Source organism: Macrotis lagotis, chromosome X (assembly GCF_037893015.1).
Source record: "Macrotis lagotis isolate mMagLag1 chromosome X, bilby.v1.9.chrom.fasta, whole genome shotgun sequence".
Lineage (NCBI taxonomy): Eukaryota > Metazoa > Chordata > Mammalia > Peramelemorphia > Peramelidae > Macrotis > Macrotis lagotis.
The window spans coordinates 136,187,352-136,259,440 of NC_133666.1; the positions used below are offsets into that span (position 1 = coordinate 136,187,352).

General features: G+C 37.6%; 1 protein-coding gene, 1 non-coding gene and 2 pseudogenes across 5 annotated transcripts; 2 read left to right on the plus strand and 2 right to left on the minus strand.

Annotated features, from left to right (window-relative positions):
- The first annotated feature begins 10,223 nt into the window (after nt 1-10,223).
- On the plus strand, nt 10,224-44,974 carry CHST12 (carbohydrate sulfotransferase 12). Of its 4 annotated transcripts, none has more exons than XM_074207704.1 (3): nt 10,229-10,325; nt 20,438-20,491; nt 33,686-44,974. In XM_074207704.1, the coding sequence occupies exon 3, from the start codon at nt 33,778-33,780 to the stop codon at nt 35,035-35,037; it is 1,260 nt and encodes a 419-aa protein (XP_074063805.1). In that variant the 5' UTR covers nt 10,229-10,325; nt 20,438-20,491; nt 33,686-33,777; the 3' UTR covers nt 35,038-44,974. The 4 variants fall into 4 exon arrangements, 3 of the variants coding, with proteins under 3 accessions (XP_074063804.1, XP_074063805.1, XP_074063806.1); XM_074207705.1 differs by lacking the exon at nt 10,229-10,325 and adding an exon at nt 10,598-10,680; XM_074207703.1 differs by lacking the exon at nt 20,438-20,491 and having other exon boundaries at nt 10,224-10,325.
- On the minus strand, nt 32,107-32,213 carry LOC141503628 (U6 spliceosomal RNA). Its single transcript, XR_012472973.1, has one exon. It is a non-coding gene; the product is annotated as a U6 spliceosomal RNA (small nuclear RNA).
- An 867-nt stretch (nt 44,975-45,841) lies between the features above and the next one.
- LOC141502774 (phosphatidylethanolamine-binding protein 1 pseudogene) lies at nt 45,842-48,229 on the plus strand (annotated as a pseudogene).
- A 7,561-nt stretch (nt 48,230-55,790) lies between these two features.
- Nucleotides 55,791-58,479, minus strand: LOC141500782 (rab-3A-interacting protein-like; annotated as a pseudogene).
- Between the last annotated feature and the right edge of the window lie 13,610 nt (nt 58,480-72,089).

The window sequence follows — 72,089 nt, forward strand, 5'->3', positions numbered from 1 at the left end:
AAAATGACATAATGTTTGAGATAATTTACAGTGTGTGAGACAAATTAGTGTATCTGACTGTGGCTGATCAGATCAATATGAACTCAGAATGCTCTACACAGTCCATACCGAATACTTAGGGCTGCTTACTCTAAACATACTTATGTCTTGTTTCCTTTGAGGAATTCAATTCTGTCTTACTCATAGAGTGCAGCACTCTCACTGATGAGAACTGTAGAAATTACAGGGAGGATGATTTCAATTTAATATAAGGAAGATATTCCTAAAAACGAAAGATGTTAAACAGAGATTGAGTTCCTTGTAATATGAAGTGTTCAAGCAGAGGTTGATTGCTCACCTGGTAAGGGATGTTAAAAAATGTTTTGAACTAAGATCAAACTAGTTGACCTATAAGATCTCATCTAGTTAGGTGGGAGAGGTAGATTCTAGATAGACAATGAGAATCAGAGAATGTTCTATAAGCACCACAAATTGTGTTTTAAGGATACTAGTGTGACTAAAGAAGAGTTTATATAGGAAAGTAATAGGGGGTAATATATGTTGGACTCTTTATTTCAAAATTCTATACCTGCATTCTTCACTGGAATCAGTTATTTTTTCCTATGAATATATTTCTATTATCTAAGTCAGGACCTTTTAGCTTTGGCAATAGTATCAGATTATGTCCAACAACCCACAGTCTCACTGGTCCCTTGAAAACAAAAAAATATAAATTTATTAAAATATAGATTGATCATATTGGGGAAATTTTTCACTCAGAATCAAATTGGTAACTCTATTAACCAAAATGGGAATTAGATCAACTTTGAGGATCTTAGACTTAACAATATGTAAGAATAGTTATTGGAGTATATAAGAATAAAGAGAGCAAACTTCACCCTATCTCCTCTAGTCTTACTAAGTGAAGCTCCAGAAAAATTTGTATCATACTAGTGTTATTCAAGTGTCTGCAGGTCTTCTAGGTTTAAAAGAAACTTGGCTTAAGGGAATCTTGCTTTCCTGGCTTGGTATAGCTATGAGTTTGACTCACAAAAAAGCTAATGTTAGATTCACAAAAGGTCACATACTGCTGAGATTTGATCAACACCCAGTGGATGGCAGCATAATGAAAAAAAGAGGTCTAATAGATTATCTCAGAAGTCTCTAACTCAGTGGAGAAGACACCATGGCATATATCAGGAACTCTGCAGGGGTTGGGTGGGGGAAATGAGTAGCAGTTTTAAAGGCAGGTGGGATACAATCCTAGGAGCATCAGACATTGAGGCCATGAATGTTTCTTCTTTCACGGGTGAGGTAGAAATCTGTAGGAGAGCATGTGAGGGATTTTCTTAAACAATTCTGTTTAACTAAATGTCTTTGCTTTGAGTTAAGGTGATCTCTGTTTTAATTGGATAAGGGCTTGTTTGTAATTTTGAAGTAACATTGACCAAAATTATTCCATGATCTCTGACATATCTTTCAAGGCTCAGATTTGGCAATAATACTACTACGTTATATTATACACATGTAGTTAGGCAAAAAAAGACATACTTGAAAAGTACCAAAGTTCATGTGAAGATATATATATAAAATCATAAACAGACAGAAACTAGGGAGGCTGCAAAAGATTTTTTCATGGAGAGAGGGTGAGAGAGGACTAATATTTCTTCAAAGTAATCAGTCAATGCAAACATTCATTTGCCTGATTTATAGAAAATTAAAGCTTCAAAAATTTAAGTGATTTCACATAAGATTATATAACTCAAAAATTTTAAAGTTAGGACCTTTTGGAGACAAATAGTGTAAGTGATCCCCTTTGAATCCAAGAGTAAGTCTGCCTTCAGTGAAAGGGAGAAAGAATAATCACTCTCAGAGTCCTTCTTTTTTTTGTTTTTTTTAAATTTATTTATTCTCATTTTGTACAAATAATGTTTTTTATACATTAATAAAATATTCTTGTTTAAGAGTAAACAAAATAAACCCTCCCCTAAAAATATATAGATTCGCTTGAGTGATAAAGTAAAGGGGAGAGAAAAACATTAAAATAACAAAATAGTAATAATTGTAGGTATGGCCAGGGACAGAGCACCAGCCCGAGAGCCAGGAGCACCTGAGTCCATATCCAGCCCTGTACACCCAATAATCACCCATCTGTGTGACATGCAAGCCACCCCAGCCCCACTGCCCTGCAAAAACCAAAAAAAGAAAAAAAAAGACACAAAATAAAATAAAATAGTAATAATAGTATGGGTGGTGGACAGAGCATTGGCCCTTGAGCCAGGAGCACCCGGGTCCAAATCTGGCCTCAGACACCCAACAATCACCCTGCTATGTGGCCCCAGGCAGGCCACCCCCCCATAATAATAATAAAAAATGTGCTTCAGTCTTTGTTCCAACACCACCAACTCTGTTGTGGGTGGATCACATTCTTTATGATAAGTCCATGGCTAAAGTTACTTCCATATTTTTCCACTGTTGGCATTGCTGATCGCAACTCCCTCCTTTCATATTTCTCCACTACCATGTACTATATTTTTTCTCTCCTTTCACTCTGAATCTGCTGTAGGGTAGCTGAGTGGCACAGCAGACAGATCCCTGGCCCTGGGGCTAAGAGCCCCTGAGCCCCCATACCACCTCTTAGGCCCAGCATCCACCTGGTCCTATGGTCCCGGACAGGCCATCCAATCCCAGTCCCTTGCAAGAAGTAAAAAAGAATATGTGTTATATCTGACCACTCTCCCTCCATGGTCCATCCTCTCCTCCATCACTCACATTCCCCCCCTTCCCCTGTACCCCCCTCCTTCTTACTCCAGATGCCTATACCCCATTGAGTGTATATATATGCTGTTTCCTCTCCTAGCCACCTCTGATGAGAGTGAAGATTCCCTCATTCCCCCCTTCCCTTCCCCCTTCCATATCATTGCAATAGCTCATTGTAATAAAGAAAAATCTTATTATATGAAATATCTTGGCCTATTCCCCCTCTCCTTTTTCTTTCTCCCATTACATTTCCCTTTTTTCTATTGACTCCATTTTTACACCATATTTTATCTTCAAATTCAGCTTTCCCTGTGCTTCAACTATAAAAGCTCCTTCTACCTGCTCTATTAACTAAGAAGGTTCATATGAGTATTATCATTATCATTTTTCTATGCAGGAATGCATGCAGTTCATCATCATTAAGTCCCTCATATTTTCCCCTTCTCCTCCAATCTCTATGCTTCACCTGAGTCCTGTATGTGAAGATCAAACCTTCTGTTCAGTTCTGGCCATTCCAACAGGAACATTTGAAATTCCCCTTGTTCGTTGAAAGTCCATCTTTTTCTCTGGAAGAGGACATTCAGCTTTGTTGGGTAGTTGATATTTGGCTGCATTCTAAGCTCTTTTGCCTTCTGGTATATTGTATTCCAAACCCTATGAGCTTTTAACGTAGTTGCTGCTAAGTCCTGTGTGATCCTGACTGCAGCTCCACGGTATTTGAACTGTGTCCTTCTGGCTGCTTGTAATATTTTCTCTTTGACTTGGGAATTCTGGAACTTGGCTATAATATTCCTAGGGGTTGGTTTTTTGGGCTCTCTTTCTCGGGGGGATCTGTGGATTCTCTCCATTTCTATTTTGCTCTCTGCTTCTAGGATATCAGGGCAATTTTCCTGTAGTAATTCTTTGAAAATGATGTCAAGGCTCTTTTCCTGATCATGACTTTCAGGTATTCCAATAATTTTTAAATTATCTTTCCTAAGTTTGTTTTCCATATCAGTTGTTTTTTAAATGAGATGTTTCACATTTTCTTCTTTCTTTTGGTTTTGAAGTATTGAGTCCTGGTTTCTCTTAAGTTCATCAATCTCCCTGAGTTCTATTCTTTGTCTGAAGGATTTGTTCTCTTCAGAGATTTTTCTTATCTCTTTTTCCATCTGGCCAATTTTGCTTTTTAAAGCATTCTTCTCCTCAATAACTTTTTGAACTGTTTTATTCATTTGACCTAAGCTGGTTTTTAGCATGCTATTTTCTTCAACTTCCTTTTGGATTTCCTTGACTAAGCTGCTGACTTCATTTTTTCATGTTTTTCCTGCTTCTCTCTCATTTCTTTTTCCAGTTTTTCTTCTAACTCCCTCATTTGATTTTCAAAGTGTTTTTTGAGCTCTGTCACAGCCTAAGCCCAATTTCTGTTTTTCTCGGAGTCTTTAGATGCAGGAGCTTGTACCTCCTCATCTTCAGACTGAGTGTTTTGATTCTTCTTGGGCTCATATGCAAAATATTTCTCAATGGTGTTCCTCTTTTTTCTCTGCTTGCTCATTTTCCCAGCCTAAGCCTGTTTTTGGGGTGCTTCCTGAGCTTTTGGGACACTCCCACAAGGATCTCAGTGTGTGAAGCTCTGTCCTCCCTCCTGATCTGTGAATGACCAGCCCCCTCTGCCACAGGGCTGAGGTGGGGGGGCTGCTGTTCTATGGGGGGGCCTAGACTTCAATCAGGATCTGAATGTGGTCAGAGCTCCAGAGTCCTGTTCCAGGGACAGAGGACAGAGCTCTGCATTCTCTCTCTTCAATCCCCTCCCTAGGTTCAATGGGCTCATGCCCTGGGGGTTCCTGCTTACCTGCTCCACTGTTTCTTTTTCCTGCTTTCTGTGTGCCCTGTTGTTCCCCCAATTTGTGCCCAGTGCTCCCTGGGGCGAAGGTCAGGAAACTCCCCTGCTGCTGTGAGCCATGGCTCCCAGCACCCTGGGGCTGCCTCCGGGAAACTGAAGTTCTTTTGATCTGGTGGGCCACCCCTCTGGTGGCCCCCCCCACCTCCAACCCCGGGGAGCAGAGCCTTTCTGCTCTTTTCCAGGTTTCCTTGAGTAGGAGAACTGCCTCACTAGGTCCCCCTGTGGATTCTGTCTCTGGAAAATTTAGAGTCCTTAGTTTTGAAGATTTATGATAGAGCCCCCAAGACTTGATCCGCTCTTGTTGCCATCTTGGCTCCACCCCTCTCTGAGTCCTTCTTCAATTGAATCTGATATTTTATTACCTCAGTTTAGAATATTTTTCCTTTTAAAAATTATTTTATTACCCCAATTACATAGATAAGCAAATTTTGACTTTTTTTTATAATTTTGAGTTTCAAATTTTTTTCCTACCTTCCCTATCCTCCCTCATAATTGAGAAGGTAAGTAAAGGTTATATATGTGCAATCAGACAAATCATGTTTTCATAATGGTTGAGTTGTGAAAGAAAACAGAGAAAAGAAACCAAAGAAAAATTTCTAAAAAATTTTTTAAAAGTATGTTTTGATCTCAATTCAGATTCCATCATTTCCTTCTCTGGAAATGAAAAACATGTTTCATTGAAGGTTTTTCAGAATTATCTGGGATTTTTGTATTGCTGGGAATAACTAAGTCATTTATAGTTGGTCATTATGTAAGATTTCTGTTTCTGTGTACAATGTTCTTCTGGTTTTGCAACATCATTTTGCATCAATTTATCTTCTCAGGTTTTTTTTTAAAACTTAAAGATTTTATTTATTCTTGAGTTTTACAATTTTTTCTCTAATCTTACTTCCCCCCCCCCCCACAGAAGGCAATTTGCCAGTCTTTACATTGCTTCCAAGGTATACATTGATCTAAATTGAATGTGATGAGAGAGAAATCATATCCTTAAGGAAGAAACATAAAGTATAAGGTAGCAAGATCAGACAATAAGATAACAGTCTTTTTCTAAATTAAAGGTAATGGGGGCGACTAGGTGGCATAGTGGTTAAAGCACCGGCCTTGGAGTCAGGAGTACCTGGGTTCTCAGACACTTAATAATTACCTAGCTGTGTGGCCTTGGGCAAGCCACTTAACCCTATTTGCCTTGCAAAAACCTGAAAATAAATAAACAAATAAATAGTTCTTTCTCTGGATACAGATGGCATCCTCCATTGCAGAGAGCCCCAAATTGTCCCTGATTGTTGCACTGATGGAATGAGTGAGTCCATCAAGTTTGATCATAACCCTCGTGTTGCTGTTAGGGTGTATAGTGTGTTTCTGGTTCTGCTCATCTCACTCAGTATCAGTTCATGCAAATCCCTCCAGGCTTCCCTGAATTCCTATCCCTCCTGGTTTCTAATAGAACAATAGTGTTCCATGATATACATGTAACACAGTTTGCTAAGCCTTTCCCCAACTGAAGGACATTTAATTGATTTCTAACTCTTTGCCACCACAAACTGGGCTGCTATGAATATTTTTGTACAGGTGATGTTTTTACCCTTTTTTCATCATCTCTTCAGGGTATAGACCCAGTAGTGGTATTGCTGGATCAAAGGGTATGCACACTTTTGTTGCCCTTTGGGCATAGTTCCAAATTGCTCTCCAGAAAGGTTAGATGAGTTCACAACTCCACCAACAATGTCCCAGATTTCCCACAACCCTTCCAACAGTGATCATTATCCTTTCTGGTCATATTGGCCAGTCTGAGAGGTGTGAGTTGGTACCTCAGAGAAGCTTTAATTTTCATTTCTCTAATAAGTAATGATTTAGAGCAATTTTTCATATGACTGTGGATTGCTTTGATCTCCTCATCTGTAAATTGCCTTTGTATATCCTTTGACCATTTGTCAATTGTCTTCCCAGTTTCTTTGAAAGCTCATCATTTCTTATAGCACAATAAATGTTCCATCACAATTATATATTACAACTTGCTCAGCTATTTTCCACTTGATGGGCATCACCTCAATTTCCAATTCTTTGCCACCAGAAAAAGAGCTTTTATCAATATTCTTGTGTTGGGAGCCAGGGTCTCTAAGCTGTTTGACATAGTCGCGTCAAGAAGACTCAGGGCAGTCACACTGCCTGATGGAACAACATTTCCTTCTTCAATATATATATATATATATATAGGGATTCCATGTATACCCATATTTATAGGTCTATTATTGATTGCAAAACTTACTCATCCTAATAGTGGAATGACTATAAAGGAAGGATTTCAGAGAAATTCCTTGTATAAAACAGATTGTGAACTCTGTCCAAATTTAACAGGACTGCCTGTCCCTGAGACATACAAAAGGCTTCAGCATTATGAAATCTTTGGAAGACACAGCACTGGGACTTCCAGGAAGATGTCAGAATATATATAGGGAAACCAGATACAAGATGGGTCAGATAGAATTCCAGGGAAATTAACAGTTTTGCCCCCCTTACCATACACAGAAATATATGATAAAGATGGTGAGAGAATAGTTAATATAGGTAACCAATATGTAAACTCTAACAGCCTTAGTTTATTGGCAAAGAATAAAAAGTCATAGAAACTGTAGCGTCTACCAACAAGGGCTGAAAGGAAAATTAGTTATTGAAGGAGCCAACGGACAGGTGGACAAACATAGCTACCCTCACTATAGGTTGTCAAGGGAGCATATCGAAAACATTATATATGCAGTACAAAAACATAGAAGCATTCCATTAAACAAATTATATCAAAGATTATTCTAAGGAAAGTTCTGTTTAATCAATAATTTTACTATGCAGCAACAAACTAGGCAACAGGCAGGTTGAGGTCATTATGGTCTGAGCAGGGACAAGAAAATTAATTACATGATTGATAATCACACTTGTAACCACTACATGATCAAAGTTGTAACCATATGAACTATGTGATTAATGATGACAATTGTATACTTTTGTAACCAAGGAAATGATTTTAGTTTGCTTGTTTCATATGATTCTAAGACTATAAAAATAAATCTAAGCAGCTGACAGTCAACCTGCTCCTGCCTTTACCCACTTGTTGACTCAACTCATTTCTCCCACTCTATCCCTCCTGTCAAGTTCCAAGGACCCCGCGGAGGCAGGACCCCCACATTCTTGTACTTATAGATTTTTTTCCTTTGATCTTTCTTGGTACAGACCTGGTAGAGGTATTGCTGAGTCAAAGACTATGTACAGTTTTATAGTACTTTCAGCGAAGTTCCAAATTGCTCTTCTGAAGGATTAGATCAATTCACAAATCCCCCAACACTGCATGTCCCATTTTTCCTTTATAAAATATATTTTTTCAAACTGAATAGATGTCATTGAACATCAACAATCTATTTTCAGTCAAAAGATAGTTGAGATGTTTGTTCTTTATTTTATTAAATCTCTTTCTGCTCTTTTTGGGGCTTGATAACACTTTTTTCCTTCCTACAGAAATTTCTTTACAAAAGAGATGTTGGTAATCTTCAAGGAGCAGAGGAACTTTTTGAGGATAGGAAAGAAAGAAAACCTTTGGAAATATTGCAAGGCCTGTAGTTTTGCCAGATTCTGACCTGACCAAATTATGATATAGTCTTGCACAGTTTTTTTCTCCCTTGTAGAATCTTGTCCTCCAGTGATAAATTCAGCATATTTTCAGAGCCAACTCACCATACAGGGTAGAAGCAATGGAGCTTAGTACCTCTTTAATGAGAATTAATTAAAATAGGAAGCTACAAGGTATCAGGCTTTCCCTTTTCTATCAGCTACATTCCCCACTGAGCTCCTCCCAATCCAGTACCACTCACTCAGCTCTCCTCTTCTTCCTTCCCCTCTTTAGTGGAAATCTCCCTAGCTATGGCCTTGAGGTGTCCAAGTCTTCTTTCCCCTTTCCCCTACCTCCCAAGAGGTCTGGTGTACTAGAGCCTAAGTCTTTTTTTTGTTGTTGTTTTATTGCAAGGCAATGGGGTTAAGTGGCTTGCCCAAGGTCACACAGTTAGGTAATTATTTAGTGTCAGGGAACTCAGGTACCAGACTCCAGGGCCAGTGCTCTATCATTGTGCCACCTAGCTGCCCTAGAGCCTAACTCTTATCAGAGTATTCGGTTTCTTGCCTTGAATAGTGTGACCCTTGGAAAAGTAGATTGGATGGATGGGAGGGAAATAGAAGAGTCCTACAACTCTGAAGGAAATTAGACAATTCTCTAATTGCTAATTAATGATCTGCTGTGTCTTCATTCTAACCAGTCTATTGCATTTGTCTTCAGATATGTGCTTTTCAAGCAAGAAAAAATAATAGGGTCGTTAGAGAAACCCCGACAGACGGATAAGAGAACCAACCGAGAAATCACCTGAAGGAAGACGGATTGCTTGGGAATGACAAAGGGACTGAAAGGGGAAGAAGTGAAGAGTGCAGAGTACAGACTGCTTTGTTTAGTTTGGGTGAGAGAGGGAAGAGAGTTAAAGGACAATAACTCGCAATAGAAACAACAGAGTTTAGTACCTCTAACAAGAATTTTTAATTAAAATAGGAAGCTAGAAGGCATCAGGTTTTCCCTCTTTTATCAACATCCCTCAGTGAGCCCCTCCTATCCCAGCAGCAGTCAGCTCTCCTCTTTCTCCTTCTGCTCATCACTGGGGTCAGGTCAAGTTTTTTTGGTTAACTGTTCTAGGGGAAACTTAGACAAGTTTGGTGGGCAACAGGGAAGAAATCAGAAGATTACTGAAGCCATGAGTTCTCTGGGCGAGAGACTGTAGAGAACAGAGCAGCTGGCCAAGAATTACATTTTAAAGAATTAACACAATTAAATGGGGAAAGAAGGAAGAAATGACTGAAGGAAAAAGAAGAATGAGGACAACGTAGTGTGGACGGGAGAGAGTTTCAAGGCCGAGGCGTCAAATTCTGCAGAAAGGTTGAAGAACAGGTCCTGGGATTTAGAGCTCATTACCGAAAGGCGCGATTTAATCCAGGGCTTTGGGGATCACGGGATAGCGGGTCTCTCCAGCTAAAGCCGTTATTGCTCAGACGGAATCTTGCCCCATCAGTTGAATAACATTTTCCCAGTTGGTCTAGGTGTTTCTAAATGGGCAAAAAGGGGAACTCGGGGCGGGCATTTCGGCGAACGGGAAGCGGGCGGAGTGCCCCTTCGGGCGGGTGCTTTTGGGGACTGAGCCCGGCACCGGCGGCCGCCAGCGCGCTCTCCGCCTTCGCCCCACCCACTGCTTTCCGAGCACCCAAGCTGTGGGCGGGGCTGAAGGCGGAGCGGAAGGGGGCGGGGACGGAAGCGCCCTAGAGGATTGGCTGGAGGGAGACGGGGCGGAGCCTGGCCGGCCAGGTGGACGGAGCCCGTCTCAAATCATAAATAAGGCGCCACATGGCAGGGAAAGGGAAGCCCCGGAGGCGGGGAGGCAGAGAGGGGAGGGATTCCGAGATAAGGCGCAGGCGCAGCGCTGCATCGCCCGGACCCAATCCCTCCCGCGCCCGCTCTCTCTCGCGAGAATACGGCTTCAGAGGCGGCTCCCTCGGGCGGGGGGCGGGGCCGGAGAAGGGGGCGGGCTCTTTCCGATCCGCTACTCGCGGGGCGGCGGCGCCACCAGTGCCGAGGCGAGGCCGGGCGAGGAGCGGCGAGACGAGAGGCGCGGTCCGGGCCAGCGAGGTGGGACGGGGGTCCCGGGAGGGCGGAGGGCCGGCCGGGGGGGCCGCCAGCTCCTGCCCGGCCGCCGGGGGGCTCGCCCGAGCCCCCGCCTGCACCCGGAGCCGGCCGGCGCGCACGCACGCTTGTGCCCCCCGGTGCCCGCGGGGCGCAGCCCCTGCGCCCGAGCACCCTCGGCGCGCCCCGGCCCGGGAGCCGGCGACACGCCCCTCCGGCTCCGCCCTTCGGCTTTTAACTGCCAGCCGGCGGCGCGCGTGGCACGGGGCCATCGCGCGTGGCACGGGGCCATCGCCCGGCCCGCGCCCGGGGCTAATCCTCCTCGGCCCTTCCGCGGCGGCTCCTCCGAGGGATTAAGCCGGCACGTAGCAGGGCGTGGACGGGCAGCGCGAACGCCCGGCGGGGGAAGGGCAAGGGCAAGGGCAAGGGCGGGGCGCGGGAGCATCCTGGGTGTCAGCCCGGACCTCCGACGCCGAGTTGTGGGGGCACACGGCCCCTGCGCGGCCCCGCACCCCGGGCGCTTGGAGGCTGCCCCGGCGCCGTGCCCAGCGTGTCCGGCACGGACAGCCCGCTCGTACCCTTGTGCCACTGCTAGTAGCTGGGTACAGAGGACGGTAGAAGGCAGACACTGATAGATGATAACTTAAATGTGGGAGCACTTATAGCACATACAGCTCTCTGGTACCCTGCGGACACCTTTTGTGCCACTGCTAGTAGCTGGGTACAGAGGAAGGTAGAAGACAGACACTGATAGATGATAACTTAAATGTGGGAGCACTTATAGCACATACAGCTCTCTGGTACCCTGCGGACACCTTTTGTGCCACTGCTAGTAGCTGGGTACAGAGGATGGTAGAAGACAGACACTGATAGATGATAACTTAAATGTGGGAGCACTTATAGCACATACAGCTCTCTGGTACCCTGCGGACACCTTTTGTGCCACTGCTAGTAGCTGGGTACAGAGGATGGTAGAAGACAGACACTGATAGATGATAACTTAAATGTGGGAACATATCACATACAGCTCTCTGGTACCCTGCGGACACCTTTTGTGCCACTGCTAGTAGCTGGGTACAGAGGACGGTAGAAGACAGACACTGATAGATGATAACTTAAATGTGGGAGCACTTATAGCACATACAGCTCTCTGGTACCCTGCGGACACCTTTTGTGCCACTGCTAGTAGCTGGGTACAGAGGATGGTAGAAGACAGACACTGATAGATGATAACTTAAATGTGGGAGCACTTACAGCTCTCTTGTACCCTGTGGACACCTTTTGTGCCACTGCTAGTAGCTGGGTACAGAGGACGGTAGAAGACAGACACTGATAGATGATAACTTAAATGTGGGAGCACTTATAGCACATACAGCTCTCTGGTACCCTGTGGACACCTTTTGTGCCACTGCTAGTAGCTGGGTACAGAGGACGGTAGAAGACAGACACTGATAGATGATAACTTAAATGTGGGAGCACTTATAGCACATACAGCTCTCTGGTACCCTGCGGACACCTTTTGTGCCACTGCTAGTAGCTGGGTACAGAGGACAGTAGAAGACAGACACTGATAGATGATAAGTTAAATGTGGGAGCACTTATAGCACATACAGCTCTCTTGTACCCTGTGGACACCTTTTGTGCCACTGCTAGTAGCTGGGTACAGAGGATGGTAGAAGACAGATACTGATAGATGATAACTTAAATGTGGGAACATATCACATACAGCTCTCTTGTGCCCTGTGGACACCTTTTGTGCCACTGCTAGTAGCTGGGCACAGAGGACGGTAGAAGACAGACACTGATAGATGATAACTTAAATGTGGGAGCACTTACAGCTCTCTTGTACCCTGCGGACACCTTTTGTGCCACTGCTAGTAGCTGGGTACAGAGGACGGTAGAAGACAGACACTGATAGATGATAACTTAAATGTGGGAGCACTTACAGCTCTCTTGTACCCTGTGGACACCTTTTGTGCCACTGCTAGTAGCTGGGTACAGAGGACGGTAGAAGACAGACACTGATAGATGATAACTTAAATGTGGGAGCACTTATAGCACATACAGCTCTCTGGTACCCTGTGGACACCTTTTGTGCCACTGCTAGTAGCTGGGTACAGAGGACGGTAGAAGACAGACACTGATAGATGATAACTTAAATGTGGGAGCACTTATAGCACATACAGCTCTCTGGTACCCTGCGGACACCTTTTATGCCACTGCTAGTAGCTGGGTACAGAGGACAGTAGAAGACAGACACTGATAGATGAAAAGTTAAATGTGGGAGCACTTATAGCACATACAGCTCTCTTGTACCCTGTGGACACCTTTTGTGCCACTGCTAGTAGCTGGGTACAGAGGATGGTAGAAGACAGATACTGATAGATGATAACTTAAATGTGGGAACATATCACATACAGCTCTCTTGTGCCCTGTGGACACCTTTTGTGCCACTGCTAGTAGCTGGGCACAGAGGACGGTAGAAGACAGACACTGATAGATGATAACTTAAATGTGGGAGCACTTACAGCTCTCTTGTACCCTGCGGACACCTTTTGTGCCACTGCTAGTAGCTGGGTACAGAGGACGGTAGAAGACAGACACTGATAGATGATAACTTAAATGTGGGAGCACTTACAGCTCTCTTGTACCCTGTGGACACCTTTTGTGCCACTGCTAGTAGCTGGGTACAGAGGACGGTAGAAGACAGACACTGATAGATGATAACTTAAATGTGGGAGCACTTATAGCACATACAGCTCTCTGGTACCCTGTGGACACCTTTTGTGCCACTGCTAGTAGCTGGGTACAGAGGACGGTAGAAGACAGACACTGATAGATGATAACTTAAATGTGGGAGCACTTATAGCACATACAGCTCTCTGGTACCCTGCGGACACCTTTTATGCCACTGCTAGTAGCTGGGTACAGAGGACAGTAGAAGACAGACACTGATAGATGAAAAGTTAAATGTGGGAGCACTTATAGCACATACAGCTCTCTTGTACCCTGTGGACACCTTTTGTGCCACTGCTAGTAGCTGGGTACAGAGGATGGTAGAAGACAGATACTGATAGATGATAACTTAAATGTGGGAACATATCACATACAGCTCTCTTGTGCCCTGTGGACACCTTTTGTGCCACTGCTAGTAGCTGGGTACAGAGGACGGTAGAAGACAGACACTGATAGATGATAACTTAAATATGGGAACATATAACATACAGCTCTCTTGTGCCCTGTGGACACCTTTTGTGCCACTGCTAGTAGCTAGGTATAGAGGAAGGTAGAAGACAGACACTGAACTGATAGATGATAACTTAAATGTGGGAGCACTCATAGCACATACAGCTCTCTTGTATCCTGTGGACACCTTTTGTAATTTACATTCACATTAATGTGCTATTAAATTCACATTCAAATGGGAAACTATTGTATCTGTGGGTGAGTGTGTGAAAATGTATCACTATATAGGATGGTATAGATTAATTTTATACATGATAATTTGCACGTTATACCTGTACATAATATGTGATATATGTACATCTTTGCAAATGTATATTCATAGGCGTATATGTGTATATATGTGCATAGCACACAGAACGCTTTATAATATATAGTGTTATATACAAGTTGCATACACATTTAGGTATATACACATAAAGACTGGAATGCAAGTTCTACTTCAGGCACTTACTAGCTCTATGACCCATGGCAAGTCATTTAACACCATTTGCCTCAGTTTCCTCATTTTTAAAAGGATCTAGAAAAGGAAATGACAAACCTTACAATATTTTTTTTTTTTTGCCAAGAAACTCCCCTAAAGGAGTCATACATAACTAAATGCAACAAATATGCACATGTACACATATTTTATACATGTGAGTTTAGGTATTACTATATACATACACATGAGTGAGAATGTAGATATAGGTGTAGATTAATAGTTGGAATTTCTACTCAAAATTCACTATTTAACGTTTCAAACTATCTCTTTGAGCTAATAATCCTGAACTTCCAGGTATTTCAAATTCTCTATTTTATGTCTAACCTTTCCATTAGTGTTTGGGCCTCTTATTTCTTCTTCCTCCCCTTCCTCAACTACCAGTCTGATTTAAAAACCTCTGCTAAGTTCTGATGGAATTGTATTGGTCTTTGCATTGAAAAAAGTTACATCTGTTTGGGGATGGGGAATGGAGATTGAATAGCTAATATTCTGTGGAGTTTTTATTTGCACATTAATTTGTTTTCTGCTTTTGAGTTGGAAAGGGGAAAATATTTATTAAACAGCACAAAGATCTTCAGTTAAAGATGGTGCTTTCATTAGTTTTTTCCTTTTTTTTCTTTTCTTTTCTTTTTTCTTTTTTTTTTTTTAAGGATTTTGCAAGGCAAATGGGGCTGTGTCTTGCCCAAGACCACACAGTTAGGTAATTATTCAATGTCTGAGGTCATATTTGAACTCAGGTACTCCTGACTCCAGGGCCAGTGCTCTATCCACTGTGCCACCTAGCCACCCCTTCCTTAGTTTTTTAAAAAATTTTTGTTTTAGTTCACTTTCAATTTCATTAAAGAAAGGATTATGTCCTCAGTCATGGAATTTTTTCTTGTACTACTTAATCTTACCATTAGTTCCCGAAGTTGAATAAATCCACTAGGTATTGTTGGAATACTTTCAAATGATAACAATGTTTCTTCTTTCTAACTTTGGTAAAGCAGTGTCTGTGAAGACTCCAGTGAAATGTATTTAGGTTTTGAAATAATGTTTTATAAGTGACCTTTTGCTCCAGAAACAGTTCTACCTCTTCAGCTAAAGGAAACCACGTATTAGTTGCTAACAGTAGAATTTATATCTTCTATTTGGGCTCCTAGCCACTAAGACATCATTGGCAGACTGTTGGCATTTGTAGAGATTATGTCTGGCACCAAACACAACAAACCATAGTGTTTTGTGTAATTATTAAATTATTTATTTTATATTCAACAACACAGAAGACTCAGTATGAATAAGAATGTGAGTGGCAAGCAAAGTGGTTGCATTAGTGTCTAAACTGTGCCTATGCCAGAGATGACAGAACCAGGATTTCAGGCCGACTTCATTAACTCTATCAACCTTTCTTTTGGTTTGATGAGAGAAAAGAGAATTTAGGTATCATATACAACTCTCTTGTACCCTGAATTATTTCTTCTTTTTTAAGTATTTGAAGGGCTGTTAATGTGGAAGAATGATTGAATTTGTTCTGTTTTGCCTTCAAGGGGCAAAACTAGAAGCAGTGAGTACAAATTGTGGAAAGGCAGATTTGGTGCCAATGTAAGGAAAAACTTGGAGCTATGAGTAAGATGGATTGTCCTAGAAGTTTGTAGGCTCCATTCTTGGAAATTTTCCAAATAAAGGGAGAGTATGTTATAGATGAGATTCCTGTTCTGGGATTGGTTGGTCTAGATGACCTTAGGGTTCCTTCCAACTCTGTGCTTCTGGGCTTTCCCACTCTATGCTGTCTCTACAAACTGATTTGGGGGATGGGTTAGTGTTAGTATCTGGGTTCAGAGGAAGGTAGAATAGAGACATTAATAGATTATAACTTAAATGTAGGAATACTTATATTTTGAAAATTACTCAAATCTTTTGCATATATTATCATAACATCTGTGAAAATCTTTGTAATTTTACATGCAATTTATAGTGCTACCCAGCTTTTTAAAAATGCATCTTTGAAAATTAGTATTGGGAAATTATTGCTTTAAAATGATTTCTCATTTTGCTCCAACTATATTAATAAGTTGATTTGACAAATTGGACTTCTAAAAATTTATAATTATTGCTTTTAAGAATAAGACTTAAAAAAAAGAATAAGACTTTTTGAGGAAGCAAGAATACTGCCTGTGATGAGCAATATACTTTCTGTGCTGATTAATCCTCCTTTTCCCTTGAAATCTTAATGCTTACTTGTTATTAATGGAAGGGAGAGTGGCTATTTAATGCTAAAACAATATTAAAGCTGATTGTGCTAGGTGATTTTTTTTTTTGTGTTACATTATTTATTCCATCCATTCCCTAAATTACTTTTGGGTATTCTTTTGCACCTTTAAAACAAAAGGTTGTTGTTTATTTTATACTTTGGTATAGGCATATGATGTCTAGATAGGTAAGGAAGTTTTTCTTTATTTGTGTCAATAATTTTTTTGTGTGGTTTACCTTGAAATTGTATTTCCTGCTTATATCCATAGCAATTGCCATGCATAGATTCTTGGAATGTCTGAATGACAAGCTCCCTATTTTGTTATTAGGTGACCCTAATCTTGGCTCCACTACTTCTCACACCTAGTCAGATCAATCAGCTTACCCCATTTCTCAGTGGGGTTGAGAATTTAATTGCTTTCTAATTTTATCTTCATTGTATTTATTGTTATGTTATACACCATCTTGTCTCTATGTCATTGACTTGGTTCCTTGTTTACTACTAGGTTATTAATCACTATGGTCTTGAGTAATCTGATAGTACTTTATCTTTTTGAGATGAGTTGAATTGTTGGTTTCTGCAAAGAAGTTGTTTTGTTTTCTTTTATGATTTGTAAGTCAAATATCAGTGAAATAAATAGTTGAACATCCAGACCTATGCAGGCGGTATAGAAATCAAGATCCTAACCTTCAAGGAATTTACAATCATTTCAAAACCTTTAGATGATCTGTTTTTTGAACACATCCCTCTACTCATGAGCCCCAATTTGTGTCAAAGAAAGATAAGGCAAAAACAGTTTATCGAAAGTAATCAACAATCAAATCAATCAATCAGCTCTCAACAAAATATACACTTATCCCTCATCTTTGCTTAGCAGATTTCATTTTGCAGTTATTTTAATCATTAAATTGTGGGGTACTTATTGACAGCTCTATAGAAGTTCAGAGGAGGGAGAAATCTCTGTGGATACTGTATGTAGATCTGATTTTTTTCCTATGACCTTGGACAAGTCAGATATCCTTTACTGGATTCTGTTTTTTCATTTGGAAAATGAACATGTTGGACAAGATCTTTAAGGTCTCTTTCAGCTATAAATTTCCATGCTTACAAAAGCATATTAATACCACCACCTTCAATGAAAAAGTGGGATTTTTGAATTGGATTTTGAAGAGTGGGTAGGATTTGAAAAAAGTCAAGCAATAGCATTCTAGGAAGAAAAACAAAATAAAATTAGAATAGACATAGAGGTTAGAAATTAGTGTGACTTATTTTGGGGTTACTGAGGAAGTTAGTTTGGTTTGTCTAGAGTATTAAATGAAGTTGGGAAATCTAGAGGGCCTTGAAAATCAGGTGAAAGAATTTAGACTTGATGTGATAGAAAGTAGGGTGTTCTACGTTCTAGGGATACAAAGTTAGAGGTGAAAAAATACTTGCCCTCAGGAGCTTACATTCTAATGGAGATAGGCATAAATATAACCAGTTCATGTGAAAAATGAACACCAAGAAGTTCTGGAAAGGGATGCCCCACCTACTAGGGATGGAGATGAGCAGGAAAAAGGATTCTTAAACTGATTATTGCAGGAAGAAGTTATGTTTAGTTTTTTTAGTTGCTTGTGATACTCTATATTCTAATGACAAATTGTTCTCGGGATTGATTTAAATATTAAGTAATTTCACATGGAAATTGCAGCTCTAGATCAGTGGAAAAATGGAAATAATCTCAAGCTACAACTGTTATAAAAGTGAAAATCAGTCTTAGCTATTCTGCTTTAATGGAACCATAATGTAAATTACAGATGAGACTTAGTGAATCCAGAAGTAAATGTTGTCAGCAGGAACAGAAACTACAGATTTTTGTTGGCTGCAGTTATGGGTATAGCAATGGCATGCCCTTGCTAAATGATATTTATGAAACTTGCAAACAAGTGTGTATTCTCTATTTTTGTTGCCAGTTTAGATAAATAAAATGCTATGTAGTGAATTGGCTGGGTGACTGAATGCTTCAGATTAATTACTGATCAGGAAAAATTCAGTGCTCTCAGAAACTTGTGAGATGACAGAAGTCTATTAGAAGAACAGGTAGTTCTGGGACTAGAAAATCAATTCACATGCATTTATTAAACATGTGTGCCTAGTCATTGAGAATACAAAGGAAAATAAATGAAAATGGTCCTGACCTCATAGAGGTTACATGCTGTCTGGGAAGACATATGCATACATACATACATACATATATACATACATTCACAAAGGAAATAGAAGATTGATTTTTTTTTTGATAAGGAAGGTACAGCTTAGAGGGATCAGGAAAAGCTAAATGTAGAAGGTGATACTTGGGCAGAGATTTGAATGAAAAAAATGATTCTAAAGTGATAGGGGTGAGATGGGAGTGCATTTTAGGCATGGGGAAAGACTCCAAGATGGGAAATGAATAGGCTTGAGGAAGAGCAAGAAGGTCAATTTGGCCACAATTTAGGCTGATAATGGCTAATTGAAATGTATGGATGATTTCATGCAGAATCTGAGTACTTACTTTGGAATCATTGAATACATAATCTAGAGGGGGAAAAAACCCTATGAATCTTGGAGATTCTTAGTAAATCTGTTAGCTTTTTGCTATTATGAATTATAGATTAGTACAACTGAATTTTTTACCAATTTGGTAAATCTTTGAAACAAAGAGAGAAGGAATGGAAGAGAATAAGCATATATGTAGCCCCTGTTATGTTCTAGGCACTCTGCTAGGTACTGTTAAATTATAGCCTCATTTGATCCCCCAAGAATCTTGTAATTATTTTTGAGGAAACTGAGACAAAAGGGTTAAAGAGACTTGTGTAGGATCATAAAGCTAGTAAGTATTTGAGACTGGATTAGAATTTAAGTCTTGCTGACTCTAGGTGGAGGACTTGACTGTACCACCAGCAACCTTGAAGAAGCATTGTGTCCTCACATATTAGCCTCTTTGAGACATCTTAGTCCCTTCGATATATGTGGTTGGAAAAACCTGTATAGTATCTTCTTGTGCAATATTTTATGAGTTTAAAGGAATATCAGTTTGAAAACCTGTGTTTTAAAAGTTACCAGGTTATATTGATGTGCTTCTGAGTGAATAATACTAATCAAATTATAATAATTATAATAATTGTTTCCTTGCCCTAGACTTTCAGTGAAACTTTGTCCCTCATTCACAGGATAAACTAAATATACCTGAAGCAATTTTTTATAGAAATCACCTTGTGGACTAATGATGTAATGTGAAAATCATTTTTAAATAAGGATTTTTAATATAGAATTAGAGCAAATGATGAGGCTTTGGAGAGTTTTTACAAATCTACCAGTCATGGGACATCTTTTCCAGGCAAGGTTAACTGAACATAGCTATCTTCATATTTAATTCTATGCTTAACAGTACAGGATTCTTCAGTGAACCAAGACAATACTTACATTTCCTTACTTAACAGAGACAAATACATTTTCTTCAATATTTTCTCCACCTATTGGTCTGAATAGTCATTTGACAAGCACGAGACCTTGTATGGCAGCACAGAGTGCTTCTTCAGAGCTGCCAAGCCAGCCTTTGGCTTGAAACTCTGTAATGTTGCCTGCCCCTCCCTGTGAGTCCCACCCCATATTCAAAAACAACCCTAACTTTCAACTACAACATTTTAGTTTTAATCTAATTTTTCCCCCTGTATTTTACTCTAGTAAAAGGAATTGTATAAGATGAACCCTAAATCTTGCCTTAGTTCCAAATCCTGATACTTGTTTATTATAATAAATTCCTGTAGTAAAATGTTTAAACTTGATTGAAATACAGAAGGTTGACTGCTTTTATTTGTAAAGTTAACTGATTTGAATAAAAAAATATCATTTTTTGGAGGCAGGATCCTCAGATGTTTTTTTAAAACCTCAAGTTAAGAAATTCAACTATACAACTTGATACCTTTTTTTTCTTGATACTATCTTAATACTGTCTCCTGCCTCATAAAATGGGATAAGGTGTTAAATACATTGTGGCATGTTTAGACCAAGTAGACTCCAAAGTCAGTAATTTAAGATGCTTAAATATTGTATTTTTAAAAAATAAAATTGATAATTATTTTCTTTTTCATTTATCTGTTGTTCTTTAACCCATACCCCCTTCCTTGCTTTCTACATCAGTTGCCAATTCTGAGAGCCATTTTCAAACTGATCACAAGCTGATTTATATTTTATGTAAGTATTTTGGAAGGAAAGTAACTATATTACTTTTAAAAAAGGTTCCTTTCACAGGTATTCTTCATACACTCAGGAGTTTGTAACTACTATTTATGTGGCTTATTTAGAAATTAGAAATTACTATAGAAATATACACACAAAATACTGCCTTTCTACTCAATTTTTTTTGTTAATAAACAAAACAATACTCTTAGTTATTTATCATCTGACTTTGAAAAGTCAGGAACCATGAGTGTTAGCTAGATTTCTCTCCTCTGCCTTTTGGACCAAAACTGGAAAGAGCAGAAGCAAAACTGGTTCAACTACTGGTTCAACTGGTTCAAACTTAAGGTTTTAAAGTTGATTAATTAGATAAGTAAGGTTTTTATAATCCTATTAGTAAATTCCTTTTATTTAAAAGACACAAGAATTATGCCACTCTTTGTCTTTTTTTTCTTTATACCTTTTTAAAAAGTAAGTTATATATGGACCAAGCCTTTGTGGTTGTATATATACAGTATATATTAATGTATGCACACTCTCACAGAAAATAAGACAAAATAGCTTTTATTAATAATTTAATTTGTTCTTGGTATGACGATGAACTGTGGTACCAAGAAAAGACAATTGATTTCAGGATTCTGATTACACAGAAGCCTTAGATTTAGATTATTTTATGTAGATTTTTAATATAGTAACCAATATTTCAAGAGGAATGTTAAAATGTTTTAATGTTATATGGAATTTTAGAACTGGAAGGAACTTGTGTACATAGTTCAACTTTTTTCTTCTTAAAAATGAAGAAACTAAAGTCTGGGAAAAGTGATTTATTTATTTAAGATCACACAGTGACAGAAATAAGTAAAAGATCTGTGACTAAAAGCCAAGTCCTCTTGATTCCTTGTCCATATTTCTTTCCATCCAGCACACTGTTTTTTCAGCTTTATAATTGTCTATGGGTTGAAAGATTTGAAAATAGTTTATAAATAAAGCAAATGTAAAGGAGAAATGACTTGAATGACTTGAAAAAACATAGTAAGCATCATCCTTTAAAAAAAATTAAACACATAGAAATGAACTGTATTCTCACATTGAATAAACAATAAAATGTCAAATGACTCAACTTTGGCACAATTCTTTTTCAGAAATGGATATTGAGAAGAATAGGAAGGGAAAATTTATTATTAAAGTTCCAGCTAGATTTAAATTCTAAGAATATATCTGAACTTATTGTAAGAAAAGTATCTAAATAGAGTTATAATTGTGCAATTTTGTGTCTTCTTTTTTACCCAAAGATCAGAGACCTGGCATCTGATAGATGTGAAACTGCCAGGAAGTGAAACAACTTAATTTTCACATAACAAAGAAGTACAATTTGACTGATCTTACAAGTAAACATGTCTTCTTCCTTGTCATTGACTAACTCTGCTCTGAAAAATAAGACTATTGCCATCTGTGAATAAGATCCCTGGAAGGAGCTAGAAAAACATGAGCCATGAATTTCTATTGAAATATATTGCTTTTGTTGTTAGGGGACAACTGTGACCACCAGAAAAATTGTGGACCTATCCAGGAATTTTTTTTATTACATTGCTTGGTAAATCATCTAGAATAATAGAACCACTTCTCTTTCTTGTATTTAAATTAAAAATAAAATTGTAATCATTTTCTACAAAATTTTGCAAAAGTTCAAACTAATTATTGCTTTGTAAATCAACCAAGAGGCACTTAAGTTCTCCTGTGTTCTAGGCACTGAAATAGGTACCATATAAAGAGAAAAGTAAAATTGCCCTTAACTTTAAGAGGCTCCTGATCCTCTTGGTGGAAACAACATGCACTTAGATGGGGTGGGGGGAGAAGGAATAATCATTTATAGAACACCTGCTGTGTTCTAGGCACATTGCTAAGCACTTTCTTTTCACTACATCCATGTGAGAGAGCTGATATCATTGTCCCCATTTTACAGTTGAGGAAGCTGGAGGTTAAGTGACTTGCCCAGGGTCACAGCTAGTATGTGTCTGAGGCTGGTTTTGAACTCAGGCCTTCCTGATTCCAATCCTGGTGCTCTATCCATTGCACTATGAGCTGCCTCCAGAATATACAACACATAAAGTAGATAAAAGGTAAACTTTATGGGGCTAGGAGGTGAGGTACTGAGAAGGCACCAGAAGCTAAGGAGACCAGAAAAGCCCTCATGAAGCATCTTACAGAAGAGAAGGAAACCAGAGGTGAGGGACAGTGAAAAATTAGTTAGAATAACATTTATGCAGATGAGCAAAGAGGGTGAGTAGGGCTAGATCATAGGATATGTGAAAGGGAGTAAGCTATAGTAAGACTGGAGAGCTAGGATGGAGCCAGGTTGTATGGTTTTATGTGTGGTAATAGAGAGCCAAAATGGTTATTGGTCATAGGATCATCAGTCTAGAATTGGAATGGTTCTCAGAAGCCATCTAGTTCAAATCCCTTAGTTTACAGATGAAAAAACTGAGGCCTAGAGATGCTAAGAGACTTGCCAAAGGTTACCCAATTAATAAGTAGGATTTTTAACCCCTATCCTCTGACTCTGGAGTCTCTGTTCTTTTGGGAAATGACTTGACACTGGAACTGGTTGGAAAGCTGTTGCTATAGTCAAGATGAGAAATGGTGAGGGCTTGAATTAGTATGGTGACTGTGTGATTGGAGGGAAGAGGATGATAGCTGCAGGGCATGTAGTAGAAGCATGTGAGATATGAGGAGTGAGAGTGAGAAACAAATAAGTTGTGAACTTCATTAACTGGAAAATGGGGATATTCTCCACAGAAAAAGGGAAGTTTGGAGGGAGGAAATAAGATGGATTCTCTTTTGGATATGCTAAATTTGAGATGCCTGTGGAACATCCAGTCTGGAAGACAATTGGTGATGTAGTGCAGGAACCTGAGAGACATAGTAGGACTGAACATATATACATACATATATATATATGTACACATATATATATATGTATGTATTTGTTTGCCAATTATATACAATGGAAGCTTCTACCAATAATTTTTTTACAAAGTATTGAATTATTTTTTTTAGGTTTTTGCAAGGCAAATGGGGTTAAGTGGCTTGCCCAACACCACACAGCTAGGTTATTATCAAGTGTCTGAGACCAGATTTGAACCCAGGTACTCCTGACTCCAGGGCTGGTGCTTTATCTACTGCATCACCTAGACACCCCACAAGGTCTTGAATTTTACAATTTTTTTCTCCCTCCCTTCCTTCCCTCTCCCCCAACAAAAGGCAATTTGATATAGTATTTACATTTGCTTCCATGGTATGCATACATAAAAGTTGAATGTGTTGAGAGAAGAAACATCTAAAAGGAAGAGAGAAAATATTAGAGATAGCAAAAATTGCATAATATATAAGACGAATTTTAGTTTTTTGGGTTGTTTTGCAAGGCAGTGGGGGTTAAGTGACTTGCCCAAGTGGGGTTAAGTGACTTGCCCAAGGTCACACAGCTAGGTAATTATTATTATCATCATTATTATTATTATTATTATTTGCAAGGCAATGGGCTTAAGTGACTTGCCCAAGGCTACACAGCTAGGTAATTATTAAGTGTCTGAGGCCAGATTTGAACTCAGGTATTCCTGACTCCAGGGCCGGTGCTCTATGAACTGTACCACATAGGTGCCCCCAAACAGCTAGGTAATTATTAAGTGTCTTAATTGAACTCAGGTCCTCCCGATTCCAGGGCCAGTGCTCTATCCACTGCATCATCTAGCTTCCCCTAAGACAGCTTTTAAAAATTGAAGATAATAACCTTTGGTATTTGTTTAAACTCCACATTTCCTTCTCTGGATAGAGTTGATATTTTCCATCACAGATCCCCTAAAATTGTCCCTGATTTTTGCACTGATAAAGTGAGCAAGGCCATCAAGGCTGATCATTACCCCATGTTATTGTTAAGGTGTATAATGTTCTTCTGGTTATGCTCATCTCATTCAGTTTCAATTCATGCAAGTTTCTAGGCTTTTCTGAAACCTGTCCCTCATGATTTCTTATGGAACAATAGCGTTCCATCATATACGTATACCACAATTTGTTTAGCCATTCCCCAGATGATGGGCATCCCCTCCATTTCCAATTCTCTGCCACTACAAATAGAGCTGCCCCAGTTAGTGATATTTCTATATCAAAGGGTATGCACAGTTTTATTGCCCTTTGGACATAATACAAAATTGCTCTCCAGAAAGGTTGGATCAGTTCACAACTCCACCAACAATACATTAGTGTCCCAGATTTCCCATATCCCCTCCAACATTGTTCATTATTCCTTCTGGTCATATTGACCAATCTGAGATATGCTTAATAATGATTTAGAGAAATTCTTTTTTTAGTTTTTTTTTTTTTTTGCAAGGCAAATGGGGTTAAGTGGCTTGCCCAAGGCCACACAGCTAGGTAATCATTAAGTGTCTGAGGCTGGATTTGAACCCAGGTACTACTGACTCCAAGGCCGGTGCTTTATCCACTGTGCCGCCTAGCTGCCCCTAGAGAAATTTTTCATATGACACTAAATAGCTGTTGATTTCCTTGCCTGAGAATTGCTTTTGCATATCCTTTGACCATTTGTCAATTGGGGAATGACTTTTAGATAAAATTGATTCAGTTCTGTATTTTAGAAATGAGTTCTTTGTCAGAAACACTAGTTGTAGAAATTGTTTCTCAATTTACTATATTCCTTTTGATCTTGGTTACAGTGGTTCTGTTTGTGCAGAAGTTTTTATTTAATATGATCAAAATTATTATGGCATTGATTTTCTAGCAAAAGTGTACTATATCTGAAATATTTCCTGTATGATTGTATATATATATATTATGTATATTTCCTGTATGATTAAACATACACAACTCCCTCTTCCCCCCTCCTCATCTCACAACACTCAGATGCCCTTTAGCCATCATTGTTTTCTTACTTGTGCCCCTTCACAAGGCAAACCTCTATTCATGCACAAGTCACCTCCATCCTACTCTTTTATCTTTACTCTCTTCTGGTCTTCTGACCTCCCCATCCATGCCCAGGTTTCCACCATTTTCAAAAAGCCCTCACTTGATCTGACCATCCCTGATAGATATTGTCTCATAACTCTTCTCCCTTTTGTCTCTATACTTCTTAAGAAGTATACATCTAAGGGTGGCTAGGTGGCACAGTGTCTAGAACACTGGCTAGAACACTGGCCCTGGAGTCAGGAGTACCTGAGTTCAAATCCGGCCTCAGACGCTTACTAATTACTTAACTGTGTGGCCTTGGGCAAGCCACTTAACCTCGTTTGCCTTGCAAAAATCTAAAAAAAAAAGTATATATCTACATCATGTGCCTCTATGTTACTTTCTTATTCTTCTCTTGTCTACAGTCACTTCATTCAATGGCAAATGTTTTCTTAAAAGTTACCAGTACTCTTCTTATTCTTCATCCCTTTTTTGACCTCTCTGCAACTTTTTTTTTTTTTTTTTTTTTTTTTTTTTAGGTTTTTGCATGCAAGGCAAACGAGGTTAAGTGGCTTGCCCAAGTCCAAACAGCTAGGTAATTAGTAAGTGTCTGAGGCCGGATTTGAACCCAGGTACTCCTGACTCCAGGGCCGGTGCTTTATCATAACACTACGCCACCTAGCTGCCCCATCTCTGCAACCTTTGACACAATTGATCATCCTCTTTTCCTTGATAATCAGTTCTCTTTGGTTTTTCAGTATACTTCAAGGTACTCATTCTTCTCCTACCTATCTGAAGATTCCTTCCTTTTCAGGACCTTCATCAAGTCACAATACTGGGGATGTCCCATAGGATTCTGTCTTGGTACCTTTTAACTTCTTCCTCTATATTAATGATGTCCAACTTATTTAAAAACTGGATCTCTTGGTGCCACATATTGCCTTAGAAGATCACAAATCAGCAGTATGTTGTATTATATATTTTATTTGCTTTGTCAAACATTTCCCAATTACAGTTTAATCTGGTCATAGGGCACTTGGCTGTGAGTTTGACACCTCTGTTCTATACTATTTTATTTACTGATCTCATCAGCTCCTATGGATTCAAAATCATCTCTACAATGATGATTCTCAAATCAACTTATACATCCCTAACCTCTCTGCTGACCAATATCCCATCTCCAATTGCATTTTAAACATTTTAAACTTCAATCTGTCCATTCCTCCTTCCTAACTTTCTTATAAGTGTTAAGGGTATTACTGTCCTCCTAGTCACTTAGGTTGAAATCTAGACATCATTCTCAAATCTTTACTTTCTCCACTACACCAGCCAATATATTGCCAAGATGGTGGCTTTTGCCACCACCCTGGTGCAGGTCCTTGTTGCCTTGTTCCAGACAATTGAAATGGCCTGCTAACTGGTCATTCCCCTTTCAATAAACTTTAGTGGCTCCCTATCATTTTCAGGATCAAGTATAAATCTTTGCCTTTTAAAGTCCTTCATAACTTGACCCTTTTCTATCTTTCTACCTTTCCAGCCTTTTTACATCTTATTCTCCCTCACATGGGCAACTAAATAGAATACAAAACTTGGAGTCAGAAAAACTTATTTTCTTTTTTTTTGGATTTTTTAAAATTGTTTTTTGAATTTTACATTTTTTCCCCTAATCTTGCTTCCCTACTCCACCCCTTACAGAAGGCAGTCAGATAGTCTTCACATTGTTTCCATGCTTTACATAGATTAAAATTGAATGTGTTGAGAGAGAAATCATATCCTTAAGGAAAAAAATAAAACTATAAGAGATAGCAAAATTACATAATGAGATAACTTTTATTTTTTTAAATTAAAGGTAATAGTCTTTGGTCTTTGTTTAAACTCCACAATTCTTTCTTTGGATACAGGTGGTATTCTCCATCACAGATACCCTAAAATTGTCTCTGATTGCTGCACTGATGTGCAAATCTATTAAGTCTGATCATCAACCCCAAGTTGGCTGTTAAAGTGTACAGTATTCTGGTTCTGCTCATCTTGCTCAGCATCAGTCCATGCAAATCCTTTGAGGCTTCTCTGAATTCCCATCCTTCCTGGTTTCTATTAGAACAGTAGTGTTCCATAGCATACATATACCACAATTTGTTGTGTTATATGTATGTATGGGAAGACTCTGCTAATGGGATGCTATCTCTGGTAGGTCCTATTCGGTTTGAAATGCCTGATGGTTTACTATATGTTTGTTATCTGAGAACTAACCTTGTTTAGTCCTGAATGTCTATCAGTTGAGCCATTACACTTCTTGAAAATTGTCTCCTAAATTGTTAGCGGATTCTAATCTATGTTATTAGAGGGAGCAATCACATCTATGAAATTGCAGATTCTTAAAGTAACTAATAATTAAAATGCATTCATTATTTATATTAAAATGTCAATTAAATTGTATAATTTTACAAACCTGACTTAATTTTATATTTACTGATATGGTTCTGTTAAACAAGATGAAATGCACTTCACTTGCTAGGATAAAGGGTTTAAAAAATTCTCTTTGAATTAATTTGATTATGATTCCTTCCTTCCTCAAGCTTTTAGGAAAATCTTGGTTCTTCCTTTTTTGATACTGGTTTTGTCAGTTTGGTTTTTTATAGTAATGCTCTAATATCTAAAAAAGGGTTTTAAACTAATTTGGTTCCCTCTTTACTTTCATTGTGACTGTCTAAAATGGAAGGAAATAAGCTTGCCAAGTTTCAGAGTCAAAGAATTTCATTGTTGGAAAGTATCTCATTAGCCATAGAGCAACCTATAGCTGAAAAAAAGAATCTTTTCTACAATATTTGACAACAAAGGGAGGAGGGGATCAACCTGCTATAGACCAGTAGGGGCAGGCTTTGATGAACCCCTCTTGTCTCATTGCCAGTTCCCACTAGATATTTTAAAATCCCCATTCTCCTCCCTCTTCCTGAACTCACTTTACTTGGCTTCAATCTGTAAGTTCACTACTCCCTATCCAGGAGTTATTGGTTGGAACCATTTGCCCCATTGCTCCCTGAAGACCATGGAGTCTTATTATTAACCCAGCTACTTTGCCTGATGTACTCTTAGTTCCTTTTCTGTCTGCCATGAAGCCAAATCCTCCTTTATGTCTTGTCTTCCTTAATTAGAGTACAAACTCTTTGAGAGGAGGGCTTAGTTCAGAGCAAGTGCTTATTAACTGTTTTTCCATTCTATGACCACCTAGTCTTTGCTTAGAGACTTCCTCTGCCTTCCAAGGTATCCCATTCCTCTTTTGGATAGCTCTTTTTGTTAGGAAATTTTTCCTTATGAGGACCTTAAATTTACCTCTTTGCAAAGTTTGCCCATTATTAGATATGCTGACACTTAAAAGGATAGCCTTTTAAAGTCTTGAAGACAACTATTCTATGTCCTTAAGTCTTTCATAGGCCAGGAAGCTCAGTTTTTTTTTTCATTTCATCCTTATGGTTTCAAAGTTGTCTCTCCATCCTAGTTGCTCTCATCTCTACACTTTCCAGTTTATTAATACTGCTTAAATGTAATGTCTTGAACAACATATATTTGCGATGTTTGCTTGGGGTAGAGTACAAGAAGACAAACCTCTTTGTAACTGGAAGTTATTTCTTTCCTTATGTAATCAAAGATTGCATTAGCTTTCTTGGCTGACTAACATACCATTGACATATTATTCTGCTAAAATTGCCAATTTTTTTCAAAGTGCTGTCTCATCATACTTCCCCTTCTATTTTTTCAAACTCAAGCATATAACTTTTACATTTTTCCTCATTAAATTGCATCTTATTGGATTTGATCTAATGTTTTCATTTTTTAGAATCTTTTGAATCATTACTATCATCTACTGTGTTAGTTATGTTTCCTTTTCATCATTTGTAAATTTAATCATCATTCTATCTATAATAATGTCCAAGTATTTTTATAAAATGTTAAACAGCACAGGGCTAAGCACAGATCCCTAGAACATTCTACTTAGTATTCTAGAGATTAGTTAATGAAACACATCTTCCTCTTCTTGATAGAGGGACAGGAGTCCATGAGGGAAGACTGTGGCATGCATTATCAGACATAGTACTAACTGCATAAATTCATTTTGCACAGCTGTTTTTCTTTATTACAAGATTTGCTAGTGGTAAAGGATCTGGTTCAGTCATTCAACCATTTTCAAATCTCCTCAATTGTATTGTTGTCCATTCCACAATACTCAATGTTTTCCACAAAAATAGTATGAGAAACTTTGTCTTGCTCGAATCTAGGTAAATTTTACAGCATTTCTTGGTTATTTTATCAGAAATAAAATGAGTTGTTTTATATTACTTATTCTTGGATGGACTTCTACTGGTTCTCAGTGATCCTCCTTTTTCTAGCTGTTCATGATTCCTTTTAATAATAGAATTTTGCTGGGAATTAAATGAAGTTAAGCTTAATCTGGAGTATTCAGCCTCTGATCACCTTTTTTGGAAATGAAGACATTTACCCTTTTGCAATGCCTCATTATTTTCTTCCTTTCTCCATCATCTTTGGAGGAAAGTATATATTTGTGATTTGTTTTTACCCTCATTTATTTATTGATAGTGTCCTTTCTGGTAAAAAAAAAAAGAAAACCAATTAAGCAAAAGTAACTATATAGCTATTGTATCTCACAATGTATACAGCATCTGACTTTCAAAATCTTCCTGCCTTTCAGTCAATAGGAGGGAAGTATATTTTTTTATCTGTTTTCCAGGACCTTTCTAGTTTCCCATAGCCTTCCCAACACCTGTTTTTCCTCATGATCTTTTAAAGATCAACAATAGTGGCTTAGTCATACTTGCCAATTCTTTCTTTAAATTTTTTTTTTCAATCAGGAAAATTTGCCCCTCTCCCTCCCAGTTAAGAAAGAAAAATAAAAACCTGGTTGCAAATATGTATAGTCCAACAAAGTAAATTTCCTCATCAGCCATGTCTATTAATAAAGGCATTCTGCACACTGAGCCATTTATCTCTCTATCTGTAGGTGGGTTGTGTGTTTCATAGTCAGTTTTCTTGCCTTCCTTTCTGTCCCTCCTCTTCCCTTTTAATGGGGGTTGGTTGAGGGAGAATTTGTCTATTTCACCTAAACTGAAAGTACAATAGTTTCTTATGGGGCCCAATCTCCCTATTGATTAGCTCAAAAGCTTTGACCTGCTTTTTTCCTGACCTGGTCCAATCTCTTTGACCCTACCCCTTCCCAAGGCAGGTTGGTGGCACAGTGCCTCCAAGACTCACCATAATGCATGAACTTAGTACATACATCTGATTGGCATTTACACCCTTCTGAAGTTTAGAGTTCAATAGATCTGTTGGCTTCATCCTCCCTGATAACAGTTTATATGGGCATAGCACTATAGCCAACCACCCTTCCAACAAGTAAAATAAATGAAACAAACTGTTTCTGACCAACCTATGTCCCATTCTTCAGTTATGGTCCACTGTTACTTTCTGTTGAAAAGAGGAGAATGTGTCTGATCATCAATCTTTTTGAGTTAAGATTGGTCAGTACATTAAAGTGTGATCCCCAGAACTGAAAGCAGCCTTCAGGGTCTGGTATGAATCTAGATACTGTGCTTTGAATGTAGCAGAAGACTGCCTTGGCTGTTTGTTATCAAAACATCGAAGTCTTTTTCAAATCTCTTGTTTCTTGCCTTTACAAAGACTGGATGCTTCTCCTGAAAAGCTTTCCCTTCTCAGTTTTCTACATCTTGGACCCCATAACTCCTTCAAGGCTTAGCTTGTGTCACTATCTGTAGTATGTTTTTCTTGTAATTTTTAGTGTTTCCCTTCCTGAAATTATTTTACATTTTTATTATTGTTTTACACATATTTTACATTTATATTCAAGTAACTGAAATTGTTTTACATTTAGGTACTTATTGGTATATACCTGCTCCAGTCACTTTCTCCTCTCTCCTCCCCCCTTCCCTTTTAAGCTCCTTAAGGGCAGGGACTTTTTTGCCTTGGCATATACAGTGCCTAGTACAGAATAGGCACCTAAGATTTGTTTGAGTAGAATTTTTTCATATTGAGACTAAACCTGGACTCTCATATCCTGAATTTCTGTAATCATTTTTTCAACCTAAATATGTTTGTGTTTATTGCCATATGTTAATATTTTTTTTGTTTTTCTTTTTGCAAGGCAGCAGGGTTAAGTGACTCCCTCAAGGTCACACAGCTAAGTAAATATGAAGTGTCTGAAGCCAGCTTTGAATTCAGGTCCTCCTGACTCTAGGGCCAGGGCTTTATCCATTGTACCACCTAACTGCCCCTGCGATACAAATTTTGCACTTTATTATAAAGGCACCATTCTAACCTCAGAGTTCCAGATTTGGAATCAGGATGACCAGGGTTCAAATTTCTCTCTGCCACTATTAGGTGCGATCCTGGCAAATTCACTTAACCTTTATGTACCTCAGGGATCTTCCAAGCTTATCAGTAGTAGATAGTTGAGATTTGGGATCTACCATGATAAATCAAGGCCCTGGCAGAAATCAGATTCTTTACATATGCCTTGTACTATATGGATTCTTTGTTACAGTATTCAAGATCTCTTTGAATTCCCACTTTATAGTTAATTCACATAAGAAATTCACATTAAAAAACTAAAAAAATTATCTTTAAAAAAGATTTGTCAACCCCCTAAATTTTACATAGTATGCTTCATGAATTTGCATGTCATCCTTGAGCAGGGGCCGTGCTAATCTTCTCTGTATCATTCCGATTTTAGCATATGTGCTGCCGAAGCGAGCACAGTTTTACATAGTATGAAAATCTGATTAGCTCTCAATCTAAATATTTTTCCCCCTTATTGACTAAAATGTTGATAGGAAAGGGTCAAAATCAGAACTTTGTTACTAGAGAATTTCTTCTAAGTTGTTGTCAAACCCTTAGCTTATGCTTTGTAGTTTCAATTGCACGGTCACATAATTCTACTATCATTCAAACAACATTTCCCCACCTTATTTGTGAGACTGTTATGACTCTTAAGTGTCTTGTTGAAATAAAGAAATATTTTTCAACACACCCTAGCCTACCAGTCTAGTTAACTCTTATCACATAAGGAAATGAGGTTTAATTAGGATGATTCACTCTTCCTGAAGACATGCTGACATGATCCCCACCTTCTAAATGCTCACAATTTTTATTCTATTCTAAATGCTCGAAATTTGTTTGATAATCTTTTCTAAAATTGTGTCCAATGTTAACATCAAGCTCAATGGTCTAGATTTTGGGAACTTATCTTTTTTTTTAGGTTTTTTTTGTTTTTTTAGTTTTTGCAAGGCAATGGGGTTAAGTGGCTTGCCCAAGGCCACACAGCTAAGTAACTATTAAGTGTCTGAGGCCGGATTTGAACTCAGGTAGCCCTGACTCCAGGGCCAGTGCTCTATCCACTGCGCCACTTAGCCACCTGGATTCTTCTTTTTTTTTTCCTCACCTCTCCTAATTACTTGAAGATTATATAATTGAAGACTTGTTTTCAGGATTTCTTTTAGTCTTCTGGGTTGGAAAGTTCAATATTTATCCTGTGAATTTAAATTTACTTAAGACTTCTCATACCATCTCCTTACCTATTTGGGGGAGTCAGTCTTTCTCAGCTGTGTATTTTTTTTTCCAGGTTTGAAATATATTCTCCTTAATTAAAAACAAATAGTGAACCAGGACTTGAGGAGTTCTGTTTTTTATCTGTAATTTGTTAAAATGGTGTCTTCCTCTCAGGACAATATCCTGTCCCCTCTTTGTTCTTATTTTAAACCTCTAAGTGTAGCTTTTCAAAAAAAAAAATCTCATTTTGTTCTTAGCATTTTTTGTCAGCTTCAACTTATTCTGAAACTATTTCTACAGCCTTTCTGACACTACCTCTAAAGATTTGTATCATTCCTTATAGTTTTCTTTGTGCTTTTCCTTCTTTGTGGGGAGTATATAAAAAATCTGAATTTATAAGTTGATGCCCTTTGTAATTATATCACATCTTTAGGTGACTCTTCTCTTTCTCCTTTAGTGTTATGATAAAAGGATTTCAAAATAGACTTATTTTCCTCCTTATTCACAAAAGTTAGGTATAACTAAATGCCAATCTATTAATGATTTCAAACTGAATTTTGTTATGAGCTTAACTAATTAGGATTTATTAAAAGAAAGCTAATATTTTTCAAGGTAATTATTTGATTCAGAGAATGTAAGAGAGAATTTAAGTTTTAATCTTATTTTCTTATTACCTTCTAGGCTTCTCACTGCAGCACAATGTCGGATCCTTGTTTAAAGCAGAAGTGAACCTGGGTGAAAGGGGGAAGATTCCCCTTATCATCACAGACACAATGACCAAGATGAGACTCTTGAGACTTTGGATTGTCCTGGGATCTGTCTTTATGATCCTTTTGATCATTGTTTATTGGGATAATATGGGCACAGCACACTTCTACTTGCACACATCCTTTTCCAGATCTCATCCTCCAGAGGCTTTCCCCACCATTGGAAAGGATGAAGAGAGAGAGTTTGTATCAGATGTAGATGAATTTCTAAATAAACTGCTTAGTTCTAGTGGGAGACAGAATGACCCTTTGAGAAAAAAGACTGAGCAGCCTCCTCTTCATGGCTCTAGTAAACCTATTCTGGGCAATATGGAAGAGAATGTGAGGGGTTATGACTGGTCTACTCATGATGCTAAGCAGAACCCAGATCAGGAAAAACTTCAAGCAGAGAGGAGAAATATGTTGAGGGAATTTTGTGCCAACTCTAGCTTCGTCTTCCCTACCAAGAATCGTTCATTTGATGACATTCCCAATTACGAATTGAATCACTTAATTGTGGATGACCGCCATGGAATCATTTATTGCTATGTGCCAAAGGTGGCCTGTACCAATTGGAAACGAGTGATGATTGTTCTGAGTGAAAGCCTCTTGGATCAGGGAATCCCGTATAAAGACCCTTTAGACATTCCCCGCGAACTTGTTCACGACACAAGTACTCATCTTACTTTCAATAAATTTTGGCGGCGATATGGGAAATTTTCACGCCACCTCATGAAGATTAAGTTGAAGAAGTATACTAAATTTTTATTTGTCCGTGACCCCTTTGTACGTCTCATCTCAGCCTTTCGGAGCAAGTTTGAGCTGGAGAATGATGAGTTCTACCGGAGATTTGCAGTTCCTATGCTGAAACTGTATTCTAATCACACTAGCCTTCCTACGTCTGTCAGTGAGGCCTTCAGTGCTGGACTGAAGGTCTCATTTCCTGATTTCATTCAGTATTTAATTGACCCACGGACAGAAAAGCTAGCACCATTCAATGAGCATTGGAGACAGGTGTACCGCCTGTGCCATCCTTGCCAGATTGACTATGACTTTGTGGGGAAGTTAGAGACCCTGGATGAAGATGCAGCTCAACTGCTGCAACTTCTCAAAGTGGACAAACTCCTTCATTTTCCCCCTAGTTATCGAAATAGGACTGCTAGTAGTTGGGAGGAGGATTGGTTTGCCAAAATCCCTCTAGCCTGGAGACAACAGCTTTATAAGCTTTATGAGGCTGATTTTGTTCTCTTTGGATACCCCAAGCCTGAGAACCTGCTTAAAGACTAAACAACAGGGAGAAAACTTCCCCAAACCAAAAAACTTGTATTTTTATTTTAAAATAAAATTAAGGCTCTGTCACATTGTGATTTTTTTCCTACTGAAAACAGAACAATTAAGAATGATGGATATATACATATGTGTGTGTGTGTGTGTGTGTGTGTGTGTGTTCCTTGCTGCTTTCCCTCCCTGTTTGCATATTTCTAAGATTCTCCTAGTGGAGTCACCAGTGGAGTCATAGAAAAGTCTGAAATTGACTGCAAACAATCTGATTTATATTTTTTAATAACCTAGGACTTTGCAAGAACACATTCTTTACTCCATTGACTGTGTTTTTTGAGTTCCTTTGTTAATATTGTTTTTAAAATTAATATATTTCTGATATTTAATATGAAATGAAAAAAGGAAATAATGGAGTAAAATATCATACCTGGTTTTTATTGCCTTTTGTGGTTCTAGCTAAATAATGAATGTGTACATAGAAGTTTAAGTATTTTTATTGCTGAAATTATCTTAGGAAGCCTAAGGATGAATTTTGGTTATTTTTTTACTAACATTTCTAGAAAGTGGGGAGCTAAGTTTTTTATCAAGATATCATACATATATTTCCAAAATTAAAAGTCAACTCCTTAAAAGGTAAACTTTTAACTTAAAATAGTATATATGGCTTATTTAACAAAAAAAAATTGAACTATGAAATTTGACCATAGAGGATTTTTGTCTCTTGACTTATCTTCAAATGCAAAGCTTTGGTATATATATATATATTATTGCATTTTGGGGGAATAATATTTCCAATTATATATTAAAAATAATTTTTAAAATTCTTTTTTTTAAAAATTGAGTTCCAAATTCTGCCTTGTTCCTTCCTTTCCATTCTTCCTGAGGAGTGCAATTTTGATAGAGATTATACATGTACAACCATGCAAAACATTTCCATATTAGTTATGGAGAAAAAACCCCACAAAAAGCCCACATAAAACAAATGGCATTTTTAGGTGACAACAGTTGGAAAACTTTAGTGATTTTCTTTTTTTTTTTTTTCTATAAGTTTCTATCTATTGGTTTCAGGTATTAGCCTTGATCCTTGATTTATTGATAGTGAATATTGTTCCTACACTGAAAATCCTGGAGATTGATTTTAAAATAAGGTTCTTTTTTTTTTAACCCAAGACTAAAATTTTTTGACTGTGTAAAAGTTTAGATTTTTAACTGCCTAGAATTTTGCAGATGACTTTTCATACTGTGTTGGTTGATAATGTTGCTGAGTTCCTGAATGCAGAGCCAGCTGGGAATTAGGATGCCAAAGTATCACCATGTCACTCTGTCTTTCTCTGTCCTAGGTATGAAAGTCATTCTGTAGCCCTCAGAATGCTAATTTCTTTAAACACCAACTAGAAAGTCAATGGTGCATTCATCTTATGTAATCATTTCACTTACTATGTCCTTCTTTTGCAAATTAATCTGGTCACTAGAGCACTGAAGGGAGTCAAGAAAATCTAGATTAGGCTTCCACTCAAGTCATTTAAAAGATGCTATGTTCTCGGCCTCAGATTCTGAAGTGGTAAAATGAGGATGTTAATAATGGCCCCTTTATCATAGTGTTGCTGTGAGGATCAAGGATAATATTTTAAAGCAGATAATTACCTAGCTGTGTGGCCTTGGGCAAGCCACTTAACCCCACTGCCTTGCAAAAATCTAAAAAAGAAAAAAAGAAAATTAAAGGAGGAAGTTATCCAGGAGTCTGGAGATTAGGCAACAGTATCAAACTGCACAGAGGTCAAAGAAGAATGAGAACTGAGAAGAAACCCTTAGATAAGAAATTAAAGAGATTTCCAGTAACTTCAGAGTGAACAATTTCAGTGGAGTTGGTAGGATCAGAAACCAGATTTTAAAGAGTTGAGAAATGACTAAGAATTGAAGTGGAGGCAAAGAATACAGATGACTTTTTTGAAAGGTTGTGAAATGTAGGAAAGAGAAGATAATGGTTTGAAGGATGTCATGGTCAAGTTAAGGTTTTTTTTTTTAAATAGGGAACACCAGAATTTGTTTGTAGGCAACAAAGAGGAAGCAGTAGATAAAGATTGAAGATGAGGGGTGATGATTGAAGGGGCAATTTCCTAAGAAGATTGTAAGGGATTGGAATCTACTCTAAAAATAACTGAACTGATCTTAAACAGCAAAAGGATCATGTTCTCATCAAACTTCAGCAAATGAAAGAATGAGGATGCAGAGGGACTTTAATGTGGAGAAGAAGAAATTCAGGATGAATGGCCTCAGGTTTCTCAGTAAAGTGGGATTCTAGGTCTCTAGAAGTGAAGGAATAGTCACTGGAGAGTGTGATATACATCAGAGGAGGAGAAAAGGATTTATTGAGTAGCTCTTATGACAATGAGCTAGGCACAGTGAGGGTGGGGTGTTGGAAGATGCATAAAGCCCCCTACTTTTTTCAAAGTGTAATCTATAAAGGGAGAGAGGGCAAAAAAACTGCATACTTTAAATGTCATTCTATAATAAAAGAATATAAATGTCAAAAGTACAAGGTACTATTGGGGACAGTTCTTCACATGAATTTCTATGAATAACTTGTATGGCATTTTATGTTTTATATATTGCTTTCCTCATTAAAAAGTAATGCTGGGGTGGCTAGGTGGCACAGTGGATAGAACACCGGCCTGGAAGTCAGGAGTACCTGAGTTCAAATCCAGCCTCAGACACTCAATAATTTTCTAGCTGTGTAGCCTTGGGCAAGCCACTTAACCCCATTACCTTGCAAAAAAAAAAAAGTAATGCTAATACAGTGTTATCTGCAACATTTTACAGATGATACAGCACTGAGAAATGAAATTTGTCTAAAGTCAAAGCAAGAAAGTGTCAGAGCTTGAACTCCAACTCAACAGTTTGAGTTCTGAATATACTCTAGTATGTTATACTGTCAGTAGGTGGAATTTTTATGGAGATAGAAACAGCATAAGGAAAGGTCTAGAAGAGGCAGAATGGGGTAGTGTGGGACATGTTTGAAGAATGAAAAATCATCTTATTTTGATGGGATATGAATATTTGAAGGGAAGTGGGGTAATACCAATGAGAAAACGAGAGTAGCCTGGGGCTATATATTGTGGATCCCTTTGAATTCCAGGTTGAAGAGTTTAAACTTTATTGAAATGGTTCTGACAGCTATTTAGCCAACAGGTGATATAAGAACTGTTCATTCAAAAGATTTCTCTGACAATACTGTGTAGGATGGAGTAGAGGCTGGGGTAATCTATTGATCTCCTTGTCTTTATCTTAATATCTGAGATCTTGAGGGCTTAATCTTAGGATGACAGCAGCAGGAAACAAAAACATTGTGAAAGCAAGATCATTTGAATTCAACAATTGATTGGATATATGGGGAATGATGGAGAAGGACAAGTCTACTTTTGGTAAACATCAACAGAAACAATTCTGGAGAATGAGCTGTTTTTGTAGGGAAGGTGGTAATTTCATTCAGATAATTAGTTGAACCTTGTCCAAGAAAAAGTTAACTCTACATCAGGTCTTTTATGGAAACAGATATAATGCACTTCATAGCTCTATCTGCTTCTTCCACATTTATACACAAGAATAAAGCAGACCAGAAGGAAGCAAATGGAACGGGACTTCCTCCTAACCTTGAAATAAATTCAGTTACTAAGTTGGATGAGAAAATAGTGTGTGCCACAGTGCTTTATTGATACCCTTTCCCTTAAAAAAAACAGAACTGTGTTACTTTTTTTTGTTAGTACAGATTGATATATACTCTTAAATTTATATTCTTAGACATCTGAGTTGCTGAGAAGTTAAGCAACTTGCCTAGGCTTACACAAACCAAAATGTGTCACTGATAAGTTTCCATTATGCTACACTGCATTATCTTCTGGGCTTCAAGAGATATTTCACTTGCTATAATCACAAACAAGTTTATACTTTGGAGTATCTCAAATCTTTAAAGCAGGGGACACTTCATACGATATTAATTTATTAGGACTTAATTATTCCTGAGGATATAATAGAATTTTAAAATTATTTTATTTTTATTTTATTCTTTGCTTTACATGAATCCTATTTGATCCTCTCAATAACCACGTAAAATAGGTAATATAAGTATCATTATCCTCACCTTGCAAAAGCTGAAGTTATGAAAAGGAAAGTGATTTGCTTAAAGCCATAGAGCTAGTAGGGGGAAGGGGAAGGGAGTATAGCATTGAATTTACTAACCATGTGACCTTGGGAAAGTCATTTAACCTCTGTTTGACTCAATTTCCTTACCTGTAAAATGGGGATGATAAGGTTTGTTTGATGATAGGGTTGTTTGAGGATCAAATGAAATGATATTTTTAAAGTACTTGGCACAGCGCCTAGCACATAGTAAGTTCTATGCAAATATTTATTATTATGATTGTTTTAATATTTACCATGTACCCAGGCAATGTGCTAATATTATCTCATTTCATCCTCAAACAACTTTGCAAGTCAGATGCTGGTGTTATTCCCCACTTAAACAACCTGATCAGTGTCACATAACTAGTAAAGATCAGAGATCAGATTTGAACTTAGATCTTCCTGACTCCAGGCCCAGGAATAGAGCTGAGGTTGAAATCTAGTTTATATAGGTTCTAATCAATACTCTTTCTATTCTACCAAACTGTCTCTCAATAATATAATTCAGATTATATTTCTCAAAATATATAAAAAATATCCTATATAGACAATTTATCTTTGCTCTCTCATGCTTACCCTCATTTCTTCTAACATTTTTCTAAATCTCCCTTTTGCAGGTTGCATTTTTGTGCATTATAAATTTATTCTATTTTCAGTTCATGGGTGAAAACAAGCATTTCCATGAACAAAGTATAATAAAAAATGATAGCACATTAAAATTTCACTATTCTCTACAAATGTACAACAGTTATATAAATTTCTTCTTATTCTCCCTTTTCCCCCCACCCTACATATGGCTACCATTAGATATAAATATATGTATATATATATATATACATATATTTAAAATTATTCTATGCATCCCTCAATTCTATCTCTGGATGTAGATATCATCTTTCTTCATATGTTCTTTATTTTTAATTTTCATATAATAGTCTTACTCAAAAAGAGACTGAGAAAGAAAATAGTAAAAAGTAAAATGAGGAAAATTCACAAATAGTAATTATAATTCTGAATGTGAATGGACATTTATAGTAGCTCTCTTTGTGGGAGGCAAAGAACTGAAAATTGCGGGGATCCCCATTAGTTGGTGAATGGTTGAACAGGTTGTAGTGTATGATTGTGATAGACTACTACTGTGCTATATGATGAACTCAGTGGTATTAGAAAGTCATTGAGGGATGTATGTTGAAGGTTACTTATAGAAAATTGGATGATAATTGTTGCCCAAGATGAATTGTAATCGATTTTAGTTATTATGTTTCACTGATATATTCCTTTGAAAAAAACTTATATAAAGGTAGTGGTTACTGTCTTGAGGTTTGGAGTCTGCTGCATTACTCTGCAAGGGAGTCTACCAGAGTTAGCATTTTGTTCTGAGGACAATATCTTCTTGTATTAAAGTGAGAGAAGTTTAGGGGAAAAAACTATCCATTGAATTGAGTCTTCTGTTTGAAAATTAAATTTTCTATTTACCTCTGATCTTTTCATCAGAAATGCTTGGAAGCCCTCTGTTTCAATAAATACCTATTTCCCCCCCCCGAAAGATTATACTCAGTTTTGCTGGATAGTTTGTGATAGTGCCAGATCCCAAAGGATGCTCAAGTGTCTTTATCAACTCACTGTGTTTAAGTAGACTATGAATTTTGATATCTACTTCTAGTGAAATGCAGGCAGACAGAATTGTGAAGATTGACACCCTCTTTGGGTAGAAAGAGAAGTTATTTGACATTTTGAATTTAGGTTCTGATGAAGCAGTGAATAAAGGACTGAATTAATATTCAGAAGATATGACCTACAATTTTGCTTCTGATCATAATTCCTTTTGTGACTAATTCATTTAATTCTCTAGGCCTTAGTTCTTCATCTATAAAACAAGATTAAACCAGATGATCTCTAAGGTCCCTTCTAGTTCTAATTTCATGTCCAATGGGCAATTGGAGATGTGGGACTTAGAGCTTTTGGAAGTAGAGATTTATTTTGAAGTCTTCTGCATTAAAAATGTGGCAATTTAAAGAAGATTAAGGAAGGACCATAGGTGAAACCCATGCTTAAGGAAAGGCTGTGGTTTTACATTTTGTTTATTTATAAGGTTGGTAGTGTAGTTAATCCAGTCAATGGGGTTTTGAGACTTCCTACAGCAATGTTTTAGGAAGATCTGAATCTGTTTATTGTCAGAGAGAGAAGAAGCCACTAGAGAGGGAGAGATTGACAAAGCATGAAATAAAGAGAATGTTTCATAAAACAAGTTTCTGGGGAGATGGTAGAAGGAATCAAAACCTCAGACAGAAGGGGTTAACTGTGTTAAAGAGGAGGAGAGGACAGGTAAGAACATTAAGAATTTTAGACAAAGAATTGAGGGGAGGATTTCACAGCAAATATCCCTAGAGCAAGGTCAGCTGTTGACAGTAAAAGGGAGAGGTGACAGACAGTGTTGGTGACTTAAAAAGGGAAGGTTTGTAATTCCTCTAGGGTTTGTGATGGTTGAATGTAATAGTAAGAGATATGAATAAAAGGATTCACATGCAGTAGTAAAAGATCAAAGTTAATATCAATTTAGTAGTGCTCCCAGTCAATAGGGTGTTTATGATTTTTCTCCAGTAACTTACTCTTAGGTTAACTGGGAACTTTTAAATAGGATTTTTAAAAAAAATTATAAAGAATGGTAGCTACATTGAAAAGGCAAGAGGAAAAGGCAAAATATTTGTTTCATCAATTTAAACCTTGAGTTCTGAGTTCTCTTCTTTTCTCCCACCCTACTCTTCATTGAGAAAACAAGTTATTTGATATTGGTTAAAATGTGTACTGATAAAAAAGAAACAGTACCACAAGAGTCATGTTGTAAAAGTAAATGTAACCGCCCCTTAAAAAAGAAAGCTCAAGAAAAATGAAATTTTAACAAGTATTATTTAATCTGTATTCAGACACCATTAACTCTGTCTTTGGGATGGAAGGTGGTATTCTTTTTTTTTTTTGCAAGGCAAGGGGGTTGGTTGTTAAGTGGCTTGCCCAAGGCCACATAGCTAGGTAATTATTAAGTGTCTGAGGCCAGATTTGAACTTAGGTATTCCTGACTCCAGGGCCTGTGTTCTATCTACTGTGCCACCTAGCCACCCTGTATTTTTAAGAAAGATTTTATTTAGAGTTTTACAATTTTTTCCCTATTCTTGCTCCCCCCCCCCTCACAGAAGGCAGTCTGTTAGTCTTTACATTGTTTCCATGGTATACATTGATCTAAGTTGAATGTGATGAGAGAGAAATCATAATCCTTAGGGAAGAAAAATGAAATATAAGAGATAGCAAAATTACATAATAAGATCAGGGTTTTGTTTTTTTTCTAAATTGAAGGTAATAGTCTTTGGTCTTTGTTCAAACTCCACAATCTTTTTCTGGATACAGATGGTATTCTCAATTGAAGATATCCCGAAATTATTCCTGATTGTGTACTGATGGAACGAGCAAGTCCATCAAGTTTGATCACCATGCCATGTTGCTGTTAGGGTGTACAATGTTTTTCTGGTTCTGCTCATCTCGCTCAGCATCAGTTCATGCAAATCCTTGTTGGTAGTATTCTTAATTATTAAGTCTTTCTGAGTTCTCTTGGGTCACAGCATTGCTGAGAAAAGGTAGGTCATTCATAGGTGATCATACTACAATATTTTTGTTACTTTGTATATAGTACATTTCTCACTGCATCTGCTCATTTGAGATCCTGTTCATCCTTTCTTATAGCAGAATAGCATCCCATCATAATCACATACCACATTTTGTTCAGCCATTTCCCAACTGATGGACATCCCTTCTATCTCCAGCTTCCTTCCACTAGAAAAGAGATGCTATAAATATCCTCATACATAAAGATTTCCTTTTTCCTTCCTGTTTTTCATTTCTTCTGGAATATAGTGCTAGTAGTGACATTGCTAAGTCAGAGGGTAGGCATGGTTTTCTAGCCCTTTGAGCATAGTTCCAATTTGCTCTAAGAATTGTTGAATCATTTCACAACTCCTCCAACAGTACATTAATGTTTCATTTTTCCCTATGTCCCTTCCAACATTTGTCATTTTCTCTTCCTGTCCTATTAGCCAATCCTATAATTAAAAGGTAGTATTTTAGAAATTGTTCCAATTCATATTCTCCTGTCAATAGTGAGGACACTTTTAAAAATGATTTAAATAGATAGCATTGCTAACCTCACCTGAAAACTGTTCATATTTTTCTCATATATCAATTGGGAAATTGCTCTTATTTTTTTATAAATTTGACTCAGTTCTCTATGTTTGAGAAATGAGGTAAAAGGCAGAATATCTGTAAGAAATATTTATACTAAAAAAAAGAAAAAAAAAGAAATATTTGTACTTTTGGCACTTATATTCTCCATTTCACTTTATCAGAATCACTACCATGTTTGTACCTCCAGTGAGCATTTCTCATGAAGTCCTGACCTGGAGGCCAGTAGCAAGTGAGTATATATATATATTATTAGGGAGTAAATGACAAGAATGAAAAGAATAAAATGACTAATATTAAACTCAGGATAGAGGCAGAAAAATAAAGGGAAAAAGGGGAAGGTTTAAGGAAAAGGAGAACTTAAATTTGGAAGGATATAAGAGAGCAAGACAAAATCCCTTCTTTTAATAGAAGAAGAAGAAACTGATCATCTTAGAAGGGGAAACAACTTTTCCAAAATTCAACAAAAATTAGAAAGTGTTTTTTTCCCTTAGGTGATTGATCACTCCATTACATCATTTGGGGAAGTGAAATTGATAGACAACATCTTGAAGGGAAGCAGCTTTTTCCTACTCTGAAAAGTAATTAATTTGGGTATAAATATCCTATTTTAGTTACAGAGACTGACATGGACTTTTCATAAGAGAAATAATACACTCAAGTTATATCCTTACTTGTAGATAATCCCTCATATTTACAAAGCAGTTTATAACTTTATAAGACAAATATATCCGTCATCTGATTCCTCATATCAACTCTGGTAGGTTGGTAGATGTCTGTATTCTCATTTTATGGGGAAGAAGTAGGTTTTGAGAGTCTTTGAATTTAAGACTTAAAGGCTTAGTAAGCAGAAAGCAGGAAGTGTAACCTAGCCCCCCTTGTTCTGTGTATTTCTTGTATTATTCTTGGTGACATTATTTTTCCCCTTTGAGATTTTTAGAGGACACTTTCAATCTCTGCCAATTCTCCAGTAGGAATTATTATTTGCTAAATTTGACTTTATCTTCCCTGTATAATTTTTGAATCATTCAATTCATTGTATTCCTTTCCATACAACTAATTAAGATGTGTATGTCTTTGACTGTCTTCTATGCTGGAACTATGAGAGCATAGTTATTTGATGTAAGGGTATACTCACCCACACATTCTCCCATCCCACTAGGAATTTCATTCCCTCCTTGGGAATGAAAGCAGAGGCTGCTCTAGGAATCACTTCATAGTTTCAGCAGAATTTAGTAGGATTTGTGCTGCAAAGGGAGAAAATTTGTCAGTTACCTCACCCTTAAAAAACACAGAAGTTCATGATACCAGCTAAATTTTAGAACTCTGATAACTTTCAGAGTGGGCCTTAGGGTCACCCAGGGTAGTTTTGTTTTCAGGTCAAACTAGAAGCAGTGAATAGTTTGTCTGTAAAACATTCCACTATTTCTCTCCCCACTAAAAAAAAATCCTTAAACTTAATATAACATTTGAACAGAGACATAAATGCTCTAAGATAGTTGTGATTACTTTGGTACTCAATATTGTTATTTTGGCCCTCTTAGAGAAGGACCAACAATGGGTAATACTAGACTTAGGAGATAGTTCAAATTCCAACTTGATCACTTAGTATATGTATAACTAGAGAGTGACAGAAAATTGTTAACATAATAACAGAAAATTGTTAATACCAAATGTTAACTTGCCACTCCCTTAGATATAAGTAACTTTAGAATTTCAGCATTGTCTTTACATTCCTGTTCTTAAGATACTGTCAACTCTGGTAACAAATGATCAAAGAATCACAGAGGTATTGCACCCACTGTTAGCTCCAAATATACTAAAGACTCAACACAGGTTATAAGGAAAAAGCTTTCTTTATTCTATTGGGGGAAGGAAATTAGACACATGTGTCAGGGCCTCTTCTAGTAGGAGACCTGAGGCAGTAAGGCTAAACCTTAATTTATATATTTGTGGCTAGACAAAAAAAATCAAACAGTGTAGTGTAGCAACAGTGGTGAGACATAACAGCTACTGTGAGGCAAAGTTGTCTAGTGACAAAAAGTCCATTCATAGCAGGGTTTCATGTCTGGGTCTGTTGGTGCTTGCCCAAGCTCAGGGACCATCAGCTCTGTGACTTAATTGCAATAGTGTTCATCCTGAAGGTGAATGCAAAGGTTTGTTGTGAAGCCAAGCTTCAGAAACAGCTTGTTTGCTAAGCCTTAAGCTCTGGGGGAAAAGGGTGTCTACTAATAGTAAGAAAGGTATCTCCTAATAGTAAAAAAAAGGGGGGGGGGCAGCGAGTGGATCTTGACATTATATACCCTTGATTAAGTTGTTGCTGAACTACATCCTTGTTTTTGTTGTTTGTCCTTCATTCTCAAAGAAGTCTAATGACATTAGGAGGATGTTGTCTTGACTTGCAAGTGAGTTGGATTTAAGTGAAGCAGATCTGTGCAAAGTCATCAGCCCCATTCCCTCCTCTAGAGTCATCATGATCTAGTGTTAAGACATGATTAGGGCGGCATTCTCGTGCTGGTGCTCGTGCCGTTGTCTGTTGGAGCTTCCTGTGCCGTGTGCCATGCCGGTGGACCTGAGCCCGTGGAGCGGGCCGCTGAGCCTGCGGGAGGTGGACAAGAAGCTGCAGTAGCCGCTCAGCATCAAGTACCAGGACAGTGAGATCCACGAGCTGGGCCAAGTGCTGACGCCCACCCAATGCTGACTGGACTGTGACCCCTCGAAGCTCTATACTCTAGTCCTCACAGACCCAGATGCTCCCAGCAGGAAGGACCCCAAATTCCGGGAGTGGCACCACTTCCTGGTGGTCAACATGAAGGGCAATGATATCAGCAGTGGCAATGTCCTCTCAGATTATGTGGGCTCTGGCCCCCCCAAGGGAACAGGTCTTCACCCTATATGTGGCTTGTTTATGAGCAGAAGGGGCCACTCAAATGTGATGAACCTGTCCTATCCAACCGCTCCAGGGACCACCAGGGCAAGTTCAAGGTGGTTTCCTTCCACAGCAAGTACAGGCTTGGGGCCCTCGTTGCTGGCACCTGCTACCAGGCTGAATGAGATGACTATGTGCCCCGGCTCTACGAGCAGCTGGCAGGGAAGTAGGCCCTGTCATCACATGCCCCCTCCCCTGGTGATGTGAATGGATGCCCTTCCCCCTTATTCCCATGGGTTGACTTGTCAGTCATCAACTGTCATGGAGTCTTTTCCTTGTTATAGGGGGTGGAGGGAGTCTGGGTGTAGGATCCACAGCTTGCTGACTTAATGTGTTAGCAAATAGTAGGTGGGGGGAGGGAATCAAGATATTAGTTAAAGTCGTAATTGGCTTCCTAACATCCTAGTGGAAAAAATAAAAACAATCCATTAAGATGCTGATAACTGAACATAGGTAGAAAGTTGTTGATAGTTCTCAAATGCATCCTGTTCCTGGTATCACATTTTTTCCTTCTGATATGCTAATGGACAGAAACTGGATTTGGAGGGTCCAAGGACCATTTGATGGAAAGTTTTCTCTTCCACGAGAACCAGATCGATGAGGTTCTTTGCCACTGTCTCCTCTTTTAAAAATAATTCAACTGACTTAATCCAGCCTTTAGTCTCTTATTCCATTGGGAAACAGCTTGGTGAGTCCTTTAGTGCCATTGGCAGCTGGAAAGGCAGTGGTGGCTTAACTAAACTCACCCCCTCCCCCACTCCCCCCATCCTCCCAATTGAAAGGTTTACATGTGTGGGTGGGTTAGAGGTGTTTGCTATGCTCACATTTTTGTGTTAAATCTACTGCAAGTCTTTGTTGTATGGGAAGCAGGACCTAACTTAGCAAAATTTGTGTTCAATTCTGCTGTTTGCTTATTGTTGAATTCAAAAAAATGGAGTGGGAAAAAAAAGACCTGATTAGTTGATTCTTGTCCTTCATTATCAAAAAAGAACAAAATAACATCATTATATTAGAGAAAAATTACAGTGTGTCCAACTATAGCCTATCAGACCAACATGAACTTGGAATGCTATATCAAGGTTGGTCATAAATAGTCCATGTGAACACCTGGGATGATTATTGTAAACTCACATATCTCACACTTCCTTTGAGCTGCTTCAATTCTGCCTTGATCATAGAGCACAGCACCCTCTCTGATGAGGGCACACCATGATGCTAGGTAGTCCTGTGCCAATGTCTCCAATGCAGAATAATCAATGCCAAAGTTCTTAAGAAAGACTTTATCTTAAATAATGGGTGGATCAAACAGCAAATAATAGAAGTAATCAATAATTATATCCAAGAAAATACTAATGAGACATCATACCAAAATTTATGGGATGCAGCCAGAGTAGTTTTGAGGGGAAGCTTTTTATCTCTAAATGCCTATATGGATAAAATAGAGAAAAGGGAGATCAATGAATTGGGTATGCAACTAAAATAGCTAGAAAAAGAACAAATTAAAGATTCCCAATTAAATACCAAATTAGAAATTCTGAAAATCAAGGGAGAGATGAATAAAATGAAAGCAAGAAAACAATAGATCTCATAATAAAACTGAGTTGGTTTTATGAAAAAGCCAATAAAATGGACAAACCTTTGGTTAATCAAAAATGAAAAGGGTGAACTAACCATCAATGAGGAGGAAATTAAAGAATAATTCTGAGTTACTTTGCTGAACTGAATGTCAATAAATTGGATAACTTGAATGAAATGGATGAATATTTACAAAAATACAAATTGTCCAGATTAACAGAAGAGGAAATAATACTTAAATAACCATTCCAGAAAAAGAAATTGAAGAAATCATCAATAAACTCCTTAAGAAAGTTTCCAGGTCCAGATGGATTTACAAGTGAATTCTACCAAGCATTTAAGGAACAATTCCTATTCTACATAAACCATTTTTTTTTAGGTTTTTGTGAGGCAAATGGGATTGAGTGGCTTGCCCAAGGCCATACAGCTAGGTAATTATTAAGTGTCTGAGGCTGGATTTGAACTCAAGTATTCCTGACTCCAGACCTGGTGCTCTATCCACTGCACCACCTAGCCATGCCTTACATAAACCATTTTTTAAAAATAGGAGAAGATAAGAAACTGTTTGAACACAATTATAAAGCATTCTCAGCCAAATTAAGTCAGATTTAAATAACTGGAAAAAATGTCAGTTGCTTATGGTTAAGTTGAGCTAATATAAGAAAAATGAGAATTCTCAAATTAAATTGCTTATTAAGTACCATACCAATCAAACTACCAAATAACTACTTTACTGAGCCAGATAAAAATAGCAGTTTATCTGGAGCAACAAAAGTTCAAGAATAGCAAGGGAACTGATTAAAAAATGTTAAGGAAGGTGACTTAGCTCTACCAGATCTAAAACTATACTATAAAGTGGCAGTCATCAAAACTGCCTGGTACCAGTTAAGAAATAGAGTAATGGAGCATTGGATTAGGACAGGTTCAAAAGAAGTCTCAGTAAATGACTACAGCAATCTACTATTTGAAAAAAACCCAAAGACATCAGCTTCTGGGATAAGAACTCACTATTTGACAAAAATTGTTGGGAAAACTAGAAGATAGTATGGCAAAAACTAGGCATAGACCCACATCTCACATTCTATACCAAAATAAAGTCAAAATGGGTACAGAATTTAGACATAGAGGGCAATACCATAAACAAATTAATAGACCAAGAAATATCCTAGCAGATCTATGGAAAGCGGATAAATGTATGACCAAACTAGAATTAGAATAAATTATGAACTGCAAAATGAATGATTTTGACTATATTAAATGAAAAAGTTTTTGCACTAATAAAATCAATGCTGCCAAAATTAGAAGGAAAGCAGAAAAATGAGAAACAATCTTCACAACTAGTAGTTATGATAAAGGTCTTATTTCTAAAATTCATAGAGAATTAATTGCATCAAATTTATAAGGTTGTTCTCCAATTGAGAAATGATCAAAGGATACAAATAGGCAGTTTTCAAATGAAATGAAAAGCTATATATATAATCATATGAAAAATGATTAGAAAAATGCAAATTAAAACAACAATGAGGTATCCCCTTAGACCTATCATATTGGCCAAGTTGAGCAAAATGGAAAATTATCAATGTTGGAGAGGTTGTGAGAGGATTAGGACATTGATGCTTTGCTGGTGAAGTTGTGGATGGATCCAACTATTTTGGAGAGCATATGGAACTATGCCCAAAGAGCAATAAAAGTATTCATACCCCTTGACCCAGCAATTCCAATTCTAGGACTATATCTGGAAGAAATTGTAAAGAATGAAAAAAGTCCTACATGTTCCAAAATATTCAAGGCTGCTCTTTTTTGTGGTGGCAAAAAATTGGAAATTGAGGGGATGCCCATCAATTGGAGAATGGCTAAACAAGTTATGGTACATGAATACTATGGCATATTACTGCTCTAGAAGAAACCATAAATGATTTAATTCTAGAGAAGCATGGAATAATTTACAGAATCTAATGCTGAGCAAAGCAGCAGAATCAAGAGAACAATGTACATATTAACAACATTGTGAGATGATCAATCTTGATGGAAACAGCTCCTCTCAGCAGTTCAGAGAGCTAGGACAATCATATTAGACTGGCTATAGATAGTTATCCCCATCCAGAGGTAGAAAAAACACAAACCAGCCCTTCAGAATCTGATGAACATTCCCTTACTCCTAATTCCTCATACCAAAAATGACATCTATAAACATGTTTATCAAAAATATGTACATACGGGGCAGCTAGGTGTCACAGTGGATAGAGCACTGGCCCTGGAGTCAGAAGTACCTGAGTTCAAATCCTGCCTCAGACACTTCATAATTACCTAGCTGTGAGGCCTTGGGCAAGCCACTTAACCCCATTTGCCTTGCAAAAACCTAAAAAAAAAATATGTATGTACTGGTATCTTCTCCTGTCAGGTGATCTCCAGAATCTTCCTAAGACAATTGAAATGGAAGTGATTCAGTTTCCTGGCAAGATGTTGGTAGGCATACATACAGTAATGAGTCAGCACAATGACTGTAAACCTTCAGTTTGGTAGTCAATCTAAAACTTCTTTTCTCCCATTCTTTCTTTTGGAAAGAATATTAGCCTCATTATTAATGTGCATCTCCCTGGAAAGTCTACTGCCTAGGTAAGTGAATTTATCTCAGAACTTCTGCAGTTGCTGTAATTGATGGTTCCATATATGGATGGTGAGATTCTGGTTGATGGACACGTATGCTTTTGTGGTGTTGTTAGGCCAAAATTAGGACAAGCTAATCAATCCATATACATTGTTGCATCTCAACTTCAGAGGCTGCATTGAATGTACAATCATTTGCAAATAGAAGATCAAGTACCAACACTCCCTCCACTTTGGTCTTGATTAATAAGTCTTTTCAAGTTGAAGACTTTTTTGGCAATGTGGTAACTAACCCTGATATGGTGTTCATTCTTAGTGAAGGCAATTGAGAACATGGTTGAAAACATCATGCTAAAATGCATGGAAGTAAGCACATAGCCTTGATCCCACTGGTGACTGGGAAATCATAAAAGCATTGTTCACTCTCCAGAACCTGGTCAGGCATGATGCTATGGAATTGATGAACTTCTCCAGGCAACCAAATTTTGACATAACTTTTCACAAGCTCTCATGACAGTATCAAAAGTTTTGATCAGATCTACAGATGTTGTGTTGAGATCTCTGTTCTGCTCTTGTCATTTTTCCTGAAATCGTCAGGCAGGAAACACCGGTGACCATCTTCTAGGTGAAGGATCAGTCTAATGAGGAGGACCCTGGTAAGAATCTTTAGGAAGTGTAAGGGTATGACTGTAGATAGTGAATAAGAAGAGAAGAGAGCTAAAGGAATCTAGCTTAACCTGGATTTCATATTCTATTGTTCTTGCCCCTTTCTGTTGGTATTTAAGATATGTAGGTAAAAAACTGCCAGATTGAAATGGTTTTCCTTGCTTGGATTGCCAAGAGCCACAGGTTTTTCTACCTCATACTGCTTTCTCCCTCTCTTTTCCTAAAAGTAAAAGAAACTTTTACATTGTTGAACCCAAAGAGCGAGATAGAGACCAGAGTTTGGTAAGTGTGGAGATCTTTATTCCCAGGAACTGCCTGGAGATGTAATACCCAAATCAGACAGTATCTGAGTGTTCAGGGGATAGGGTTTTTATAGCATTTGGTGGGGAAATACTGAGAGCAGGCAAGATACAGAAGCAAAGATGGTCTTAGCATATGTAAATATGGGGTTCCTATAGACAGAAAGGGTCTTTGTTTGAACATATTTACTGAGATGGGGGGAGTCATATTCATGAGCATCCCAAGAAATTTACTATTTTATTGTTCCAGCCACACCTGGGGAAGGGGGAGGCAGTCCTGGAATTTAACAGATACAGCAAGATAATTAGACTGATGAGGGTGCTTTGTGATTTTTCAAACAATTTTATGGTATATCCTGGATCTCCAGGTCAAGTACTTGAGTCTTATTATTTTCAGACCCAAAGGCACCTGGCCAAATTTATATTTCTAAGGAATTCCTCAGGGTCCAGAAGGATGTCGGGAGACCCCTTTTTATACAGGAATTTCACAAACATTGATATTGTACTTCATTTCCCACTTTTTTCCAAAATAACTCAAACCCTTGAGTTATCATCTTCATAACCTGGACAAGCATGAACTATAAGCATCTTTACAAAGGATCCAGGTATCATCATTCCATCTTAATCCACCTATCTCTTTAAGTTGTACAGGCCAGCTAAATCAGAGATAAGACTCTCCTTAGATAAACATACCACCCAATAGTCTCCCTCCTTTTCTTTCAGTGGAGAACATCTGCACTCTGCCTCTCCTCCTTTTCATAGGGAGAAGGGCATAAGTTAGGGGTGTTACACTTACAAGGGGACTTGTAAGGGGACTTACAAGGAGGGGGGGTTACAAAAAACAGATCCCTTGACTATACAATGTATACATAGGTAAGAAATGGTAGAGATGAACTGGTTCGGTGTCTCTCTTCTCTTCTCTCCTGGAGACCTCCTATATCCTTCTGCATCTTCTGAATCTGTTCCAAAAAGTCCTCTCCAGCTCAGGTGACTAGTTGAGATTTTGTCTTAGGGTAAAGAATCTGTTTAACATTTTACTCAGATCAAAACACATGTTGTCTTCACCAGACAAGGAGATTTTGGGGCTTATTGCAATTTACGTTTTGCCTTATTGCCATATTAATGCACATACTTCACTTTAACACAATAAACTTTCATTTGTGTTTTACTATATGAGCAAACTCCCAATGAGAATGATCATACTGACCTAAACTTGTAACATACATTCAGCAATCATCTTAGTTCAGAGTACTCAGCATATGGTTTAAAAATAAAACAATCTTAGCCCTTGTTATTACAATAATGACTCAAACATCCTTAACCAGAATGAAATTTTTCAAAATATTCTCAGATATACCATTGATTTTCCTTTTCTTGATATACTTATCTGACTCACATTCCTTTCCTTAAGCTAGACTTTAAAACTATAACTATCCTAAGAATTTCCCATTCTTCTTTTTACTCCTATCTTAACATGTAGCTGTTAGCAGGTGTCAGAGCCACACACCTAACACATCTAACCTATCTCTGGCTATTAGATCCAATTCACCTAAAATTTCTTTTTCTGGTTTGCTTAGTAACTATAAAGATCCAGGACATTAAAGGAAAATTCCTTTATAGATATAAGTATTGAATGTCAGTGTCCAGGTAGAGGTCATGTGGGTAAGTCAAATGTCTTAGGCCAGATTTATTCTTCCAGGTGAGATATTATCCAAATGTCATTTTGGGGAAATCATGTCAAAGGGGTCCAACCTCAGCCATATTGAGAATCCTCCCCTTTGGCTGCTCATCCCAGTCACCTGACATCTTGGCTTCCTTGGCTGCAAGAACATGACATTTACCCAGTAGCATTTCCTTTTGCTGACCATCCTGGTATCTGATATAAAAAGAAAATTGATTAAAAGTCCCATGACCTAAAAATAGTTGTTTTACCTAATTAGATCTCCAAGTGAATCCACTTCACAATTTAGATTGGGGGGATCATAATCAGCTCCCTTCCTTATACATATATCACATATATGTACTCTGAGTGGCCCTGTCATCAGAATACATTAAATAGGGTTACTTTCTAAACATTCAAAAAGCAGTCAAGTTCTCCCAGTATCTGGAGTATTCCTTGAGAGATTTTAGCTGTAAAGGCAGGGCCATGGTCTGACCTGATTCCTAGCAGGAGGTCAAATCGGGGAGGGGCTCATTTAGAATTTTTAAACTACTTCCAATGCTGTTTCATTAGCTTCTACCCATTCTGAAAGTGTTCCCCACCATCCTCCTGCTACCTTCTTCTCCCCTTTTTGTTCAGCAAAGGAACCTTGAGGGAAGAGCAGGCTGGTTCAGGGGGAAGGAGAGACAGGTCTTGGAATGTTCATTACCTTCCCTGCTCTTGTATTCCCCCTTTTGATCTGGGGGGGAAGGAATCTTCCAAGGGGGAATAGATGGGACCTGGTGATGGGGGTGGGGTGGGGTTTGGAAATTCAGGGGCTGAGGTCTCTAAATTTAACAAAACAGTAATGTGTAACACATTAAGAACTAGATTTCACAAAATAATCTTTCCATTATTACAGCTATACCTGGACCTACAGATCTAGAACAAAGTCCAACACATCATTTAAAATTTCAGGGAACCCAGGGGATCATGCTGTGATATTTCCCTCATTAACAATCATTAATTCCAGCTTTGACATCATTACAGTAAAATAGTTTACATTTCCAAAAGCAGATCACATGCCTGACACCACCCTTCAAACTTACTTATTGATAAGTCATTTAATTAGGGTTACAGAATTTTCAATTTCCTAGTCATTTTCCAAAATCCCCTCACGTTTATTCAATATCATTGGGAAAGGTATCTTGCAGTTAAGAAATAATGAAAACATTAAATTCTTAACCTATATGAAACATAACATTCTGATATCTCATTCTCTTAAAGCAACATAAAACAACAGGTTCTCTTAAAGTTAACCTTGTAATTAAGTATCTTTTACACACAAACTTCTTCTGAATTTTTTGCTTCATAAGCTTATTTTATCTCTTCTTTCAAATATACTTCTATTAAGATCCTCTATCAGTTAGTTTTATACAATAATTTCAAAAGCACAATGTACACTTATTACCCATGACAGTGTTACAGTTATATGTATAATTTCCTCTGTTTAACAGATAATAAATAATCTACATTGATCTCATATATCAATATTCCCTTTCATAAACATGAGGTGAAAAACAAAGCCTTTCACAAATTTTCTGGGCCAAAAAGGCCTTGAAAACTTTAACCCATTGGCAAGGTATTCTCTAGTTTTTTTCTCATAACAAATCTTTACAAATGTGATAGATGAAACTTCAATTCATTCATAATGTTATTAGAAAACAATTTTAAAGTCTCAAAAAGAATAGCTTAAATTGTTCTTATGTAAAGTTTACTAATTGTACACAGCATATTTCAATTACATGTATGTTTTCTTTACTCCCTAAAACTTTAAAATGCAAAGAATTAAGACCAATTGTTGCTAAAAAATCCCTTCCTATGACTATGAGATTTTCTTCATAATTCTCTTAAATTCCAAAAGTCATATTCAAATTAGTCTTAAATCATTTTCTTTTCAAAAGCCTAAAAAGTTTGCAAATTCTTTTTATCTTTATCAGTGCAATTCTAAGTTCTCAATGCTCTCACTTATAAGAGCTTTCTGTCCTCACTGAACAACATTTCTTAATATAAGAACATTCTATGTTCTGGGAATTGGAGATTCCCCACAGTTTGAGATATCAAAGTAATATGTACTAATTCTTTACCTCTACTCTTTATCATTATTTACTCACTCCAGGTTTTTCTCAAATATATGAACTACATTCCAATCAGTGTAAAATATTAGCTTCCTCTTGTTTAGTTATTCTAAAGCTAACTCACAAGTCTGTCCTGACTCCCATGACTCTGGAGGGACCATAAAACATCAGAATCCAAACTCAAACATATTTTTTATGAACTCCTTAATTCAATTTACATGTATCTTTAGATTAACACATTATAGGAACAATAATAACATAATAAAATTAACATTTACCTAGCAATTGCTTTCATATCAAACTTTTCACATTATGGGGTTTATTACTTTTCCAATCAATTCATTGCCAAACATTGCAAAAAGTACCAATTTAATGCAATTTTTAAATCACCCCAACCTCATATAAATACATATCTCCCTATAGACTTATAGTTCTGTACTTCCTTCTTTTCTTTTTTCATCAATCTAACATTTATTTAATTAGATTTGTTTTTTGCAACTATAAATTACAATCACAAGTAAACCTGCAAGTCTTCATCTTAGGTGTTCAACTAAAGTTTTACATAAGCGTACACAGCATGTGTCAGTTTGATACAATTCACAGTACTCCTTAGTGTTTTGCAAAAGAGGATAAAAGATCTTGGACCCATCTCCTTGGAAATAAATATCATGACCATAAAAAATTCAGCCATTTCAGTTATCCAGTGAAGTTCATGCATAGTCACATAGAGAATCAAAGTTCCTCCTTGAAATATCCCAGTTTTGCCAATGGCATTTCTTTTCTCAATTGCATAACTTCCCAAAACATCTGGTCAACATCCTGTTGTTTCACAAGTCCTTGCTGGATATAGCGAATGTATGTAAAAAAGTTACACACTGATGTGATCCTGTATCTGCAAAAAGGAGAAATGTAGTAGTAGTTGCTCGAGTCTCTGTTGGGAGCCAGGGTCTCTAAGCTGTTTGACACAGTCGCGGCAAGAAGACTCAGGGCAGTCACACTGCCTGATGGAACAATATTTCCTTCTTCAATATATATAGGGATTCCCTGTGTACCCATATTTATAGGTCTATTATTGATTACAAAACTTACTCATCCTAATAGTGGAATGACTATAAAGGAAGGATTTCAGAGAAATTCCTTGAATAAAGCAGATTGTGAACTCTGTCTAAATTTAACAGGACTGCCTGTCCCTGAGACATACAAAAGGCTTCAGCATTATGAAATCTTTGGAAGACACAGCACTGGGAGTTCCAGGGAGATGTCAGAATATATATAGGGAAACCAGATATAAGATGGGTCAGATAGAATTCCAGGGAAATTAACAGTTTTGCCCCCCCTTATCATACACAGAAATATATGATAAAGATGGTGAGAGAATAGTTAGTATAGGTAACCAATATGTGAACTCTAACAGCCTTAGTTTATTGGCAAAGAATGAAACATCATAGAAACCGTAGCGTCTACCAACAAGGGCTAAAAGGAAAATTAGTTATTGAAGGAGTCAACGGACAGGTGGACAAGCATAGCTACCCTCAATATAGGTTGTCAAGGGAGCATATCGAAAACATTACATATGCGGTACAAAAACATAGAAGCATTCCATTAAACAAATTATATCAAAGATTATTCTAAGGAAAGTTCTGTTTAATCAATAACTTTACTATGCAGCAACAAACTAGGCAACAGGCAGGTTGAGGTCATCACGGTCTGAGCAGGGACAAGATAATCACACTTGTAACCACTACATGATCAAACTTGTAACCATATGAACTATGTGATTAATGATGACAATTGTATACTTTTGTAACCAAGGAAATGATTTTAGTTTGCTTGTTTCATATGATTCTAAGACTATAAAAATAAATCTAAGCAGCTGACAGTCAGTCAACCTGCTCCTGCCTTTACCCACTTGTTGACAACTCATTTCGCCGACTCTATCCCTCCTGTCAAGTTCCAAGGACCCCGTGGAGGCTGGACCCCCGCAAGTCTCCTAATTTAATCCTGTGTTTGCATGATTTACTCTGACCACTGAGAGCACTTTTCTTTGGTCCGCCGCATTCAACTGCAGAAGCTTTTACAAATCGAATAGGTTGCAGTCCCACTGGTTCAATGCTTAGGGTATTGTTTTCCACAGCTTCCAGAACAGCTGAAGCCAACTCACTTTTGGAAAAGGTTAAGCATGGAAATATATCTTCCTGATAAATCTTATCTAAGAAGGGGCATGTCTGGTCCATTGTAGGTTCATCCTTCCAAAATCTGAACTCATTATACAAAGATAAATCAGCCTCTTGCAGTCTTTTACAATAGGCTGCATGACACTGAGGTCCTAATGACTGCTACTCATAGCACTGCTTGTACTTTTATTTCTTGCATGTCCCTTTTTAAAAGGAGCCTTTCCACTTGGCAGAAGCTCTTGAATTGGTGATGTTGGAGAAGTGCAAGTGTCTTTAAGGCAGCAACTTCTGCTTGAAGTACATCAATCTTTCCCTGTGCTTCTTTTAATGATTTTTCAGTTGTTGCCTGCTTGATATTAGCTTCTCTCACCACTTTATGAGCTTCCTCAAACAGACTAGCTGTGAGTTCTAATTCTTGTCCCAGTTGATCTCGTACTTTTGAAAGTCTCTCACATTCTTCATCTTTTAATTTCAGTTCCTTCTGAGCTTTTGCAAGTTCTTCTTTTAATCTTTCATAACCCTTTTCCCTTACTTCTAGAACAGATGGGCTCCGTAAACGAGACAGACTATCAGTACTCAATCCAAAAAAGTCATCATTGACATCAGAAATCTCTGTAATAGCAGCATCCTGTAAAAATTCTCTCTTGGCTTTGTTGCTGTCCTTTTTGGACAGCGGTCTAACTAAACCAGCTGAGACCCCAGCAGCAGAACAAGGGACTGAGTCTGCAATATGGATACTAATGCCTGATATTTCTCCACAATTCAAATGTCTGGGAGATGAACAAGCAGGTTGTGTAGGAAGGTCAGACACATTTAAGTTGTTAGGCTGAGCAGGTGATGAGCACAGAGGATATGGTTGGTAGATAACACTTGGTGAGGTAGTTTGCTCCTGAGTTGCTGGCTCGTAGACACTAAGAAGATCTGGTGATGTAGGGGAAGGTAGGTTTATTTCATGGAAACCTTCCAAGGGGTCATTAGCCATAGTAAATGCTTCATTATATAATACCCTGCCTGAAACCTCTGGTCGAGGGATCCCTCACCTGCCTGGAGCCCGGCTGCCCGCGGGGTGCAGGCACAGGGAGAGTGGAGCCTGTCTGTCCCCGGCCTGGGCCCAGGCTGCACCGCCCTGGCACACGTCGCGCCGCCTCTGGCCCAGCTCAGTGCACTGTGCCGGAGGAGCAGCCCAAGCAGTCAGAGGAGCCGGGCACTGCCTACTTCCTTCTTTTCTTACAATGATTTGTAAACCATTTTCCAAAGTTCCCAAAAATCCATCTTTGGTGTGCAAAGTCAGCCCTGCTCAAATCTTCTGTCTACATGCTTTTACCACTTTCCATACTTAACAAATGGTTCAAAAACCCCAATTGTCTCCATGTCTGGATTTTCTTTCCAGTTCTTTCCAAACCTCTGTCCCAGACTATACAACTTAATATACTGTTGCACCATTCCTTTTCATTAGCTCTTCTTGACCTTAATTCATACTATTCTGAACTAGAGTCACATAGCTTATACAGCTATATAAACCATGACTCCACTTTTCACAAAACATTTTTCATTCCAAGGTTTTAATATTTAACATTTCTTGATTATAACTGCTAAAATCCTAGAGAAGGCAAACAGTCATTCAAAAATCCCTTAGCCTAATTAGAATATTCCCTGCCCCCCCTTCTTCACTTAGAGTAAACTGAATAACTTTTATAGAGAGACCATCCTAGATTCTTTCTGGGGGGGTTGATCTTCTATTCTTCAACCCTTACATGTTCCATAATTTTCTGTAATAACTAACAATATCTGAATCTATATTGATAAACTCCTGAAGCTCTAATGATGCCATATCATTCTGGAAAAAGACTATTTAGTTTCCCCTATACGGGTATATCTTGGTAACCACATTATACACATTTGGTAATATTTGCTGTTTAACTTCAAAATAAGGTCCCTTTTAACACTTACTTTACTAATTCTTCCTAAAGGAACTCTCTCCTAAAAGGGGGAGGAGGGAAACACTCTGGCAGCACAGAATCAAGGAGAATGGGAAAGAGAAGGGAACACAAACAAGGAATGGGGGGGCCTCTCATAATAGTAAAATAACAGGGTGAGTAGTTTGGCCTCAGTCAATTTAACACCAAAATCCATTCCTTTTTTAAATAAAAAATTTTTAAAAATCCATCTAGGAAGTGCTCAAGAGACTTGAGCAGGGGTGAGGAGGGAGGGATCCTATTACCCACTGTAACATAGGCAGAAAGCAGGCTTGAGGGGAGAGCCGCCAGGGAGGGCATTAGATGAATACTGCCTAAAAATAAAGAGCAGCAATTTAAATGAGGTAACCCAAGGAAATTTTTAGGGGAACTTTTCTCCCCATTTAACAAATCAATAGAAAAACCCGAACACACACATAAATAGACGATCTGAATTCATAAAGACAGATGAGGCACAAGCACAGATCACACAAGCTCAATAGAATTTTCCAAACTGTCAATCTCAACACATATCCACAAACACAGGCCAATGGCAAATTTCTGATGTCTCAGGAACGCTGTGAGGGGAGATTTCAGCATCAAGTCCAACAATCTCTCCCTCCCAAAGGCTGACCAAATGTGTTCCTTGCTGTTGCAAGGAGCACCCAAAAGAGGAGACCCAGACATCACGTCTGATATGGAATTCCCCTTCAACCAAATGTCCAGACCCAGAACCAGAACAAGCTTACCTCCAGAGGTGTAACAGGATCTCCACTTAGGCTGAATGGGGGATTGCAGTCAAGGAGAGGTTCATACTAAGGCTATGTCTACTTGGTCCTGGGGCCCTGGAACATCATCAGGGACCGGCTCCCCTAGGAAAGGGAGAGACAGTCCATTTGAACCTAAACTCAAGGCTCCCGTGGTCTCCTTTGGTGACACAAAACACCAAGATCTCACTGGGGCCTCCAAATGTTGAACCCAAAGAGTGAGATGGAGACCAGAGTTTGATAAGTGTGGATAAGTGCCTTTATCACACTGTGATAACAATATTGATGGAAGTATTCATACAGTGAGCTAAGGTTTGCAAAATGTTTCCTATACATTCTTTAGAACAACTTTGTAAATAGTTGCTATCATTACTTCTATTTTACAGATGAGGGAATAAATTTTCAGAGATTAATCTCTGACTTGTCTAATATCACACAGGATTATATTCCTGGTGACTGCCTGGGGATGGAATACCCAAATCAGACAGTACATGAGTATTCAGGGGATAGGGTTTTTATAGCATTTGAGGGGGAAATACTGAGAGCAGGCAGAATACAGAAGCAAAGATGGTCTTAGCATATGTAAATATGGGGTTCCTATAGACAGAAAGGGTCTTTGTTTGAACATATTTGCTGAGATGGGGGGAGTCACATATTCATGAGCATCCCAAGGAATTTACTATCTTACTGTTCCAGCCACACCTGGGGAAGGGGGAGGCAGTCCTGGAATTTAACAGATACAGCAAGATAATTAGGCTGAGGAGGGTGCTTTGTGATTCTTCAAACAATTTTATGGTATATCCTGTATCCCCAGGTCAAGTACTTGAGTCTTAATATTTTCAGACCCAAAGGCACCTGGCCAAATTTGTATTTCTAAGGAATTCCTCAGGGTCCAGAAGGATGTCAGGGGACCCCTTTTTATACAGGAATTTCACAAATCTTGATATTGTACTTCAGCATGAGTCTTGGAATTGGGAAATCCATTGTGCTCTGCACTCATAGGACATTCCCCAGTGTGACAGGTTTGCTACCTTGTTATCTCAATTAAAGATGCTGTATTCCTCAACTCATGGCTTTAATTTATTTCAGTATTTCCCAAGAGGTAAGTCATTTAACCTCTATGAGTCTCAGTTTCTTCATCTGCAAACTTTTGATAATAGTACTTACACAACCTTTCTCACAGGGTGGTTGGGAAGCAAGCACCTGGTAAATTGGGAAGCGTTATATAAACATTTTAATGAAGTTTTTATTGAATAATTTCTAACCTGGGAATGACAAAGCAGCCCAGAGACAGAGTGCCAGGAAATCAATAGTGGTTTATTTATTACTTTCTTTGCAAGGAACCAATTTGCAAACCATGAGATTACTCCATTCCTTGGAGCTCCACCTTGCTGTTGTGGAGCCAGATATTTTATTCATGATCATTAATAGGTAGGTAGATTATAAGACAATCAGATCTGGGGTCTGAATGAGCTAACCAGGACAAGCCTACCATGCAGGACAATGCAACAATTGCATCATGTATCTAAGTGATGCTTGAGTATAGAATAGAGCAGGGCAGACTATACTATTATACTTCACTTAACATAGGCAAGCACAATTCAGGGCAGGACCTGGAATGATTGATGGATGACTTCTATTCACCGTTTTCTCAGACCCAGAATCTGCCTGTGAAAAAGGATCTCTAGAAACTAGATTATTATTATTAAATTCATTATATACATCATAATGTTTGACAAACAGTAATAAGTAAAAACTTACCATTGATATAATTCTTAAGTGTACTTAAAGGAGCATTTTTTTAAATGAAGAGAATTACAGAATTTGAAAGAGAAACAGTGCTCTTCTAGCCTTGACTGGATGACAGTGAGACAGAACCCACTGCCCACCAAAACTACTCTTTTGGGTCTTTCTAATAATTGAAAATTTTTTCCTTTGTCAAAAATCTACCTCTTTGTAATTTTTCACCTAATGCTACTAGTTCCACATTGTAAATACAAGCAGACCAGGTATCATCCCTCCTGTGCAAGATATTCCTTCAGATCTTTTGGAGATCTGATCAAGACTTTTGATACTGTCATGAGAGCTTGTGGAAAGTTATGTCAAAATTTGGTTGCCTGGAGAAGTTCATCAATATTGTACATCAGTTCCATAGCGTCATGCCTGACCAGGTTCTGGAGAGTGGACATTGCTCCTATCTGCTCTTATCCATCTGCTGCATGATATTGAGACTTTCAGCCATCTTTTTATTTTATGAATGTCTTTATTAAAATGTATCCAGAATTGATCATGATACTACAGATGTGATCTGTGTAGATCTTGTCTCTGCTGGACATTATACTTCTCAATGTAGCCCAAATATTTCATTAATTAGCTTTTTTTTTTTAGGTTTTTTTTTGCAAGGCAATGGGGTTAAGTGACTTGCCAGAGGTCACACAGCTAGGTAATTATTAAGTGTGTGAGTCTGGATTTGAACTCAGGTACTCCTGACTCCAGGGCCAGTGCTCTATCCACTGTGCCACTTAGCGGCCCCCATTAATTAGCTTTTGGGGTTGCCTTTATCATACTGTGATAACAATATTGATGGAAGTATTCATACAGTGAGCTAAGGTTTGCAAAATGCTTCCTATACATTCCTAGTTAATCCTTAGAACAACTTTGTAAATAGTTGCTAACATTACTTCCATTTTACAGATGAGGGAATAAATTTTCAGAGATTAATCTCTGACTTGTCTAATATCACACAGGATTATATGAATTGTAATTTCAGTAAAAAAAAACCCAACAACCGTTAAACTACCTGCCCCACTGTATATAAAGATATGACTACATATATAAACAATTACTTAGTATTATGAAATGTCATGAACATTGACAGAATCTAATGGCTAGGACAAAGCTACCAAAGCACCATTCCAACATATTGACTCAAGTGAGCAGAAGGGGATGAAATGAATAGTAGAGTGCTCTTTCCTTGAAATGCTACATTTTTAGCTTGTTTTTTTTGGATCACAGATTTAAGTGATGAGAGTTGTCATGAGATCCAAGAAATGGGGAGAAATGACATTTGGTTTGTTTTCAGTTGATTTTTTTTTTTACATTGCATGCTTCTGCTTGGCCTTATCTATCCTTTTAGGGAAGAGAAGGTTTTTCTTATACCTCTAGGCCTAAGTTACTTAACTTCATTGCCTTAGTTTATTATATGGTTCATATTTTTGCAATTTAATAGACAATCAGATGTTTTGTATCAAGATTTGTTAAATAGTCTTTGAAAATGATGCATGAACAGATTCATTTCTTGTCTGCACTTTATTTTTAGAATGGAGATTTGAAGCATTGAGCAACAATTGAGGATTAAAGGGTCTGTGAACTAGCAGTGGGAGGGGAATTTATATTTCTTTTGATTTGAAGCATTGAGCAACAACTGAGGATTAAAGGGTCTGTGAACCAGCAGTGGGAGGGGAATTTATATTTCTTTTTCAAAACATAGCCTAAGTATAGCTTCTGATCTGTCTAGTCACTAAGGCAATACTGGACTTGAAACATTTAACTTAATATTTAATTCCTCCTTTTGTGTTTGGAGGGGAAATGTTATTCATTTTTTCGTTGATTTCCTTTTTGATAATCAGGGATACTACATCACAGGTGTGCTATAAAGATAAAGTTCTTTATTTTCCCTTTAAAAGAACCTTAAATGAAAGGGGTCAGTACTATATAGAAATCAGGTTTGCAAAGCAGAGATATTTATCTGAGGACTGCCACCTAACTTGCATTCTCTTGTTGCCCTCCATTTCATTTTTGGTTGGTAGGATAGTACTTTTGCCTGCTATTGAGTTTAGCAGTGGATAACAGATGTCAGTTAGCCCTACTTTTATGTCCCCAGAGTGAGTTTCTAGGCTTTCTAAGTATCACAGGCTCGTGTTGGAAGGGTGCATCAAACTTGTTCAGTCAAAAGAAGCCCAGCCCATTGAGGTCTCAAGAATCCCCATAGTCCCCAGAGAGCAGGCCAAACTAGGAAGGAAAGAATGTTTGTATGTGTGTCAGAGCTTTATTTAGCATTTGATGTCTGGGCCAGGATCCAGGCTCTCCCAGATGTTAAAAACAAAACAGCTGCAGCTTTTTCTGTGTTCTCACCCTGTGGTGACTGATCTTTCTTCCCTGTTTTGTTAGTGTAACAGGAAGCTTTTGATTTGTCTGTTAACCTCCAGTTAATGGAGCAATGGGAAATTAGGTTTTATTTTCCAATTCTTCTATTACAATATTAAAATTATGCATATTTATAGCAAGTTTAAAGAGTTTAAATGCCCAGTGAAAGTCAAGGGATTAAATATTACATTTTCACTTACAGTAATAATTTATATATAGCCCTTTAAAGTTTGAAAAATGCTTTATATGGATTAACTTCTTTGGACTTCATAACTACCCTGTGAGGTAAATGCTTGACAGGGTGGTAAACCAAGACTCAGAGAAGTTAAAATGACATATTTATGATTATATGGGTAATAAATATCAGAAGCAGGATTTGGACTTGAGTCTCTTGTTTTTAATTCAGTGTTCTTCTATTCTACCAAGTTGCCTCTCATACAAAATTCTAACATCCAAGGTAGAAAAGATCATGCACATCTGCTTTTTTCCCCTTCCTTTAGAACATGGTGATATCATTTATTTTTCTCATTTGATATTTCAATATCATTCTTTGACTTAAGAGGTTTATGATGTTGGAAAACTTTGTTTTGAGTTCATGAAAAATGAAACTGGGTTACCTTGAGAAAATTATTTTGCTTAGTAACAGCTTAAAGTCTCAATTCTCAACTACTAAACTAAAAAATGTGCATTTGCTTCTCCCTAAGAAAATTTATTTTTTTTCATCACACTCTGAGAAGGAGGAGAATGATAGGATATCATCACATTTTAGTCAAGGAAAATATTGCGGGATAGCTCTTTGTCTGAGATATCTCGTATCTAATTGTAGAATTTGGATATTGGACTGGAAAACATAGTCAAAGCCAGTGCAAGATTTTCCCCTTAAGGGTCTTTGGACAATAAAGTTGTTCTATTCTTTGGGAAAAAGATCAAAGAGAAAAAAAATCAACTAATTCTGTATTATTCTTTTTTTACACTCAACTATTATTAAACCCTGCCTTGCCTGCAGAGCACTATACTAGGCGAGAGAGAGAGAGAGACAGAGAGACAGAGAGACAGAGAGACAGAGAGAGACAGAGAGACAGAGAGACAGACAGAGAGCAAGAGTGTGCAGAAAAAGCAGACAGACAAAGATAGAGGCACTGAGAGACAGAGAGAGAAGATACAAAGAAAGAGACACAGAAAAGCAGAAACAGAGAGTGAGAGAAATAGAATATGATGAGAAACAGCCTAGGCTAGTGGAAAGAGCAGCAGATTTTGTAATCATTGGATTGAAGTTTTCAATCCTGGCTAACTAAGCTGCTTCACCTCTCTTCAGTTTCCTCACCAGTACTGGACTAAATCATTTCTAAGTCCCTTCCAGTTCCAATCCTATGATTTCCTATAGGATTTAGAGAGAGCTTTTAATATAGGAAGAAAAATAAAAGCAATGTCATTAAGAAGCGTAGTTCAAAATAGAATTCAAGTGCATTTGACAAGGACAAAATACTTCACCCCATGTGAAACCGATAATAAAAGGTGGCCCTATTTAGCACTTAAAAGTTTACAAAGCACTTTACATGTATTCATTCATTCACTGCAATCATGACCCCATTTGAATTTTCTTGGCAGAGATACTAGAGTGGTTTGCCATTTCCTTCTCCAGCTCATTTTACAGATGAGGAAACTAAGACAAACCGTATTAAATGACTTGCCAAGGATCACATAGATAGTAAGTATCTGATTTGAATTTAGGAAGATTAATCTTCCTGATTTCAGGCCAGGTCCTTCAATTACTATACTACTAAACTATTCTAATTTGATCCCAGAACCTTTGTACTAGTAAATTTATTATTATCCCCATTTTTCAGATCAGGAAACTGAGTCAAGTGACTTGCCCAATGGCACACAGCTATTAAGTGTCTGAGGTGTGAATCAGAGCCAGGTCTTATTGTAAGTCCTTACTAAGGCTACCTTTTAAGAAAGTCAGCTAAAAAGTATAGGAAAATTAATGTAAATAAAAATATAATTAAATAATGTAATTAAAGTATACTAAAACAGTAGTATTGAACTACTAGAAATGGGGATGAGGAAGGATCTCAGAAGTTCAGATTGACTTAGAAAAGCACAAATTAACATTATCTATGTATAGTATATATCTATATATATGTTTATATATATATAGGTGTGTACATATATATGTATGTATGTATATTTATACATACATATATTTATATAATTTCCCAATTATATTTTCTTCAGAGAGTTACTGGAATATTGGGTCTCTGGTTTTTGAAATTACTGCACTAAAGAACTTTAAACTACATTGTTGGGGGGTGGCTAGGTGGCTCAGTGGATAGAGCACCGGCTCTGGAATCAGGAGTACCTGAGTTCAAATCTGGCCTCAGACACTTAATAATAACCTAGCTGTGTTGCAAAAACCGAAAAAAACCAAAAAGCAAAACTACATTGTTGGGAGATTGTTAGCCTAGCAAATATCTCCAGCAGTTCTTATTGTTGTTCACTCCTTATTTCATTTTGTTCTTCATTTCAGGGTTGACATTAGTGAATTGAAAACAGAAAAGCAATTGAGACTTAGAGGATCCAAAGATAGTGCTTTAAAATTTAAACTTAAAAGATTATTTGAGAACTGGAGAACATACATAAAGGAAATGTAAGGGTGGGAATGCTGCTTAGATTTCTGGTCAAATGACTGAATCTAGAATGGAAATTTCTCTGATCCAGGGAGAGGAGTGGTTAGTTTTTCCCTAGGGAAGGACAGATGAAAAAAAAGGGTATGCATTTTAGAAACAGCCTTAGATGGAGTTGTGGTTGGAGTCTACATAACTGTAAAGGAAATGAATGGGGTGAACTTTAAATTTTTCTCTAAGTCTTGGGAGCAACCTTTGAAACTCAAGTTTCACAGTTTCAAAGGAGTTAATTTGAAGACCAGTGGAAGGTGGTGTTCCTTTACCAAATGTGGCATATTATTTTTAAATGGTACCAGATGAAAATACAAATAATGTCAGGAACAGTTTTCTAAATGTGTAGATTCAATTCAATTTAGCCAAACATTTATGCCTTGCCTCTTATGTTGATATTGTTGCTTGTCCTTTGTTCTTTTTTTTTTTTTTTTGGTTTTTGCAAAGCAGTGGGATTAAGTGACTTCCCCTAGGTCCTACAGCTAGGTAATTATTAAATGTCTGAGGCCGGATTTGAACTCAAGTTCTCCTGACTCCAGGGCTGGTGCTCTACCATTGTACCACCTAGCTGCCCCTTGTCCTTTTTTTTTTTTTTTTTTTTTAGATTTTTGCAAGGCAATGGGGTTAAGTGGCTTGCCAAAGGCCACATGGCTAGGTAATTAAGTGTCTGAGGCTGGATTTGAACTGAGGTACTCCTGACTCCAAGACCAGTGCTCTATCCACTGTGCCACCTAGCCACCCCCTGTCCTTTGTTCTTGAAGAAGACTATGACATCAGGGAAGTGATACTAGTACATGCAAATGAATTGTATTCAGAAGGGGTATTGTACAAAGTCATCAGCCTTGCTTTTTCCTCTGGAGCCATCTGGGAACAGTGACCAGAAATGGATCAGGACAATTGGAAATGACCTAAGAACAAAGAAATGTGGTAGGGTCTGGGAATAAAGACCAAAGATTTAGTACAGTCTGCCATCAAGGAACTTATATTCTGTCAGGGGATAAAAACAAATAGAAGTAAGCAAATTCAAAATAATTTGAGAATGGAACAAGTACTAAACACTGAGTTGTGATGGTGATTGGGAAAGCCTTCCTATAGGAGTTGGTATAGAAGTTGATTTAAAAAAAATCTAGGGGACAATTAGGTGGCACAGTGGATAGAGCACCAGCCCTAGAGTCAGGAGAACCTAGTATAACTTTTGCTTGCTTCCATGGGGAGTGGAGAAGGAAAGGAACTAGAAAAATGTAAAATTCAAAAGCTTGCCAAAGGATGAATTTTGAAAGCTGTCTTGAATGTAATTGGAAAAAATAAAAAAAACAACCCCAGAGATTCTAAAGTTGGAGTTTCTTTCAAGACATGGGATATATGCACTATGCAGAGAAAGTCAGAATGGTGTTCAGGGAACAGTACGCCAGCCACTTGAACTGGAATGTAGAATATATAGGTAGAAATCATGTGAAATAAGCCTGGAAAGGGTTAGAGGTAAAAAAAAAAGAGCCATTAAAGCTTCTTGAAAGTCAAGATTTCATGGTCAGACCTGTGCTTTGGGAAAGTTATAAGGGAATTAGGCAGAGGTTAAACTGAAGAGGGTGGAGACTGGAGACAGGAAGAGGAATTAGACTATTTCAGTGGTCAAATAAGAGGTATAGTGGCCACATGAATGGATGGGAGACAGAATACAACTATATAACATTTTCTGGTATTAAAGATGGTATTCAATAATTGGAGAATTGAGGAATTCTGGGTTGGAACCAAAATAGTGGTGTGAAACTAGCATGCTTCTGGAGCTTTTCCCTATGCAACATTTTTTTTTAATTTTTATTAAAGATATTATTTGAGTTTTACAATTTTCCCCCAATCTTGCTTCCCTCCCCCCACCTCCACCCCACAGATAGCACTCCTCCTATGCAACATTAAATGAAGTCTCTTCACAGTCCTTAAAGCTACAGATCCCACCAAAAAAAAAAGAGATTGAAATGTTTCAACTGTAGACAGCACAGTAGGAGAATGGGAAAGCCAATGTAAGGTTTTTAGCCACAGGGCAGTCCAGGTCCTGGCAGCTAGATGGCAAGTCAACAGGGAGAGTCCCTACCCCAGACTAAGTCTAAACCCTGGGAGCACTGGGTAAAAGACAGGACTGGGTTGGGAACAAACCACTGCATAGGCAGAGCCTGGACATAAAAGGAGGAAACAAATCTCTGCATAGTCAATGCCTGGGCTGCATGGGCAACATCTTGGCTAGTGATAAGCCAGAGATCAGACCCCACCCATTTGTTCAAAAAGCTAGGACTCTACTCTCTGTATACCCCAGGAACAGAGCTCAACAATGAAAATGAGCCAAAAAACCCCTAAAAGAGCACTAACCTTAGAAAGTTACTATGCAGATAAAGATGATAAAAATGTCTCAGAAGAAAATAGCAGTGGCAAATTACCTACATGGGAAGTCCCAAAGGAATCTGTGAATTGAACTCAAATCCAAAACCTCATGGAAGACCTTTAAAAAGAATTTAAAAACCAAAGAAAAGAGGAAGAAGAAAAATGGAAAAAAGAAAGGGAAACCACACAGGAAAATTATGAAAAATTGACCAAGGAAATCAAATATTATATGTAATGTGAATAAACTAGGAACATTTCCAATAAGATCAGGAGTGAAACAAGGATACCCATGATTACTACCACTACTATTCATTATAGTATTAGAAATGCTAGTTTTAGCATTAAGAGAAGAAAAAAGAAATTGAAGGAATTAAAATTGGCAATAAGGAAGCAAAACTTTTACTCTTTGCAGATACTATAATGGTATACTTAGAGAACCCTAGAAAATTATCTTTAAAACTATGTGAGCAACATAGTAGCAGGATATAAAATAAACCCAATAAATCATCAACATTTCTATGTATAAACAACAAAGCCCAAGGGCAAGAGATAGAAAGAGAAATTCCATTGGGAATCTACCTCCCAAGACAAACCCAGAAACTATATGAACACAATTACAGAACACTTTTCACACAAAGATATATCTAAACAATTGGGAAAATGTCAGTTGTTCATGGTTAGGTAAAATTAATATAATAAAAATGACAATTCTATCCACATTACTTATTTAGTGCCTACCATTCAAGCTACTTAACTATTTTATTGAGCTAGAAAAAATAGTAACAAAATTCAACCGGAGCAACAAAAGGTCAATATCAAGGGAATTGAAGAAAAAAAGAGAGGAAGGTTGACCCAGCTCTAGCAGATCTAAAACTATGCTATGTTGAGTCCGGGGGAGGGAACTCAGGCCAACATCAATATGATGCATAAGCTGGTTCGTTTATTGATCACAGGATACATACTTTTATACTCTATATTTACGTAACCAATTACATAAGCGTTTTAGCAAGCATTTTTTTCATATGCATACCTTGTGTATGTCTTAGGTGATTGTTTTGAGAACCAAACAGTGTTTTGATAAACAGAGTGAAGATTGTTTTGAGAACCAAACAGTGATTTGATAAGCAGAGTGCAGAAGGTAATTATCTCAGAATGCGCTATCTATCTGAGCCTGGGAATATACCTTGTTAGCTCAGACATACAGCTACTCCCTTATCTAAGCTCTGAAGTACATCTTGCTCCTTAAAGCACATAACTATTTCTGTGTTAACCCTTCATAGCTCTTAGCCTGGAACATATATGACACAACAATGCTATAAAGCAGCAGTCATAAAAACTTCCTGGTACTGGTTAAGAAATAGAGTAATGGATCAGTGGATTAGGATAGGTTCAAAAGAAACATTAGTAAATGACTATAATAATCAATTGTTTGACAAACCCAAAGACAACAGCTTCTGGGATAAAACTTATTATTTGGTAAAAAATTATTGGGAAAACTGGAAAATAGTATGGCAAAAAACTAGGCATAGTCCCACATCTCACATTCTCTAACAAAATAAGATCAAAATGGGTATAGAATTTAGACTTAAAGGGCACTATCATAAAATTATTCTATCTGTCAGATTGATGGAAAGGGAAGAAGTTTCTGACCAAACAAGAAAGAGAATACATTATAAAATACAAAATGGATGATTTTGACTATATTAAATTAAAAAGATTTTGCACTAAAAAAACAATTTTCACAGCTAAGGGTTCTGATAAAGGTCTCATTTCTAAAATATATAGAGAATTGAATCAAACTTAAAAGTTTTTTTTTTTAGGTTTTTGCAAGGTAAATGGGGTTAAGTGACTTGCCCAAGTCCACACAGCTAGGTAATTATTAAGTGTCTAAGGCCAAATTTGAACTCAGGTACTCCTGACTTCAAGGCCGGTGCTCTATCCACTGAGCCACCTAGCCACCCCCAAACTTATAAGTTTTACAAGTCATTCCCCAATTGATAATTGATCAAAGGATATGAACAGGCAATTTTTAAATGAAGAAATTAATTCTATATATAATCATATGAAAATAGTTCCAAATCATTATTGATTAGAGAAATGGAAATTAGAACAACTATGAGCTACTTCCTCACACCTATCAGATTAGCTAAAATGACAAAAAGTGAAAACAATCAATGTTGGAGAGGTTGTGGTTGGGACATTAATGCATTGTTGGTGGAGTTGTGAATTAATCTAATCATTCTGGAAAGAAATATGGAACTATGCCCAAAGAGTAATAAAACTGATCATACCTTTTGATCAAACAATACCAATACTAGGCCTATGTGAAGAAATCATAAAAAATGGAAATAATCCCACATGTTCCAAAATATTCATAGCAATTCTATTAGAAAAGAATTGGAAATTGATAGGATGCCAATTAATTGGGAATGACTGAATAAGTTATGGTATATAAATGTTATGGAGTACTATTGTTCTAGAAGAACCCATGAATGGTTAGACTGTAGAGAAGCATGAAAAGAAATGTAGGAACTGATGCTGAGCAAAGGGAGCAGAATTTAGAGAACCTTGTAATACATTAACAACAACAATGTGAGTTGAAAAGCTTTGACAATGCAGCTCCTCTCAGCAGTTCAGAGAGTTAGGACAATCCTGGGGGACCAGTTATGAACAACACCATCCACATCCATGTGAAGAAAACAAAAC

Excerpts from the sequence above, each read along its gene's own strand:
- CHST12 (XM_074207703.1), top strand. The coding sequence starts at position 33,778 with ATGACCAAGATGAGACTCTTGAGACTTTGGATTGTCCTGGGATCTGTC.